Source organism: Populus euphratica, unplaced genomic scaffold (genome assembly GCF_000495115.2).
Source record: "Populus euphratica unplaced genomic scaffold, PopEup_1.0 scaffold221.1, whole genome shotgun sequence".
NCBI classification, from domain to species: Eukaryota; Viridiplantae; Streptophyta; class Magnoliopsida; order Malpighiales; family Salicaceae; genus Populus; species Populus euphratica.
In genome coordinates this window covers 728,348-787,945 of record NW_011499927.1, presented here as the reverse complement: position 1 = coordinate 787,945, position 59,598 = coordinate 728,348, and the positions used below count along the sequence as shown (strand labels likewise).

General features: G+C 31.9%; 7 protein-coding genes and 2 long non-coding RNA genes across 21 annotated transcripts in view; 5 read left to right on the top strand and 4 right to left on the bottom strand.

Annotated features, from left to right (window-relative positions):
• LOC105135803 (uncharacterized) overlaps positions 1–1,310 on the bottom strand; it is a 2,028-nt gene extending 718 nt beyond the window's left edge. For 3 of the 4 annotated variants that reach the window (XM_011040845.1, XM_011040846.1, XM_011040847.1), the window contains exons 1-2: positions 1,023–1,310; positions 471–696 (exon numbers count right to left, since the gene is read on the bottom strand). In XM_011040845.1, the coding sequence (XP_011039147.1) occupies positions 473–696; positions 1,023–1,248 (450 nt within the window). In that variant the 5' untranslated portion in view covers positions 1,249–1,310 and the 3' untranslated portion in view covers positions 471–472. Of the gene's footprint in view, positions 1–390; positions 697–1,022 lie in introns of those variants that run through there. The other variant, XM_011040844.1, reaches the window with a different exon arrangement.
• An 8,419-nt stretch (positions 1,311–9,729) lies between these two features.
• LOC105135802 (ERAD-associated E3 ubiquitin-protein ligase component HRD3A-like) lies at positions 9,730–15,067 on the top strand. The gene is made up of 6 exons (XM_011040843.1): positions 9,730–10,317; positions 10,408–10,899; positions 11,622–11,837; positions 12,788–13,111; positions 13,223–13,465; positions 14,370–15,067. Exons 1-6 carry the CDS (start codon positions 9,757–9,759, stop codon positions 14,580–14,582), a joined length of 2,049 nt encoding a protein of 682 aa, XP_011039145.1. The 5' UTR covers positions 9,730–9,756; the 3' UTR covers positions 14,583–15,067.
• Positions 15,068–15,720: 653 nt separating this feature from the next.
• LOC105135801 (protection of telomeres protein 1b-like) lies at positions 15,721–21,869 on the bottom strand. 6 transcript variants are annotated; one of them, XR_844250.1, is made up of 12 exons: positions 21,635–21,725; positions 21,462–21,536; positions 21,214–21,350; positions 20,289–20,475; positions 19,587–19,651; positions 19,379–19,467; positions 18,633–18,917; positions 18,435–18,511; positions 18,263–18,321; positions 17,223–17,372; positions 15,898–16,171; positions 15,721–15,861 (listed from the first exon to the last, which is right to left on the bottom strand). XR_844250.1 is itself a non-coding variant. In XM_011040842.1 (10 exons), exons 1-10 carry the CDS (start codon positions 21,756–21,758, stop codon positions 15,956–15,958), a joined length of 1,389 nt encoding a protein of 462 aa, XP_011039144.1. In that variant the 5' UTR covers positions 21,759–21,869; the 3' UTR covers positions 15,888–15,955. The 6 variants fall into 6 exon arrangements, 1 of the variants encoding a protein (XP_011039144.1); XR_844249.1 differs by lacking the exon at positions 21,462–21,536 and having other exon boundaries at positions 15,721–15,853; positions 15,892–16,171; positions 21,635–21,869; XR_844246.1 differs by lacking the exon at positions 21,462–21,536 and having other exon boundaries at positions 21,635–21,869.
• On the bottom strand, positions 20,603–21,191 carry LOC105135800 (uncharacterized). Its single transcript, XR_844245.1, has 2 exons — positions 21,073–21,191; positions 20,603–20,811 (listed from the first exon to the last, which is right to left on the bottom strand). It is a non-coding gene; the product is annotated as an uncharacterized LOC105135800 (long non-coding RNA).
• A 2,715-nt stretch (positions 21,870–24,584) lies between the features above and the next one.
• LOC105135799 (zinc finger (Ran-binding) family protein) lies at positions 24,585–30,244 on the bottom strand. 4 transcript variants are annotated; one of them, XM_011040837.1, is made up of 10 exons: positions 29,728–30,242; positions 29,460–29,577; positions 28,976–29,322; positions 28,052–28,168; positions 27,755–27,871; positions 27,470–27,586; positions 26,384–26,500; positions 25,596–25,688; positions 25,430–25,522; positions 24,585–25,353 (listed from the first exon to the last, which is right to left on the bottom strand). In XM_011040837.1, exons 1-10 carry the CDS (start codon positions 30,096–30,098, stop codon positions 25,242–25,244), a joined length of 1,602 nt encoding a protein of 533 aa, XP_011039139.1. In that variant the 5' UTR covers positions 30,099–30,242; the 3' UTR covers positions 24,585–25,241. The 4 variants fall into 4 exon arrangements, with proteins under 4 accessions (XP_011039139.1, XP_011039140.1, XP_011039141.1 ...); XM_011040838.1 differs by lacking the exon at positions 25,430–25,522 and having other exon boundaries at positions 29,728–30,244; XM_011040839.1 differs by lacking the exon at positions 28,052–28,168 and having other exon boundaries at positions 29,728–30,244.
• A 2,166-nt stretch (positions 30,245–32,410) lies between these two features.
• On the top strand, positions 32,411–37,895 carry LOC105135798 (prostaglandin E synthase 2-like). The gene is made up of 6 exons (XM_011040836.1): positions 32,411–32,925; positions 33,025–33,159; positions 33,298–33,391; positions 35,507–35,601; positions 36,979–37,146; positions 37,370–37,895. The coding sequence occupies exons 1-6, from the start codon at positions 32,595–32,597 to the stop codon at positions 37,528–37,530; spliced, it is 984 nt and encodes a 327-aa protein (XP_011039138.1). The 5' UTR covers positions 32,411–32,594; the 3' UTR covers positions 37,531–37,895.
• On the top strand, positions 34,121–35,144 carry LOC105135797 (uncharacterized). Its single transcript, XR_844244.1, has 2 exons — positions 34,121–34,178; positions 34,218–35,144. It is a non-coding gene; the product is annotated as an uncharacterized LOC105135797 (long non-coding RNA).
• Positions 37,896–46,073: 8,178 nt separating the features above from the next.
• Positions 46,074–47,411, top strand: LOC105135796 (uncharacterized). Its single transcript, XM_011040835.1, has one exon. It carries the CDS (start codon positions 46,117–46,119, stop codon positions 47,281–47,283), a length of 1,167 nt encoding a protein of 388 aa, XP_011039137.1. The 5' UTR covers positions 46,074–46,116; the 3' UTR covers positions 47,284–47,411.
• Positions 47,412–53,640: 6,229 nt separating this feature from the next.
• On the top strand, positions 53,641–57,346 carry LOC105135795 (uncharacterized). Of its 2 annotated transcripts, none has more exons than XM_011040834.1 (2): positions 53,641–55,054; positions 56,911–57,346. In XM_011040834.1, the coding sequence occupies exon 1, from the start codon at positions 53,820–53,822 to the stop codon at positions 54,984–54,986; it is 1,167 nt and encodes a 388-aa protein (XP_011039136.1). In that variant the 5' UTR covers positions 53,641–53,819; the 3' UTR covers positions 54,987–55,054; positions 56,911–57,346. The 2 variants fall into 2 exon arrangements, with proteins under 2 accessions (XP_011039136.1, XP_011039134.1); XM_011040832.1 differs by lacking the exon at positions 56,911–57,346 and adding an exon at positions 55,938–56,270.
• The last annotated feature ends 2,252 nt before the right edge of the window (positions 57,347–59,598 follow it).

Here is a 59,598-nt window from a genome sequence, read left to right as displayed (position 1 = left end):
AATGACAAAAAAAAGGGCAAACACAATCAACACAAAATTCTACCAAATAAGATCACCACACAAAAATCCTAATTCAAAATTTTAACACTAAATATTTTCTCTCTGATTAGTTTGCTGAAATACAAATTAGACAGCCATATTTATACCAAATCTTGGTCTAACTTAAAGACAAAAAAAAAACTAATAAATAATTACAAAGTTATTATAATTATAAAGATTCCTATACTTAATTAAATAAAACAAAATTATTAAACATAATATTTAATTTCCTAAACTAAATAGAAAAGAAAATTATTAAAGAAAATAATTTTCCTTGTAACCTCCTACATCACTATGATTATGCTCTTATGCTCCTGCAGCTGTAGGCATTGCATAACAAGAAACTACAAATTTTCAACCACAAGATTCCCTGAAATAGGCACATTAGTCATTCATTACTTATAATTCTCGCAATAACAGCATCAACATACCATCAATCTAATTCATCACCATCCTCATCAGTTTCACTCCATTTATCTTCAAAATCAAAATCAAACTCTTTGTCCTCAAAACCATTTGTAGGAGATTCTAGATTAAGTTGTTCTATCAACTTGTCATCCGGGATCCCTGCCAGCTTCCTATTTATAATTGCTTCGAAAATCAATGGCAGTGACTCATCTTCACCTTCGTAGTACTTCTCCACCAGCCTTTTTATCTCTGCAACCCATATAATCTCACACTTCAGTTTTTGACAACATGACTTTCAATCCACAAACCCAAAACAAATGGCCATGCATTCCGTTCTCAAAAGGTCACAAATTTGCAACATTGAACACACAAAAGAGTCGTTCTTTTTCAAAATCACCGATGAAAATTAAACTGAAAATGCAAAAACAAAAGATTACAAACCTAACAAAATTCAGCCTAAAAGTCCAATCTTTATATTTTTGAAACTAAAACAAGGAGATATTTTCATGCACATACAATTACAGTCCAAATTTTTTTTCCACAAAAAGCAAAACCCATTTTCAATTTCACCCTACCTTGAGTGCTGAGCTCATCAGCATCTTCAATGGAGCCATTCGACTTCTGGGTCAATCTTGCTTCACAGGATGAGTCACACTCAGAAGAGTAGAACCTGCTGAGTCTAGAACGAGTGGAGACAGTGAGTTGAGCAAGTGATGGCCTAGGGTTAGGGTTTAATCTGGGAGGAGATAGAAGGAGCTTTCGCGTGCAGACAGAGAGCTTTGTCAGCAGAGCTCTCTTCATGGTGGGTATTTTGGAGCCAAAATAAATTAGGGCTTTCAGGCAAATTTAGGGGTTTTTGAAAATATATGACTCTAGTATTGCGGGTCTTAAATCTTGGGCTAGCTTCAATTTCGAAAATTTGGGTCCTATACCTCACAAAGCTACGTGAGAGCTGGCATGAAAGCCCAGCCTCACACAAATAACATTATATCTTTTTCTTCTCTCTATTTTTTTTTTCATTGCATTTTTCAACCGAGTATAAGTGCATTGTTTGTTTTTGTGGCTCAAATGGTGTTTTTTAAAAGTTTGAGTTTTTTTAAAAAAAATAATTTTTTAGATTTTTAGATTTTTTCAATATATTTTGTCGTTAAAAATAAATTTTTAAAAATAAATAAATATATATATATTATTTTAATGTATTTCTAAATAAAAAAAATTATTACTATAATATTGGCCAACAAAAAAATGATCAACAATTATTTTTTCTGCGTGAATATTTTATTGGTGTTTTTATTGATATTTAAATCACTAACTAAATTATCAATGGACATGAAATCTATAATGATACACTCACAAATGATATATATATATATATATATATATATATATATATATATGTATATGTATATGTATATGTATATGGAAACATAGCTTAGATGCTGAAAAAATATTTCATTAGTGATAATAAATTTTCTGGTTGTGCAAATGAACTTGATTTTGAAATAGTAAATTTTTTTCTTGATTGAGACATAAGTTGTGGTTTAGATTAGATTATTTATCTACAGATCAAATCTAAACTTTTAAAACTTTCAAAATAATTTCTATGCATTACTAGCATGTTTTCATGAAGAAAAAATAAATTGTAAATAGATTGACTCGTATAACCCAATCTACTTGATAAATTTAAAGATAATCTGGAAAATTGAAAAAAAACATAATTTGATTAAAAAAATTTAAAAATAATATTTTTAAAAAGCATATCAAGACAATATTGAATCAATCTAGTTGAAGAATTAAATTGAAAAAAATAATAAATAATAAATTAAAAAAACATGAGTCAATTTAGATTAATCTAGTAAACTTTGATAATAAAACTGGAATAACCTAATAGAAAATAAATTAAAATAACTTATAAAGTCTATTTTTTAACTAACCCAATGATGAAATTAAAAATAAATTAAGAAAATAACAAAAAAAAAAATCAAGTCAACTAAGTTAACACACCAAACCCTTAACTTAAATCATGAAGCTGAAATAGTCTCATAGTAAATAAATTAAAATAAATTATAAAATTTAATTTTTAATTAACTCAAATATTAAAAAATAACATTAAAAAAATTATTTATAAAAAAAACTAATAAAAACTCGAGTTAACTAGATAAGCCGTAAAACATTCGATCCAATGCATAAAACTTGAATAACTTCATGAAAAAACATAGAATAGAACCGTAAAGATTAATTTATAGTTAATTTAACATTAAAAAATAAATTAAAGAATATATTATTATAATAAATAATATTTTGTGATTACCTAGTTAGAATATCTTTCCCTTCTCAATCAGTTTTTGTTAACGAGGAACATCATTAATTAAGTGCAGCAATTTTTTTTTTTGTTTTTTTTTTTTTTGTGAAGCAATTTTGTATGTACATGTGCAGGTGTTAAAACATATTTATCAACTATTTAATCACATGTCATCGCAGGTTAATTAAAAGAAATAAAAATTATTGAAACTACATCTTTTGCATTAATGTGATTTCCTTACCATTATATAATTATTAATTATAATTAATTTTTAATTATTTTGTTTAAAATACCTTGTAGACTCTCAATTATATTACGTATATTTTAGTTCTAAAGGAAAATGAATTAAACTATATATTTTTTAAATAAAATTAATAATCATATAATTGGCTAATAAAGGGTTGTTCGGTGGTTTATAACCTACTTACGTGTCCAAGTTTTAAACTCTCATAATTAGTATAGAAAAAACACATGATTACTATATATTTTTTTATTAATTACCTTAGATTAACTTATATTATTATTATTATTATTATTATTATTAGATCTAAAAGCTTATTTTTTTTCTCTACTTTTTATTTAATTTACTTCTAACTTGGATTTATCATGCACCCACTAAAGATAATTTAATTACTCAATTATTGACATGCATGCACAACATTAACTAGAATGTCACGTAAAAATTCTTTTTTGAATATTTTCACGAGAGGGACTGTGAAATAATTTAATTAAATAGGAAGGGTGGAAATGATCATCCTAATAAAAGAGAGAAAATAAATAAATAAATGAAATAATCTACGTAGACAACTTTTTCCACAATTATGAACTCAATAGGAAAAAGATTGAAGCCAAAGAGAAAAAAATGAACGAAAACTAATACAAGAAAGAAAAAAAACTAAGTAACTTAGGTTTAATTCTAATTAAAGGAAAAGGGAATTAAACAATATATATTTTAATAAAATTAATAATCTTATAATTAGCTAATAGAGGGTTGTTTAGGGGTTAATAACCTACGGCCTAAGTCTTAAACTCTCATCATAAATATAGAAAAAACATGGTTATTATATAAATTCTTTTTATTAATTAATTACCGTAGATTGAATTATATTAATTGATGACAAGGAATACTCTCTTATTTTGAAGACAGAGAAATAAAATGATAATGATAGTTACAATGAAGAAAAATATATTCAATTATTTATTAATGATTAGATCTAAAAAGTAATTATTTTTCTCTTCTGTACATGTTAGGATCTTTATTTAATTTATTCATGACTAGAATTTATCGTGGACCCACTAAAGATGATTATTTATTCAATTATTTACACGCACAACATTAAGTATAGGATGTCACGTAAGAATTCTATTTTGAATAATATTTATTAAAATAGGAAGGTTAGGAAGGATCATCCCAATTGAGGAAAAAACATGAATGAAATAATCACAACTTTTTCCACAATAATTAACTCAATAGAAAAAAAATTGGAGCCAAAAATAGAAAATAAATAAATAAAATAATCTATGTAGAAAACATGTTCCACAAATACAAACTCAATAGGAAAAAACTTGAACCCAAACGGGAAAAAAAATATTTTGAAACTAAAAGTTTATTTTGTAATCCATTATGTTACTTTGTTTATTTTTTAATGTATTTTTTATTTAAAAATATATTGAAATAATATTTTTTAAATATTTTTTAAAATTATTGTTTATACCCGTGCATTAAAATAATCTAAAATTATTAACAAAATATTAATTTAAAATAAAAAATAAAATAATATTTATTTTTTAAAAAAATATTTTTGAAAGGTAAATACAAATATGTAAATAGAAAAAGTTACTGAAGAAGAAATCAGCAGAAGGCTTGGCATATAAATATAATCACAGAGCGAGCAATGTTGCCCCACAACTAAACTCATCTCATCCTTGCTTCTGTTGCATCCTCTCCAAATTAACTTAAATTATTCTTGAACAATGAATTACGTTAGTCGCTTGGATGAATTGCTGGATTTGAACGCCTTGCATAATTGGCCCATCAAGAAACAACTGACAGCTGAGGATGTCAACAGCGGACGACTCATCTTGTCTGTTCGTGATGTCGAGAACTACATCATGCCAAGACTGCCGGTTGATAAGAGAGAAAGACTAAGCAAGCACTGTGGAAGGACTGCCATTGATGTGTATGATGTTGAGAAGGAGCAAAGGTATAACATGGAGCTTGTAAGAAAGAAAAACGGGCGATACAGACTGGAGGACTGGGATCAGGTTACTTTGCCTAGAGATATTCAAGCCGGTAAGGGGATCGGAATGTCTTGGGTGAACGGGATGTTGTACTTCAGAGTACTTTCCGATCAATAAGGGAAGCTAATTAACTCCTGATGAAACAACGTCGATCCTACGTGAATTTTTTTATTTGTTGTTTTCAATTTCCAACAGTATGATTTCCTGTAGAAAGCAAAGCAGCTTTCTGATGATCAGCAATAACAACATCATATAATTTCTTTGATTATACTTCTAGATGTAAGAAATATAAAACTAGAAGAAGCCTGTTTAAATATTTAATTGCATCAGAAGGCAGCCATTGTTAATTCCCTTTGGTCAATCTCCAATATGCTTTAAACATCTTCATGCTGTTATTCTCCTTTCATGTCTGAAGCAGAGTCGTGTTTCTTCAGTCTTATGATAGATTTTTACAAAGACAAATTGGTTTGTCCTTTTCTCTTACCCTTGAATGATGCGTAAGTTTTGGAAGTCTGATTAATCATTTTTTTATAGAAATGATGATTATTTTATTATAATTTTTTTTTAAGTGAAGCATGAAAAAAATTCAAGAGTTTTAATTATACGTCCATAAAATAAAATTAAGATAAAAATAATATGAACTCAATGATAAGTTTCTTCAAACCCATGAAAACTTAGTGTAAAAGGACTTTTAGAGAGTTTTATTTAGTTTTTTAGTTATTTTTATTCCTATTTAGTTTTAAAAAATATATTTTTTATGGTGTTTTTCTTCTTCTTGATTAGTTTAAGGATCTTATTTTTCTTAGTTATTTTTTTCTTATTCAATTTAGGAATTATTCAGTTTAGAAATTTTATTTTTTCTTATTAAATTTAGGCTTAGGTTAATGTCAATATGGTTGTTATTGTTGTTTAATTTGTATTTCAAAAGACTACCAAAAGAGAAAATATTATGATTTTTGTTTGATTATCTTATTTAATATAATCTTGTATTGCAAAATTTTATTATCTTTCTTATATTGTTTCTGTCCGCATCAGTTAGTATTAGAGTATGAATAAGATAGATAATTTCTTTATCATGATGAAAATGAAGTTGAAACTGAAAAATTTCTTATGATTACAATCTTTTATTGGAATGAAATCAACTACCAAAATTTGATGGAGATAAAGAAAATGATGCTAAAAAAAATATTTTAATGAAAAACTCTTTATATATAATAATATTGTATGCAAAAATGTTTATACTATTTCAGTTAAGATGAACTCTGATCTTCGTAATAAAACCATACTTGAGAAGGAAATCAAATTAGATATAATTATAAAGTTTGTTTTTAATAAAGCATGTTATGGAGGATATGCCTCATGTATATTTAAAAAGAATTATCTTTTGTACTTAAGGTTGTGGTCTAGTGGTTATGGGAGAAACTTTTCTTTCTTTAGTATTAGGGTTCATCTCTTTATGTGTATAGTTGTTATCTTTGTAATATCTTATCTATCTACTAGGTTTATAGGGTATTCAATGGATCTAAAAATTAGTCATGATGCATGTAAATTAGCCAAGACATTTCAAATTATATAAAAAAAAGAATCATTTTTTTAAATAATTTAAAAGACATTTATTATATGAGTTTGTATATTTAATGAAATTTTAACATATTTTCTTAATCGACAATTCAATTCTTTAGATTTTACTATCTATATATGGTACATATAAAACTTAATTTTCAATTTGTTTATTTATACCATGTATAAAATACTTAAAATGTAATGTAATACAAGTATAAGAATACAATTAAACTTTCATTATCATATAAAAGAAAAAAGAGAATGTGGTGGTAGTAGTATAAATATATACTTCGCATGCCCCTGCCATGCTGCAATGAATCAAAAAAAATTGAACATAAAAAGTTATTACGGTGAAATTTAAAACCAAAATATTAAGGGTTAAAATTAAAATTAAATAATAAAAAATAAAATTAGAAAAAAATTCAATGAATAAAAAAATGTATTAATAAGATAGATAATTTCTTTATTATGATGAAAATGAAGTTGAAACTGAAAATTTCTTATGATTACAATCTTTTATTGGATTGAAATCAACTACCAAAATTTGATGAAGATAAAGAAAATGATGCTAAAAAAAAAGATTTTAATGAAAAAATCTTTATATATAATAATATTGTATGCAAAAATGTTTATACTATCCCAGTTAAGATGAACTCTGATCTTCATAATAAAACCATGCTTGAGAAGGAAATCAAATTAAATATAGTTATAAAGTTTATTTTTAATAAAGCATGTTGTGGAGGATATGTCTCATGTATACTTAAAAAGAATCATCTTTTGTACTTAAGGTTGTGATCTAGTGGTTATGAGAGAAACTTTTCTTCCTTTAGCACTAGGGTTCATCTCTTTATGTGTAGAGTTGTTATCCTTGTAATATCTTATCTATCTACTAGGTTTATAGAGTAATCAATGGATCTAGAAATTAGTCATGATGCATGTAAATTAGCCAAAACATTTCAAATTATTAAAAAAAAAAATATTTTTTTAAATGATTTGAAAGACATTTATTATATGAGTTTGTATATTTAATGAAATTTTAACATATTTTCTTAATCGACAATTCAATTCTTTAGACTTTACTATCTATATATGGTACATATAAAACTTAATTTTTAATTTGTTTATTTATACCATGTATAAAATACTTAAAATGTAATGCAATACAAGTATCAAGAATACAATCAAACTTTCATTATCATATAAAAGAAAAAAGAGAATGTGGTGGTAATTTACTCTCTAGTAGTATAAATATATACTTCGCATGCCCCTGCCATGCTGCAATGGATCAAAAAAATTTGAACATAAAAAGTTATTATGGTGAAATTTAAAACCAAAATATTAAGGGTTAAAATTAAAATTAAAAATTAAATAATAAAAAATAAAATTAGAAAAATTCAATGAATAAAAAAAAAAGTAAAAAAAATACTAGCAAACATGAGTGATGAAATTAAAAAAAAAAATTAAAGATTATGCATTGATTCAATGATGAAATCAAAACAAATTAAAATTTGATAAAGATGTCAAGAATAAAAATTTAAAACCAAAATATTGAGGATTAAAACCTAAAATATTATCAAATATTGAATTGAATGGCCAAATTAAAAATTTCTAAATCCACAAATTCATAAAATAATCCAAAATAAAAATAAAAATTAAGTGAGTGAGGATCAAATTAAAAAAAATAAAAATTTAAATTCAAATTTAAAATACTCCATTTGATACTTAAAATACTTGACATAACAGGTTAACTTACAACCTAAGAGATCTTTAGCTTACGCTGACCTAGCTTTCAAAAATAATTGGAATAAGACATGAAAAACATTTAATGTTTATATTTAATTTAAAAGCAATAATCTTTGTAAAAAAACTAATTAAATTAACAAAGTCCAAAAAAAAGCTCTAACTTGTGTTTTTGTTAAAAGTGAATGAAAAATCTCATAAGAATTGAGAAAAAAAGTAAAAAAATGTTTAGAGTACAAAACTCAAAATATAAATAAAAAAAAAGTAAGAAAAAGTTTAAATTACGAAACTAAAAACATTAACAAAAAAACCAAGTAAATATAGGTAAAACTTCTAATCTCAAGTTAAGAACAAGTTTTTAATTGTTAAATTTCAAATTTAGGTTCAAATAACAATTTTAATACGAAACAAATTTAATATTAAAAGGTAAGATAAATTAATTTAATAAAATAAATACTCATTACAAAAGTAAGATCAAGAGCACTAAAAATATAAAGTATATTAATTTAATCTAATTTTAAAAATTAGATTTAGCAAGAATAAAAAACCTAGAAGCAACCCGTGTTTGGACTAAAAAACCATGGGTCACCCTACTTTTTATAATAAAAAAATTATGTGGTAAAGACAAAAACATCCTCTCTTGCCAAGCTTAGATTTTTTAAAGTTAAAGATTAAACATATTATTTTACTGTAGAAAAAATACACAGAGATAACAAGAAAAAAAACCCTTTTATAAAGCCTAAATTTTTTAGCTTTGATAATATTAAAATATTATCATTCTTTAATTTTAACTACATAAATAAAATTAAAAATACATAAAAGCTTTTGAATAAAAAATTTATTTTTTTAACTTTTAACGTGACAAAGTAATTTCAATATATATAAAAAATATAAATCTACTAAATTATGATGATTAATTGAAAACTAATATTTTAATTTTTTAAATAAGACAATTATATCCCCATGTTCAAGGCAATTATTTAGTTTATTGAAAGACAAAATGATTAATATGCTATTTGAATTTATAGCGTTTCTGCTTCCATTCTAAAAAAACTAAAAGTTTTTAGTTTTTTAAATTTGAATTAAGTTTTTTTACTAAACTTAATGAAATTGATTTAGTCAATTAAATGACTGGCTTTAATTTATCCTTTGCACTAATCATTTTAAAAAAATCCAGTTTCTCTCAAAAAAATTAAATTAAAATTATTATAATTTTAAAAAATACTTGAAAATAATATTATTTTAATTTAATTGCCCAGTGTGCGAGAAGGGGCTGTGATACACGCTTTGTCTTATAACTAAGTAATTCATATAATTTTAGCAAGAGCATGCTGCTAACGTCGTTGGCTATCCAACAAGAGTTGACGTGGCAACCGCCAAGCAAAACTATACATAGCGAGAAACACCTTCCCCCCCCTCTGAATCAAAAATCGAAATAGAAAATAAAATAAAATAAAATAAAAATGCAGAGACACAAACTCCCACTCTCTCTTCTAATTTTCTCTCTCCTCCCACTCTCTCTCCTCGCCCGCCCTTACTTTCTCATCCTCTCTCAAGAAGACCTCAAAGACATCCCTTCCTCCCCAACCACTACCTCCTCCGATGTGGACCCCAATGAGTCTCCACCCGAGTGGGACGAGTTCGGCGACTCTGATTCCAAACCCGAACACGAACTGGACCCTGGCTCCTGGCGACCGATCTTCGAACCCGACGCCACCACATCCTCCACCTCTGCATCGAAACTCGATCCGGAGATGGAGCAGTACTACTCCGCCGTGGAGAAGATGTTTTCGGCTGTGAGTGACAGTGAGGTTAGGGTTGTGGAGGAAGCAGTGGCGGAAATTGAAGAATTGGCGACGGTGAAGGGGAATTCCCATGCCCAATCGGTTTTGGGGTTTTTGTATGGATTAGGGCAAATTAAAGAGAGGGATAAAGCTAAGGCTTTTTTGTATCATCACTTTGCAGCCGATGGAGGCAGTTTGCAGTCTAAATCAGCTCTTGCCTACACGTATTACCGGCAGCTGGTGAGCTGATTTAACTTGCTTGATTTGATAATGGATTATTTACTGTTTATTTTTTTTTTATAATGATTTGTATTGTTGTTTGGTTTTCAGATGTATGAAAAGGCGGTTAAATTATATGCGGAATTAGCAGAAGTAGCAGTAAATAGTTTTTTGATTTCGAAGGATTCTCCTGTGATTGAACCGGTTAGGATACATAATGGGGCCGAGGAGAATAAAGAGGCTTTGAGGAAATCACGAGGGGAGGATGACGACGTGTTCCAGATTTTGGAATATCAAGCTCAAAAAGGGAATGCGGGAGCAATGTTTAAAATTGGGTATTTTCACTACTTTGGATTGAGAGGATTGAGGCGTGATCATGCGAAAGCTTTGGCATGGTTTTCAAAGGCTGTAGAGAAAGGGGAACCCAGGTCAATGGAGCTTCTTGGTGAAATATATGCCCGGGGAGCTGGAGTTGAGAGGAACTATACTAAAGCGCTTGAATGGCTTACACTTGCTGCAAAGCAGCAGCTTTATTCGGCTTATAATGGCATGGGGTATTTGTATGTCAAGGGTTATGGAGTGCAAAAGAAGAACTACAGTAAAGTAAGTTCATCATATTGCTGAATGTAGCTTTCTTTGTTAATATTTTGTAAATAGAAGACTGGATTGCATGCTTGCCTGATTTGGTCTACTCGTGTCATGCATGGTTTCCTCTTTGACATGGTCATTCCCTTAGTCAATTGAATTTGTTTGATAGGCCAAGCTTGCAGTTTCGGATCCAGCTAATTAAGTTGCGAATTTACTCATCCCCTCTTACATTGAAATCTTTTTATTTAAATACTCAAATCTGTTTTATATAGCTTGGCTTGGATTACTTTGATATCTAAATAATTGTGTTAAGATTTAGTTGACTAGATATATTTTGGCACCAATTACATCAAGAATTTGTTGAGGTTAGGGGCCTGATGTGGTTTTCTTTAGCTGTTTTATATTCATGCATGGGAGCTTTTGTACCTTAAGTGGCCATTTTTCCATGAAATGATTAAAGTCTTGACCTTGCAACCACAAGGGTGCAAGTTTGAGTTTTGAGAGGAGTCATTGTAAAAAAAAATGCTGAAGGATCTGTCCCCAAATTCTCTTTTGGGGTGATGATTGAGTAGCCTCTGAACATTCTGTATCAATGCAGTGTCTGTGTACTGTATGCTCATCTCAAATCGCTAATGTATCTTCTTTGTATTTGCCTGCATGTGGTAAATGTTCTTTTATTGGATAGTTTCAGAATATGCATCAGGCCCATTCTTTTTTTCTTTTCCTTTTTGTTACAGGCAAAAGAATACTTTGAGAGGGCTGCTGACCATAAAGATGCTGGTGGGCACTATAACCTTGGAGTAATGCATCTTAAAGGGATTGGAGTAAAGAGAGATGTAAGGCTAGCATGCCAGTATTTTATAGTAGCTGCTAATGCTGGTCAACCAAAGGCATTTTACCAGCTGGCAAAGATGTTTCATATGGGGGTGGGGCTTAAAAAGAATCTTCCTATGGTAAATTCAGTTTCTTTACCTTTCAATTTTCTTCCTACCCAAGCTCCTTACTACAATGTGTATGAACTTTTTGTGTGCTTTCTCTTTTTCCTTTTGCGTCCATAACTCCATATCTTATTAATAATTTTTTTTGTTGGTGTTAGACTTCTACTGTCAATTAGTGAAGGATCAACCAGATTGCTTTAGTGTCTGTTCAGTTATTTTCTCACTGCTTTCCGAATCCTTGCTTCTGATGGACATTCTCTTTGTCGATAATTGCTAGGTTCATTAAAGCACTTATATTAGGAAAATTTAGCGAGATAATACCAAGTTCAAAACAACATCTCCATGCAAGCTATTGCGAGTCTAGTTGCTAGGTCAGGTTATTGATCATATTCCTTGCAGACCCGCCATAAATCTGTATTGGAGCCACATTCTGAAGACATTGAATACCTAAGAAGTTCAATTGAAGTATATAATGTATATTGCCAAGGTAGTTTTTTTGGGACCTATGGGATCTAGTATTTTGGAGAACTGTCAAAAGTGGATGAGTTTGTTTTAAGCTTTAATCTCTAAATCATCTCACTTGTGTAACTTGGGAAGCTCCCCAATACAAATTGAACAGTAGGTCGTAGGTTTCTGTTCTTTTGAATTCAAGAGTGAATGAGTTTTTTTAAGCTTTAATCTCTAAATCATCTCACTTGTGTAACTTGGGAAGCTCCCCAATACAATTTGAACAGTAGGTCGTTGGTTTCTGTTCATTGAATTCTTTTATGTTTCTCAGCTCCTTTTAATTTGAGATCAATTTGCATGCCATCCCACCACCTTCCTATGGATGAAGTGAGATTGTGGGATCAGATATTTTCCTTTTGACCCTGCACTTCTCTCTATTGGTGTATGTTGCAAACAGTTTTGAAATGTGCCAACACTTGTATCCATTCATTTTACAAGAAAGCTTTACTTTTTTCCAGGCTACTGCATTATACAAACTAGTAGCGGAACGGGGCCCGTGGAACTCCTTGTCTAGATGGGCATTGGAGTCATACCTAAAAGGTGATGTGGGCAAAGCATTCCTGTTGTATTCAAGGATGGCTGAGCTGGGCTATGAAATTGCACAAAGTAATGCTGCATGGATTCTTGACAAATATGCAGAGGGTAGCATGTGTATGGGGGAATCGGGGTTTTGTACAGACTCAGAAAGACACCAGCGTGCCCATTCTTTGTGGTGGCAAGCTTCAGAACAGGGCAATGAACATGCTGCTTTGCTTATTGGTGATGCATATTACTATGGCAGGGTACGTGACCTGTCTTTCACAATTTCGATGTTTTTGGTTGTTTTTTTGGTTCATTTTCTGAATAGTTTTTTCATCCTAAAACTTTCCTTAACTCTTTCCTCCTTTTCTTAGGGTACTGAGAGGGATTATGAACGAGCGGCAGAGGCTTACATGCATGCCAAATCGCAATCTAATGCACAAGCTATGTTCAATCTTGGTTACATGCATGAACATGGTGAAGGACTTCCACTTGACCTTCATCTTGCTAAGCGGTACTATGACCAAGCTCTTGAGATCGATCCTGCAGCAAAGTTACCTGTCACACTAGCCCTTGCAAGCTTGTGGATAAGAAAGAACCACGCAGACAGTTTCATGGTCAGTTTATTTATCTGCTTTTCATGCTTGTCTTCTTTAAGTATAGAAGTGAAAATTAGATGGACATCTGCTTCTATCAATTGATCAGAATTCCTATGTATACATGAGCTGGTCATTTTCCTCCACTATTGCCCTCTTAAATGTTTCCAGTGATTGTTTTGATGTTCTGAGTATTATAACCACTGGAAAATATAGTCCTAACTTGCTAAAACTTGTTGGGACATGCATCTTCACAAAAGTTAAGAAATGAATAATGAGTACCTGATATGCATTTTATTAAATCATTAAAATCATGTAGTTTACTGCTTGAAATAGCATGTTTTCGTCGCTGATCAGAAACTCCCCATCCCTTGGGTCTCTTGTGGTTTTCTGTGGCAGAAAATTAGAATGTTGACGCAAGAATCATATCATCACAAGGATGGATGTTCTTTTTTTTTTTCTTCCTCATAGCTTCTCAGATTCCTATGAAATTTGGTGAACTTTTGCCTATTTTTGGTGATCCTTCTTGCTAGAAACTGCCTTTATCTCATGTGAAGCTCACCCAACCAATGCAATCACTTTGTTCTCTTCATATGTTTTCCTGAACAATTGAGGGAGAAAAGGGTTTTTCTTTTTGAAGAACTGAACAAATCTTTAGTATGCTACCCAAAAAGAAGTACAATATGGAGAATATTGAAACTTGGTGCAAGATTGTTCCTCTGTTTCTTAAGCCAGCATGAAATCACTATGAAAATATTTCATCCAATGGATATGAGGTTTGGACATAATGCTTTCTATTGGAGGACATGGGCAGAAGATGATCCTTGTAGTCAATCATAATTAGTTTGGTTGTCAGGGTTGAGTTTTGGAATTTTGTTATAATACTTTGACTAACTGGTCTAAGGATTCTTTGTCTCTATATTAGGTACATGTAATTGATTCATTGCCTGGAGTCTATCCAAAAATCAAAGCATGGGTGGAGAATATTATCCTGGAAGAAGGAAATGCAGCAATACTTACTCTTTTTGTCTGTCTGCTTACGGTTCTCTATTTTCGTGAACGGCAAAGAAGGAATGCTGCTGTTGAGGTTGACATACATGGCCAACATATCCATCATGCACCTGCTGCACTCAATTAGTCGGCAGCTCACCATGATCTTCAGAAATGCAAGGTTTTGTTAGTGCGCATCTGTGGAAAGCTAAAGTTCATATTGCAGTTGTGTTGTCATCTGGGGAGAGGCCAAAATTCACATTGCAATGTTATGTACAGGGTTTAGATCTCTATCAAAACAGATGCCTTGTTTCAGGCAACGTTGTACCATACAGAGACGGAAGAGGCTGAAATAAGACATGCTTTGTCTCGCATGTGGAAAGACATGCTTTGTTTCAGGCAACATTGTATTCAACACAGGATTATCTGACGCCATATTTAATAGGCAGACAGGTATGTTTGTTGTGCTACGTGCAACAGTCGTTTTACTCAACAGATACATTGTTTCATACAAGGATCTGCTTGTGATGAGCAAGGATTTCGGGGTAATGTTGTGCAACCAATAGCCAAAACTGATCTTAGTGTCCTTTTTCTCCTGGCCGCAAAATGAATATCAAGCTGACTAGTTTCCCCTTTCTCTGGATAAGCTGTGGTCATTCTCTTTGTTATTTCATCAGCAAGCTTTCCCTATAGTGAGCGCATGATTTTCCTTTTATTGATTTTGAACCTCCCAATTACTTTTCATCAGTTGCTTTTCTAGCCTTGGTTTTCAGTTTCACTCGAATTACAATTGTGCAAGACGTGGGAGTCTTTCAGCTTGGAAAAAGCAGCAGATCTTCATGTTTATAAAACATCTTTAGTTATGAACCTAAATTACACGCGCCTCCTTCATCCTCTGTTTTTTTTAGGTTCATCCCCCTGTTTTTTCATCTTCAAACTGTGAAAGAGAAAATTGTCGCCGTAAATTTGGTTAAGTGTTCAAAACAAACAACAATTTTTTTAGTTTTAACCCAATAACACAAGGAGTTACTAAGACATTATAAAGAAATACAATAAACTAAAAACATTGTGTAAATACATGGTAAATCAAGTCAACGAAAGGAGTCAAGCATTACCACAGCCTTTGGCACGCATTCTGGGCTTGCGTGTGCTGAGATCGATCCTCCGCCCCTCGCATGTTTATTTTCACTTGGCATATGAAGCATTCATGATTCAATTGCAACGCCTCAGAAATAGACATCATCCCTTACAAAACTATGAATATATATAATAATAACACCACTCTATTACATGGAAATTTTATATTATAAATAGAACTTCACTGGCTCGGAGCAGCTCCTACAAACCCTAAGCAGAGTATGTGATGGTAAGGCTACCAAACTATTTACAAATACAGATTGCTCAAGACAGTTTTAAAATCCTAACTACAGGGAATCCCTCATACACATTATTCAGAATAACAGCACAATACATTAAACAATGGCAGCATATCAACCAGTAGCTGACTCTCTGTGAAACTCCTCAATCCACAAGCCTGGTACCGAAAATTCTATATTGCCTACTTCCCCAAATGTCATTTTTGTCTAGGTAATAGGATTTCAAGCAACACTGCACCCATGGTGGATTTCTGGACGCAGGATTGGCTCCCTTGCCATCATTATTTGCAGCCACTCCAAGCAATTTGTCTCGCTTCCTTGTCAACTCAGCAATTGACGGGTTACCGTCAAAAAATTTCTCCTACCAAGGATGAAGATGGCAAAATATAAAGCTTGGTCACATGAGGAGCAAAAACCACTGTAGATTATAGAACATTAAACCAGTTTTGACCACCACATTGAAGAATTTTAAATAATTCATTAGAAAGTAGTCATGTATGCTGCTCCGTCAGATGAAATGAGGAACAGATGATACAAGAGCATATATTGTTGAGGCTCTTAAAGGAATCTTCTTTTACCCATTTTTTAACAAACATATTACTTTCACATATTTCAATCAAGAAATATTTGCATTTAGCAATAAACTGTAGTTTCTACCAAAACAAATTAAGGTAAACCTAGCCTTTACAAGGAAAGATACTCAGTTCTTGACTCCAGCTCAACTTAACTTACCCACAATCACATGCAGAAAAAAGAACAAAAAAAAAAAAACTTACCCGTCCCCCCATCCTAAACCAATTAGAATCAGCTACAAGGATCATTCCTCCAGTTTTGTTAGAAGTTAAAACACTTTATAAGTTGTTATGACGTTGAATCACTCTTATCACTTCGACTCAGGTTTTTTCTATTTCAAGTCGGCTACTCCACTCTCCTCTCCCGCAGATCTTATATATTAAAAAGGTGGTGCAAAAGGTGCTTTATCCTATCAAATAAAGGGGGCTAACCAACATGTCCCTGGACAACCTGACCCGGTAATTTATCCGGATCAATGTGCACAAAAAGAAAAATTCACTACAATATAACCAATCTCATACTTTTTGTTCATTATGCAAAACAACCAAAATTTTATCTTTTTTTTTTCTAAATTGCAAAAAATTAAAACTTTTATGTTAAAGTTTTAGATTATTTATTTTCAATGAGTGCTTAATTTTATATTCATTTAATTTAAAAGATAAATTAAAACTTCTATTGTTTAGATTAACAGACAACTAAAATGGGTGGTGCATCATATATCAATTGAGAAATATAAATGATATATCAAGGTATTATACTCACATGCATGATTACATGAATAATATGCCAATATTGTCAAGATAATAGCAGGTTGAGTAGTAGTAAGAGAATGTCTGTACCCCATCTTCAGCATAGATGAAAGCATGAATTCTGGCGGTTGGATCCTCTATGGTTAGTCTAATTCTGTACGTCCCACAATGAGAGAAGTCCTCAGCACGCCATGGAAATGCAGCCACTACTCTAATTATGCACTTGAATCTAGCAGTTGCCTGCAAGGTTTGAAGTCAGGCAAGTGATGTCAAGCTGTCTGTAGCCCACATATTCCCTTTTTTGTGTTCCCTAAGCCAGCTTCTATTTTCCATCAAAATGGAATTTATCATTTACAGGAATGTTTGGCCGGCTCACTGTCATCGCCCAAAAGAACTATCTTGTGCTAGACGTATTTTCTAATGTGTTGAGATGCCAGCCTCTATCTTGTGCTAGAAGTATTTTCTAATGTGTTGAGATGCCAGCCTAATGCTTGACAAAATTGCAACAGCTGACAGCCTAAACATGAAAAACACAAACAGAGAACACTCTTGCCACTGCCTTAAAAACCAAGAGCCAGGTGCATCTCCAAAAATTTCTAGAATCACCTACTTTAGTTTGTAGGATTAATATTTCAACACAGAAATCTGAAGTGCCAACTTTTGCAGGCTAATTTTAATTCTAGTAAATCGTATCCTGAAAGGAAAAAAGAACAACAAAACCACAAAAGGCCAGGGCACCATGGTTCATTTAGTATAGAAAAGACTTCAATTAAAACTCCCCAAAACATCCTGTTTCAAGCCAGAAGGATGGAGGGGGAGAACCTCGGTAACATACCTTCCTCTTTTTCACGTGAAATTATAAAGGCTGGAAGTTTTAACATTGCACTGGACCATGGCCACTGCTATGAACAGTTTAAAAATGCAATTACTGTTGCTATTGGTGATTATTTTCTATTTTATTATGGCACTAATTCTCTTACAGGAGAGTGACCACAAAACAATCCCCTGGCTGAGGAAGAACAGTCCAACAAAAAGTGGGGAGGGATGCTATTGTTTGTGAAAGTTAACATTAATAGGCATCATCTGAAAACATGAAAATGAACTAGTTAGCATACAGACAAATATCCTACCTCTGAATAGGTGAGAACATCCATTAACGTAACAAATGGCATGTGGTCATAGTCAACCTCTGAATAGGGGGGGAAGGACACGTGTGAATAAATCATCACCATCATAGAGCTTCTAAGCATAGAGAAAATGAAGCAAACACGGAAATTATATAAGAAGTCAACAATGTCAAACCTGTAATTTGTGAACACCATGGAAAGCACCAATATGGGATGCGCCCTAATTTCAGTGACAAACGCTCATTGTATGACCTTACTTACATGGATATATAAAGGAGAAGCAATATCAATTTTGAATTCTCCATTAAAAACATGCAATGTTCAATTGCACTTATATTTGAAATATGTATTATATACACAAACATATAAATACCTCTGGCACGCTAAGACAAAATGGTCCTCATTTGACAAATATCTAAGCTTTGTGAAAGGTGTCAACACCCCACGCCACAGTCCTGCATGCACTTCACAGAGTATGCCGATGAACTTTACCCATTCACCTGTATTGAGCAGGTGGAGAACATGCTTCTGATTGACTTTGTCGATGATTACCCGTAATATCGTTCCAACAGTAGGAAATGTACATAATAAATCTCTAGACAAAGGAGGCGAGGGTTCCAACTGTAAAGGAAGTTGTTCATCCATTTTGTGCTCTGGACTGTGATTCAATTCAGAATAACTACATCAGCAATTCTTATAATGACTATCAGGGAATAATGACAAATATACAAAAAGAACATGAAAAAATAATCATATCTGGATAAGAACCATATCAGTATATTAAAATAACAGAACACAAACAGAAAAGCCCAAGTGAAAAATCAAAAAATCTCAAAGTCCAAAACCCAAACCAAATCCCAATGTCCAAAAACACCCAAAGTCCAAAGTTCAGACTCAAAATCAAGCCCAAAATGATCAAAGGGCATGAAAGAGAAAGAAAAAAAAATGTAAATAGAGTAGGAGAACAAACAGTGAACAAACCCATGTTTTTTAATTAGAATCATAATTTAACAAAACCCAGATGGAATAAAGAATCCAATGGCAATAGCTGTGCTCTAAAATAACTAATAAATAAAGTAAATATCCACAGCTCTAACATGTTGGCTCATATCAACTCACTTTGTATTAATGCTGATTGGTGGAGAATCTGTTCCATCCCAAACAAGCACCATCCACTCATTCTTGGCAATCTCACAAACATGAAGTATCTTAACAAGGTGAGAACCATTTATCAGCAGTAGGAATAATGAAAAGGATTGCAGAGAAAAATTAAGGTCCACTCTAGTTACCCATATGTATATAAGGATACAAAAAATCCTAGGCTCACCTTGCACACCAAATTAGCATGCTGTCCTTCCCTCATCTCTCTCAGGAAGGAGAAAGTATTTACTCCTATCAAAAACAAAACATTAAAAAAGCTTTTTACGATGATAACAGGCATGATTTGAAGCAAAGTATTCTGGCAAACGATGGATGGCTTCCATATGCATGAATACCTAACGAATTCAACCCCCCCCCTCCACACACACACACACACAATACATCCGTGCTTCGAAGTCAAGCATCTCGGTTATGATTCCAATTAAAAAGATGCTGGGATATGTAGAAAAACAATGCTGACATCAGAATGCAAATAAAACAGTGACCCAAGAGTATGTCATATCAAATTAAGGTTAGACTCATGCCCAGTCCACAAAATTTTGGTGAATGCTTGTGACCTTATACATCACCTTACTCATTGGAGTTAGAGGGCTGAAGTGCATATAAACATCAACCCTCAATGATTTACTCCTTGACATCATTTCTTTCATGAATCATAGAACATGCACTTTTTTACTTGTTTAGAAATCCTCAAAATCCAAAACCACATCTTTTCCAATAATCTCGTGATTACAAACAGTTAATCTTAATGAGAATCAGAACACTTAATTTTGGTTATCAACAAAACACAAGTTACCTGTTAACTGCAATTTATTGATGCAAATATATATTCCAAAAATGATTTTTTTTCCTCATCAATTAAGTGTACCTTCATCAACATGAAAGTCAACCAACCATTTTCTCATGCCTGCTATAAACTTCGAGTCATGGTCTCTTGGACGAAATAATGAACATTGATATGGTAGGAAGTCTTCACCATTTTTTCCTTCATATAACGCAAAAGAAGAAAATTTTTTATTGAAAAGAGCATAGACACCATCGTTGTGAGTTTTCATCTGCCAAAAAAAAATGCCATAGATTTCAGCATGCCAGAAGTTAAACACCATTAAGTTCATAAGAGGTCCTACAAGTATGAATAACACCAGTTTTAACCTAAAAGACAACAAATATCTAGAAAAAGAGAAAAGACAGGAATTTCATTTAAATTATCAGAAACCAAAGCCAAATGATAGGCGTTCACCCTATTACAATATGGAGTATCTATCAAAAAATAAAACAAAAGCAGCTTCAATTCCCTTAAAAAAAAATTCAACTTAATATTCTTCAACAAACCAAATCTATAATGTAACACTTCACATGAAATTCCATGCCAGATGTGCAGGTTCACTTAGCTATTAGAGTTGACAATTTAATCAACAATGTCAAACTAGACACAAACTAAATGCCAAGATCAACCCAAATTATAACCATCTTAATCCGATTGTTGAACTACTGAATATCACAATTCACCAAGAAACAAGAGATCTATAAAGAAGCAAATAAAAGTCACCCTCTCCTTCCCACATTCCCTATTCCATCGAATTTCACAAATGTTCTAGAGCACGCAACTAAGAAAAACAACTACTGGAAACAGGCGAAGAAGAGAAGAAAGCATTAGGGTGGGAAACGAGAAGGTAAAAGTTTCAGTTTTTCCATCTGCTGCGGAAAGACTTAGGCATATCCGTAATCCTAATGCAAATAAAAAATACTAACATTGGAGTATTTTTATACTACATAAGATCATGTATGTCTACCACGACACGAGAAAGCTGAATTATATCTCCAGGTGACCCAACACTAGGCAGATTTTCCATGTGTGCCATGAAAAAGTTGACCGAAATTCCAGGCTTCGGGTATGATTCATCAACTATTTTCACTGAACAAAAATAATCTGCAAGCAGTAACCAATTCGTAAACATGTATACTGGAAATAAAAAGTCCATAATATGAACAAGAAATTGTAAAAATTAAAAGGAAAAAAAAAGTGGCTCAGAACAGACACCTTAGCTTGAGAAGTTCATCAATCTCCCGCCAACCATGAAAAAAATAATTTTCTGGTAGCGGCCGTAAGTCCGGCCTTTAATTTCATCATGGCCACTCAAAATCATTTTTTTTAATTAAATGAAGAAAAAATGAATTAGGAGATTTTGTAAAGAAATAAAAAGGTAGCCGTACCGGTTCCTCTGGTGGTTTTGGGGAAACCGAGCTCGATAACGACGCCGATTAGATTGACTTTCTGGTTTATTGCAGAAATGGCGTCTTTTATTTTCAGAAACCTGTAGTCGTCTCTCTCTCCCATTTGTTCCTCTCTCTCACACACTCCCTACCGTGCCTGTTATGTGCTCTCTCTATATTTTTAGGGTTTTGTGGATGGAGGGAGACGCAATTTTTTCATGAGGATTCAATTTGAAGGATGTTTTACAATTTTATCCTCGTTAAGAGTCCGTTTGAAAAGAAGTGGAGATAGAGGAGGATACACGTCATTCATTTGTTATAAAATGATAAAAATTTATTTTATAAATAATTTATAAAATTATTTATTATTATTATTCTAACGAAGCGTGTTTTGTTTTCTCATATAACAGTTACCAATCACCTTATATTCATTGTTCTGGCATTTCGGTTTAAGTTGTTTTTAAAATAAAAAATCATCAAAAATATTTAAAAAAATTTATTTAATATTTTTAATTAATTATAAAACAAACACTAGATAATAGAATTTCAATTGTTTTCCAATCAATTGTTCAATGTTAACATATACATAAACTAAACAGTTGTGTTTTCCAGGACAAATGATATAATTGTAATTTTTTTTCAATTTTTTTATTGCAATCACACTGATCTTATTTTTTCTTATCTTCATTTTTTGTAAAAAAAATAGTTTTTTTCTTTACATTTTTTTCAAAGAAAATATTATTTTTTATTATTTACACTTGAAATATTTATTACTTTACACTTTATCTATTTATATTTTTTTAAAATTTTCATCTTTCTCATTTTGTAATTTTTTCTTTTTTTATTATATTATTTTTTTAACAATTGTTGTATAAAAGCTAAAGAAAATGATGTTTCATTGAAGCAATTACAATATTATCCACTAGATTAGAAATTAAAATAAGATTTTATAAAATTTTATTAATGTGTATTATCTTTAAATTATTTTAGTATATATAAGTATTGATATTTTTATTCACAATTATAAATTTTACTTGATATGAAAACACATATGGATAATATTTACACTTCTATTTTTTTGTGTTAGAAAAGAATTTTTTTTAACTCATAGCTAAACGAGTTGAATAAACTTTTTAAAACTATTTTTTATATTTATTGGCATAATAATTCTAGAATTCTTGAATTAAATATATGTATATGTTTTTATTTATTTATTTATGATACAAGTAGCATGATTGTTCATGATTGTTCACAAGACAACATAAAAACGTTAAATTGTAGAATTTATTTCATTTAATACAACAAAACATGATTTTTCTTTTTAAAAAAATAAAATTTTAAGAGCTATAAACAATATTAATTGAAAAGGTGTGGCTAAAAAAAAATAATCTTTTCAACATATGCAATGAAGAATCACAGTCGCGGCTATTAGTGAGTTAAGGCTGCAATATTGACAATAATTGCAATAATACTTTAAATTCGCAACTCTCATAAAAAAAAAAGATAAATAAATAAACCACAGGTGTGAGTGGTGATTTTGTTATTATGCAAATATTGTATGACACCAAACAATTAATTTGAACAACAATCTCAAGCTAACATCCCATTTTAATTGCTTGGTTGCATGCAATATATATTTTTCATTGAATTAATATTTTTTTTTGCAATAGTAGTTAATAATATAATACAATTAAAATAAATAATAAAAAAGTGTAAACACTTTTATTTTATTTATATTGATTCTTTTATTTTTAAACAAAGCGACACACTTACTTTGTTATTTACAAGAAATGAGTTTTTTTTAAATTTTGATAGATAGTAAGGATTAAGCATTTTAATTTATAACTTTTATTTTATATATTTGTAGCTAAAATATAGTAATATATCAATTGATATGTTAATAATTTACCTAAAAAGTTATGAAAAATGAATATGTATTTTAATTTTACAGAAATGAGATCCACAAATAACTTGTGTAGTTAAAGAAATTATAATAATTATAGTAAAAATCAAGCCCTTGATTATTAAATTGTACAAATTTTATAAGATATAAATTTAAAACAATAAAAATATTAAGATATAGATTACCAGAATGTACAATTTTATATTTTTTTTAAACCTGTAAAATCAATATGATTTTGTTGAATTTAAACAAATTTAACCAATTTTACTAATTTTCAAATTTTAATATGATTTGATATATTAGATATATATTAACTTAGAGTTAACTAGTTTTTTTAACAGTGAAGTTGATGCCATGAAAACAATTCATCCTCTATAAAATTCTTGATTTCAAGATAATTGGATTAAAAAATTACATCAAGTTTTAATTTATCCTGCATAATATTCACATCTAATGAATTATTCTGAGTGAATCTTTTCAGTTATTATTATTGGGAAATTATCATCATACTTGAAAAACTATTTTAAGTATAAGTAAAAAAAAAAAAATGAGTTGAATATCTCATTTCGAATTAACGATAGAAGATACAAGACATACGGAAAGCCATAAATTGTTTTTCAAATTTATACTGTGTTTGGAAACACATTTTAGAATTTCTTCACCACAAGTTTTTTTTACAAGTTTTTTTTTTAAAGGAACAATACAGTTTTTTTTCTTTTATATGTAGCTCTTTTTAGCAATGTATAAGATTAAAATATTTTTTCTTTAATATTTTCATAGTTAGTGTCATAAATTTATATCTTATTTTAAATTTATAAAAAACAAGAAAAATAGCTTTACACACACACACACATAACTGAATTCACCCATATTTTCTTCACTTTATTCTGAGCTTAACAGTAAAAATGAATGAAGGAAAAGAGTCCATGAAAAGCCAAAAGACCTTTCATTGCTGCAATATTTTCTCATCATCATCATCATCATCATCATCATCATCATTACTACCAGCTAATTACTGTATAAAGGCACCTATTAGCTTCACTAAAATAAAATAACTCGAAACTGCTACATTTCAATGTATGGATTTCAAGTTGCATTGTAAAGATTCTGAACTATTTTAGAAAAGAAATGAGGATTTAGATTTTGAGATAACAATGATGACATCTCACAATTTAGCAAATGATATTTATTCTTGAGTCAACTTGAACATCAATCTAGATTAAAAGATGATTTTATGGGCGTTTCCTCTGCCTGAGTTGCAAGATGCCACGCAGCAGCCAAGATACCCCATCCTACACCCCATTCTACGGGACCGCCATGGTTAATCTGCTTGTCTGTTCCAAGCAATCAGAATCAAACTCAACATCATGTCATCCTTTTCCCACCATCTCATTAAATTCCTTCCAAGCAAACTCCAACTTTGATACACTGAGCTACACTTGAAGATGATTCTCAAAAGGTGAAGTTATATCAGAATGTTCTATGAAGGGGAGAAAAAGAAAAAGGATCCAAGGTACCAAAATGAAAGGCATTAAATACGCTAACATGATAAAAACCTCCCAAGTTATTCAATCTTAAGCAGCCGGCAACTGCCAAATCCTTCCTCTTGCTGCTGCTTCCTCTTCCAAAAGACATTGAATTTTGCAAACATGACACCCTGAATGTTAGGGATCGAGTAATTATTGTACCATGCAATGACTCTACTTAATAAGGGCTCTTCCACATCTGTTCTTCATACTCGTTTATTGCTTCTCTGGGGCGCTTACAATCGCACTTTAGGCAGACTGCATTCCTACTGAAATTCATGAAGTCACACCTGCAGAAACGGAAAGCAAAATAGTTCAATAGATCTTTTCCTGAAAGACACAATGATGAGAGCAGCGAAGACTCACGATGGACAGTGCCACTCTCCACCCATTCTTTTGGGGCGATCACAATTGCACTTTAGGCAGACTTTATTCTTAGTGAAATTTAAGAAGTCGCACCTGCAGAAACGGAAACCAGAGAGTTAGATCTTATCCTGTAAAACAAACTCAATCATGAAAGAGCAAGACTCACGATGGGCAGTTCCACTCTCCAGTGTCTCTTTCAGGGCGTGGATCAAGACAACGCAAGCATGTCTTATTGCTAGCAAAATTCATGAACCCACACCTGCAAACAGAAACCAAGTGACATGAACAGAAAAATTTTCAGAAGTACAGACAATAAAATGGAAAAAAAAAATAACGAAATAAAATCCCAGGAAAAGTTGATAACTTTCAAGACAGACAAACAAAGATGATATTAAAGCTGGAACACATCTTCAAAGGTTTTTCTTTTATTTTCCATGCATCCTTTTTATTTACATAACACTTACTGTAGACAAGGGATTTAAATGGTAGTGGTTTGTAGGGAGAATATACCATTTATTAAATTGTTTTTAAATGTATTTGTGCATTCTTTCATAAGATAAATTTTCTTTAACCATCCACTCAAAAAAAAAAAAAAAAAGAAGTTGGTCAGCATTATTAATGACAAAACTATCTATGAAATTATGCTGGTATGTCATAAATCAAGAAGCCTCACAACAGGGAGACAAAAACAATTTCATTGGGGCAGTAATATGCTACCAATATAAAAGACAGACACATATTGTGTTTAAGATAAAAGGTAGAAAGAACTGCCCTGCCACAACATTCACAACCACCTCTTTAAGAGTACCAGGCTTTCATACTTTCAAAAGCATTAAGAAAAATCTCATTAGGGTGAAGAACACAATAATTTCTCCTCGTATGCTAGAATCACAATGTCAATTGTATATATGTACATTGCACTTATCAGTAGGACAAAGAACAAGGCTAACATACTTGGTACAATTCCAATCCCCCCTCTTCATTTCCACATTATCCACGGTGACCCTCTCTGGGCCATCTGCTTTGCACTTTAGGCATTTTATATTTCTAGAAAAATTCAAGAATTCACACCTGCAAAAAGTGGAACATACCAGTTAATGGATTGAACTAGACAAGGGATGTGATACGAGACGCAATAGGTTTACGACACTGTAGAGAAGAGTATGTTAGACCATCATCTGTGACAATAGTAACATTGACTCCCGTACATAAAATGGAGTTTATATGTTATTACGCTACAATTCAAAATAAAAGCATCAATTGGAATTCCTTGGGGGATCAGATATAAACGGAGAGGGTGATTTTCTTAAATGCAGCCAACAGGTAAGAAATGCTAAACATGTAATAACTAGAGGGTTAACTTCATTGGCCTCCTAGCGATTTTTTTCCTTAAATTTGGTTTACCATTGACCTCCCTGCAGTGTAATATAATTACAAATACCTCCCTCTAGTTTCTATAACCTGTCAAGTAGGTTTACAAATTGCTTCATTTGGTCCACATCATGCCTATTCTTAGTCTTCCATCTTTACAACTCAAACATGGGATAGCCATTGAGATTGTTGAGCTAAGAGGAGGCCCCTAGATCTCATGATACTGTGAGATTTACACTCATCCATATTGAACAACATTATAGGTTCCTGAATTAACAAATCAATTTTTTTACTCAAAATAATTAAAAAGAACAGAAAAGTCATAAAAAATCAAAAGATCATTAAAGTTGCATGAAGATTTATAAGAAAACCAAATGCCCCTTGAAATTCTTTAAACCGAAAATGGCTTTAATGGAGACAAAAATAGTACCAAAAAAACTTCTAGATGAATAAATGGGTTCCTAAATATGGTAAAGGAACTCCAAAGGCATAATGAAACTGGACCAACAAAGAACAGCACAGATCATTTAATGGCTATGATAGTAAAATCAATCATGGTTCAAACATTTGTTCATTTCCTCTGATACTATCAAGAACACAAAAAAAAAAAAAAAGAAACTGGAAAAGATCTATCACAAGGTAAAGAAAATAAGATTAAAGGTAGCTTACTCGGAGCATATCCAATCTCCTTTCTTAACTTCAATAGAGTCATCACCATCCTTCTTTGCAATTTGTTCACCACATTTTCGGCATCTTTTATTTTTAGCGAAGTTCATAAAGTTGCATCTGCAAAAACATATCAAGGATGTCAATAAAAATTTGCAATTTTTTTAAGTGGATTGTCACACCATGTCTGGTGTCTGCAGATGCATATAAACACTCAAGAAAATGTGGCATTGATAAAGTGCAACAATCTATCACAAGGTAAAGAAAATAAGATTAAAGGTAACTTACTCAGAGCATATCCAATCTCCTTTCTTAACTTCAAAAGAGTCAACACCATCCTTCTTTGCACTTTGTTCACCACATTTTCGGCATCTTTTATTTTTAGCGAAGTTCATAAAGTTGCATCTGCAAAAACATATGAAGGATGTCAACAAAAATATGCAATTTTTTTAAGTGGATTGTCACACCATGTCTGGTGTCTGTAGATGCATATAAACACTCAATTAAAAGCAAGAGAAAATGTGGCCTTGATAAAATGCAACAATCTATCACAAGGTAAAGAAAATAAGATTAAAGGTAGCTTACTCGGAGCATATCCAATCTCCTTTCTTAACTTCAATAGAGTCATCACCATCCTTCTTTGCACTTTGTTCACCACATTTTCGGCATCTTTTATTTTTAGTGAAGTTCATAAAGTTGCATCTGCAAAAACATATCAAGGATATCAATAACAAAATGCATTTTTTTAAGTGGATTGTCACACCATGTCTGGTGTCTATAGATGCATATAAACACTCAATTAAAAGCAAGAGAAAATGTGGCATTGATAAAGTGCAACATCTATTTTCCCAGCACCGATCACCTTACCAAGAAAATAAAACACAGAATAGTTTGTCATAACTTCTGATTCAAATTACTAATGTTTTGGTGATGCTCTTCGCATTTCAACACATATATAATAAGTTCTGGCTTCAGAAACATATTGCCATCCACATGCAAGTATTTCCTTGTGCAAATGGAGAAAACTCTAGCGCACACACATTCGAGCACGAATGCACCACCCCTACCTACATGTTTTAACTACAGTGCTATCCAAAATAGACGCAACATGAGTACATCATCCAAAAACTGTTATAAACCAAACTAATTGGTCAAGGTTGGCGTTACCAAAAAGATATGAGAACAAAGGAACCTTTACCTGAATTCCAAAACAGTCTCCATAATTCTTTGGTGGTATCAATGAAAAATCCCACGAAAATTAAAAAAAGAAGAAAAAAAGATAATGGAATTCTAATGTGCACACCAAACAAATTCAATTCCTAATGAGCTCATGCATCTACATAAGCTATTAAGGAGCATCAAGTTGGATTGGTCATCCGAACTGTGACCACTTTTGCATGAAGGAAAGATTATCCTTTGATTACATTATTCAAGAATATGCTGAGTTATCAAGTTATATGGGAAAAAACTTGAAGAGCTAAATTTAATTATTTTCCTATTGGAACTTACTTGGTACATATCCAATCTCCTTTCTTCATTTCAACATTTTCACGCAGTATGCCACCCGTGAAATTCACAACTCGCTCCTTCTTATCGGGAGTTTTGGGAGTACGCTTTGGTAGTGCAGGATCATGGGGTGTCTCACTCAATTCAACCAACTCAGAAAGCAGCTTCCTTGCAGACGCTTCAATAAGCTCACTGCCAGGAGATTTCTCTCCTTCTGAAATAACATTGGGATCCAGTGCATGGAACATTAAGACCCGCACTATGTCTATGGTACGACCCTCTGCTTCCTTACTCTTTAGTATCACATAAGCTCTATCACAACAACCCCGATGAATACAAGCACTACAAGCCTGCAAGCAAGCACGAGTTTTTAACAGTATACAAAACACAGCCTTCTGACATTTGAAAATTTCTAAAGAACGCATTTTTTTTCAATCACAAACAATTCAGGAACAAAGTATAAAAAAGACAAGCAAAAGAAACATACATCCTCTTCATCCTTTTGCACGTAAGCTCTCATTCTTTTAGCTGAATTTACAACTTTTCGAAGAATATTAGGACATCCACTCTCCACAACTGTTTGAATATCAGGTATAGACAATGATCTGCATAAGTTAAAAAAAAAAATTCAAGACCCAATAAACATTTCTTGATTCTCAAATATCTGAGAACTAAATTCTCAATCTTTTAATCTTCCCTTCATTTCATACCACTAATCAAATTTCAAATCCAACTGGAGAAAAAAGGTGGCTTACTTGAGAACATCATATCTGTCACGAGCAAAGCTAAGACAACCATCCCTTAACTGATTCAAATCAGTGTAAGGAATAATATTTTCATCCTCTGAAGTTTCCATGAAGTAACCCCTGGTCTTCAATTTATCAACAAAAGTTACCCACTCCGGCCATGGATGTTGTTTTTGTTTATTTTCTTGTTGAAGGGAGTTCAAGGTTTCTATGATATCATCATCTGTGGTCGCTGTGGCTGCAGTGGAAGACGAACAGTAGAGGTGGAATTGGAGGGAAGGGAGGGGTTTAAAGGAGATGGTTTTGTGGGGATGGCCGTTATTAGTTGTACGAAGGAAGAGCGAGGTGCCAAAGTTTACGAATTTAGACGCTGATGACATTGGTGGAAGATAGAAAAAGGAGAATGGTGTTTCGCAGAGTTTTCGGATAGGCAAAATGGCAGCAAGCAAGCACTGAAGAATGAAGATGACCTGCGGTACACACGCGGCTGATACTTGTGTGATGGGGATAACCTATAAGGCGCGTGTGACTTTTTTTGTGACTTTTTTTTTAAATTGTAGTATATTTCAATTTAAATTTTAGGATGTATTTATTTTTTGAAAAATAGTTTTTAAAGTTATTTTTTAAATTTTTATGTATTTATTTATTATAAAAAAGTTAGCCAATAATTTTTTTTAATTAAAAAAATTTAGCTTGATTTTTAGAATTTTTTTTTAATTTTGGATAGAAAATATTTTCTAGAAATTATAAAAGTTTTATAAATATTATGTTATTTATTAATTATATCAAATTTAATATCTTAAAATTTATTTTTATATTCACTTTAATTCATATTTTTATAATTATTATTTGTTTTTTTTTTTATTTTTTAATTGAAACTTTTTATTTATCAAACTCGATCTTTATTCTTTTGATTATTATTTATTTTATTTGAAATAATTTATAAAATAATAATAATTATTATTTTAATTTCTTCATTTTTTATTTTTTATTTTTTAAAATTAATCTTTATTATTTTAATTATTATTTATTTTATTTGAGATAATTTATAAAATTATATTTTTTTCAATTTCATTCTTATTTAGGGTTTTAATTTGTAAGATTTATTTCTTATTATTTTAATAAAATTAAAAAAAATAAAATATTAATAAGTAATTTTTCAACTCATTTTATTTTATATGATATTGGAAAATATTTTTTAGTTTATTTTTTATTATATTATTAAATATCAAAAAATAATTTATTTTTAAAAAAACTATTTTCTAACAAACAAATAGATTTAAAGATGGAATCTATTTTTTAACAAACAAATAGATTTAAAGATGGAATTTATGAAAAATTTTATTTTTTAAAAACTTTTTTATACCATTAAAGAAGTTCAATTGAATTTTTTTTAATTTAAAAGTTAAATTAAATAAAAAATTAGATGAAAAACACTGGTAATATAAGCAGTAACTCTCCAATTTATTTTACTGCAAAATACACTAAAATAGGCGTATTATACTGTCTTGAAGATAAACCAAATCAATGAGAAAATCTAATTCAAATCGAAGAAAAAACCGACATTGTTTCACATGGAAAAGGGAAGAACATGTTTTTGAATATTCAAAGCAAACATCGTCGTTTTGCTCCTTAATTCTGCAGATTTTCCAGACATTAAAACAAGAGCATGAACAGCTGACTCTCATTTGATCTCCAGGCTTAATTTTCGATTCTAATTAACCCTATTAACGGCGTAAAAACACAAGAAACATGAGCTCCAACATGCCAATTGTAATTATGATGTAAAGAATCACGATTTAAGCCCTTGGATCCACTCTAGAACAAGGATAATAATGGTAGATATGGATTATATCTATTCATATTCATACTCTATTTATTATTTATTAGTTAAAACATTTAAATATTTATAAATTATTTATAAAGTTATAGGTATTTAATATATATATCTATTATCTTATGTGTTATATATCAACATTAATGTATGTATGTATATATTACATTGAAAAAAAAATATTTTAAAAAAATATTTCTATAATATAAGTATATATTTTGGGTTATATTTAGGCAGTTTTTGAGTCAAGTCTAATAATATTTATATTATATTTATTATTTATTAAGTTCAAAAAAATATCTTTTTATTTGAGTTGTATCAACATTAACATTAAAAAATATATTTTTTAATATATATTAATATTTAACAAAGAAAAAGTGTCTCTATGTTAGCATAAAAAAAGGTTGTTTTTTTTTTTTACATGTGTTAGCATCCAATTAAAAAAACTTTCTTTATGTTAGCATTTTTTTATTTTCAATATTACATATTTGAACTTTATAATAAATTTATTAAACTCGTTACTAGATCAAAATAAAAAAAACTCGTTGAGCTAACATACTTAATAAACTCAAAACACCCAACCCTGTTTTGCTTTTTAAAAAGTTTATTGTTTATTTTCAATATTTAAAGCAAATGGAACCTTAAAATAAAATTTAAGAACTCTAGGTAGTAACTTAAAAATTAAAAATTAGAACTTTAATTTAGTTTTAGTCAACAAGTCTCTTTTTAGGAACCAAGTTTAATTCCAAATAAATGCAACTTCAAAGGATGAAATAAAAAAATCAAGGGACCAAAATGACAAAAAAAGAAGAGAAATATATATATTTGTTTTTCATTTTTTGTATTTTTGGAGTCAAGACTTGAAAAGTGAAAAATGGAACAATGAAGAAGGTACGATACAGCTCTGGGTCACCAGCCAGTAACGCCATCATCCCCACAAACGGGAAAACCCGCATTTCTTAAAACAAAAATCTCAAAAAATAAAAAAACCCCACATAAACCTCCTCTCTTCTTCACAGATCTCTCCTTTCTGTTCACGGTCATGAGAAGGGCGTCCACTCTCGCCTCTTCCGTCCTCTCTCGGACCCTTACCCCCACCCTCCACGAAGGCGGTGCCCTCTCCACCATCAACCACCGCTTCCTCCTTGTTGCACTCTACAGCACCACCAGCAATACCGGCAGTTCCCACAGTCGCCGGATCTTCAACCCATTCTCCTCGTCTCTCGGTGTCGCCGGGGCCTTAGTCTCCGCTGCCGCCGCTGCATCTCTCTCTCAAGACGTCCTCGCCAAGGAGCCACCACGGGCCGAGCTCGTGCCTAAGGAAGTTGTTCTTTATCAGTACGAGGCCTGTCCTTTTTGCAATAAAGTTAAAGGTCTCGTCTTTGCATGCAATTATGAAATACTTTTATGAATTTAGAGCTTTTTTAGTGTTATATTTAAATTTGTTGATTTTTTTGGGGGTAAATTTTCAGCTTATTTGGATTACTATGATATACCATACAAAGTAGTGGAAGTGAATCCAATTAGCAAGAAAGAGATCAAATGGTCTGATTATAAGAAGGTTCCTATATTGATGGTGGATGGAGAACAGCTTGTCGACTCTTCAGGTTTATTTTTTTTATTGTGATTTTATTGGGAAAGGGTTTTTGTTAGTTATATTGTTTGGGTTTTGAATTGTGTTGACAGATTCTATTTTGGTGGTGTAAATGTTAATTATTGACTTTTTTTGAATTGAATGTGAGCAGCCATCATTGATAAATTGAGAAACAAGATACATGGTAAGGAAATTGTAGAATCTGCTTCTGATAAGGATGATGATGAAGAGATAAAGTGGCGGAGGTATGGCCTCTCTTTTGCTCTGTGGCTTAGTTTTCTTTTTCGCTCATTTTGGTTTCTGGGGTTTCAATGGAGACAGTTGCATTAGTGGCGTCATAAATAGGGAATATTATTTTTATTTATTATTATCATATAAAATGGGAATGTTTAAATTGAGTGCAAATTAATTTTCCTGACAATGTCTTAACCTCAGTAAGCCTTTTCTTTTATTTTGGTGAAAAAAAAAAAAATTCTTTATGCTTTGGATTGGTATTCTTGGAATAGCATGTAAAAAGTAGTTTTGAACCTTAGCTTTTAAGGAGCTCAATGTGTTCAGATGGATATTCTTAAGAATTTTGAATGAATTGGTAATGCTTGGACTTAAGCTCTTGTCACATGAGAAGAAATGGATTTTTAATATGAGTTTTGGTTGGCTTTGTACTCAATTAGGTTACCTATCTACCATGGGAAAGTTAATAATCTAAGTGTCTAGCAATACTAAAGTGTCATAAAAAGTTTCTTATTCTTGTCATCATCCATGGAATTTAACTGTCCATGGAGCTACATGAGCGATAACCTACTTATCCATGGATGTGAAACTAAGAAATTGTATGCTGTATAAAATAAACAAATAAGGATATATGATGCAGGGAGTAGTGCCTTAACTCTTAAAATTCCCTTGGAATCCTATTTCTTTTTTTCTTTTTTTTTCAATCAAGTATCTGAACAACTGAAAAATTTAACATTAAATGTATTTGTTAGGGGAATGATATTGTGGTCATTTCATGGCAAACAATCTGTAAATGTGTACATGGTCGAAAGAAAAGATCTATATGCCCAAAATGCGTACATGGTCGAAAGAAAAGATCTATATGCGAATGGTTTTCTGACCAATTAGTAATGAAGATTAGTTTTCCATGATTTTCATGAACCCAGCTTAGGAAATCTTCTCTTTTTCAATGCAAGTCTATATATCTATCTCAAATTTCTTTTTGAATCCAATTTATCTCTTAGATTTATACGGGCGCCCTGTATCAGTTCCTCTGTCCTTGAGTCAAAACCTGCACATTTACATTTCAGCCTTGGATCTCCCTTTCAAAGTTCCATAATTGGTAATCTATCAGTTTTCCAATGGTTCTTCATTATTGTATCTTTTTGTGAAATCTAATCATGCAGAAGATATGGAGTTAGAACTTGCTTGATTTTGATGATTAAGTTATGTCTGCCTTGTTGGATGAAAACTTAGCCATGTGTTAAATTGATTGCAGTTGGGTAGGTTGTTCACTGAATTCTCTGTGTTTGGTTTGAACCACCAACACTCTCTCACATAACCATGAGTTCATTAATCTCTCGAGTTGTGACATCTTAAAATAGGTGTTAGAAAATTGTGTAGCTCAAATATTCTCATCCCGCATGCAGACCATAAGCCAATTGCAAGCACTGAATTCCTAAGACTAGGGATCGATTCCCTCACTGATTATGACATCAATTCATTGGGTCAGAGGTCCACATTGTTTCTTTCTTTTTGTTCCTTTTCCTTTCAAAATCATTTTAGTCTTTTTATGTGTTTTTAAATTCAAATAGATAAGCAATACTTTTCTTATTCTCCCTAATTCATGGTTCTTGTACTTAACTGGTGCATCTCTCCTGCTGTAACTTGTGCACCTTGACATCTATGCCACCGTTTACTAGCTAAATCAGGTTTTTTTCCTAACAAACTTCTCATTCTGGACTTAAATCGAATATTTTAATGTGCAAATAAACTTGCTGGATTGACCAAAAAAAAAAGAGCACTGAAAAATTCTAAAAAAGATTTCAGTTATTTAAGTTTGCTTATGCATATAGATGAAGTTATGTATCATTTGTAGAATTGTGTTTGGCGACATGCATGCTTGTGATCTGATGCATGCATAATTGCCCATGTCAGAAAATCAACACTCTCATACTCTTGCACATGTGATGCTTAGATAATTTGGTCTGACATTTTTATGCCATTTTTTTGTTGATGCTCATAAAACAGCTATCAACTTGTCATGTTTTTGTTTCTTTTCTTTCTTTGCAAGCACAATACTAATTAACTTCTAGTTGATTCTGGCATGCTAATGCTCGATCTTAACATACTATTTTTTGCTTAATTAGGTGGGTTGACAATCACTTGGTACATGTCTTGTCTCCAAACATATATCGCAATACTTCTGAGGCTCTTGAATCCTTTGACTATATCACAAGCAATGGTAAGATGGTCCATGGATAAGAATACCTGAATGAAACTGTAGCTTTCCTATGACTTACTCTTATTGGAACGATCTCTTTGGTTCACTTTCTGCTTTTTTCCATTTATGACTCTGTGCCATGATTAAGATGTACCTGTTAGTATATGAATCTTTTTCTCAATCATTAAACCAGGAAAGTCTGGCATGTTTCTTCTTATAGCATTCGCTTCATATACTTGTGATGCCTTGGAAAAATATTTGACAATTTTTGGACAACATAGTACTTAACTACCTACCTAGTCCCTATTCTTGTGCATATTTATATTCATGTGCATTTGCAAAACTAATGTTTGTAGATTACTGTAACTTTGTTGCGTTGATGATTATGGTGAAAAACATGATATGCTTGCGAATATGACACTATGTAAATTGATGGACAACATAACTTAACATTTTCCATAAAACATTGCAAAGCAATGATCATATAAGTTATTTGCTCCTACAAGAAGACTGACGTGCAAAGTTTGACAGTTAAGAGTTACAGCTTGTCACCTGCATGTACTAAATGCACCGTATTTTATAGGAAGTGCATCATTTAAGGTTTTTGGTTAGTCTAATAGTGACCACATTTTTCTGAGCCGACATTCATTATGTTAATGATAAGGTGACCAAGCTCTTGGGCAGTTTCACCTCATTTTCTATTCCTTAGGATGTTAGAGTTGGCCTTCATTTGTGTCGTAGAACAATTGATAATGACAAACTTGTTTCTCAGGACATTTTCCTTGTAAGAGCGAAGTGAGAAAACTTTTTTGTTCTTGAGAGGAATCTTATTTTGAGGGCAACATTGATGTTGCTGGTATAGAATATTGTGTCAGGATATTAGAAACAAAATGACTTGACACCCCTGTTTCATTGGGAATTTCTACATTGTTATACTTCTGGTCATCAAATAATTGATCCCCTTGGCCTGTCTTTAATGTTCTAGGAATGGTCTATGATTCCATCAAGCTTTAATTGTGCTATTCTGGTTTCACTTTCTGTATACCATCTCTCTTCTCATGTAATAGCATGAGTAGGCTGTTTTGAGGAGCCTTTTAAGATCAGGAAATTCATAATTGTATATAATTGTTTTATATAGGGATCACATTTACACAATAACTTCTTATAGCTATCCCTTTCATTTGTTTGCAAGTCACAGCTATCATTTCTTTCATGATTACTTCGTCATCCTGAACTCATCTCATATAGGTTCTAGGTTTACTTATTCCAAGTTGTTAAATGTTTGTAGAATTATGCTTTTAAGGACCACACTGTTATTCTGTCCAAAGTTATTAGTGAGATGGCATATATTTTATCCAATTATCTTGATTTCCTTGTAAACTTCTCCTGTAAATGCAGGTAATTTTAGCTTTACAGAAAGAATCACAGTCAAGTATGCCGGAGCTGCTGCAATGTATTTTGTGTCAAAGAATTTGAAGAAGAAATATAACATTACTGATGAACGTGCTGCCCTGTATGAAGCTGCGGAAACATGGGTGGCTGCTCTGAATGGCCGAGAGTTTCTCGGTATGCATCACTCTTTATATCACCACTCACATACTATGATCTACTTGATTAATAAATGTGGCATGCGTTCACTTTATGACCCATGCATAAACCCATTTTAAGCATAAAATTTTATTACATGGTTGTGACAAATGACTCAGCTTGAGATTCTGATTTTAGCCCTGCACAACCTTTCAAAGTTGCCATGCGACAGGTATTTATGGGATGTTCTTTTATGCCACAGGGGGGTCAAAGCCTAATTTAGCTGACCTTGCTGTTTTTGGGGTGTTGAGACCCATCCGCTATCTGAGGTCTGGTAGAGATATGGTGGAGCAAACTCGAATAGGAGATTGGTATACAAGAGTGGAGAACGCTGTGGGGGAATCCGCAAGGATAAAGGCTTAGAGTGGATTTATTTTGCGCTACTCGTTTAGCTTCCAGCTTCTACAACCACTGTATTGTGAAATACAGGAACCAAAAGATTTTACAACGATTTGATCATGAACAATTTTGTGATTTAAGAATTCAAAATTGAAGCTCATTTTTAGGAGGTAAAATAATGATTATTGTACGTATATATGGTGAAAAAAATAAAGAAAGTTTACGTGTGGATTGTAAAACTACCCACGGATAGTGATATATTTTCCACTGGTACATTACATAGCTACCGTTATTTCAATTTGACTATTGTTCGACAAATTCCTATTTGAGGATGGGATGTCATTGGAACTGGCCATTTTTTCTCGCCTGGTGAAAGGGCTATTATGATTCCTACGTTTGTTATGCAAATTTAATATTTTAGCCTGGATTATTGAGTGTACAGTCTGCTAAATTCAGTTGCTGCTGGAGCTTGTCCCTGATAAAGGTTAATCTGTTATCTGTTCAGCACTGGGAAAAAGAAAGAAAAAGAAAGAAGAAGACTGAATAGCAAATTGAAGCTCAATTCCGTTGCCCTTGTTTGGGAGATGCTTAATTACGGCAGTATAATCTGCATCGGATACCTTGTCCCTTTTGATTTCCTTTACATGCTTAATTCCCTATGCATCTGTGATAAGAACAGAATTCTTGGAAAGGAATCAGTAGAAGAACAGAGGTTTGGAAGATTGTGTTTGTGTTATTCTGCAATGCCTCATTCAATAGAATAAATAGAATAAATGAGCCTAAATAAGCCACTATTACAATATCTCTCATGATAATAGAAACTGAACTAGTGAAACTGAATATAGGAAAGCTTTTAACGACTTTCTTGATTACAGCTAATTATTCATTGACTATTTCAATTGCAATTAAATAAAACAAAAGGGAAATATCTAAGCTCTCCTCTCCATCTCTGCTCTTCAATGTCTGCTCTTCAATGTGTGCAACTTTCAGTCATGACAGGCCATTGAAGAATCATATCAATTCATCCCTCTAAAAAGGCCTTGTCCTCAAGGCTGAACCATGGGTAAGTTTTCCCACGTAGCATCTTCTAGGGAAGCTTCTTTTCATTGAACCAAAATTTTCGTTTTCAAACGGTATTTTTTTCTTTTGAATAACACGACGGTTCAAAATGAACTCACGTTCCGGTAGCAAGGATGCATTTGTTGAGACATGAGGAAGGGTTACTGTAGTAGTATTGGAGATTAGTCCCAATTTTTTCTTGAGCAAACTGACATGAAAAACATCATGTATTTGTGCCTTTGCTGGAAGGGCTAGTTTCTACGCCACCATTCCTCTTCAGGCAAGAAATTTGAAACGTCCAAAAAATCTAGGTGGCAATTTCAACGATCTTCAGAAAGCCACTAATTTTTGGCGGTAAGGTTGCAGCCGTAAGAATACAGTCGCCTACCTCAAAAGTGACCTCGCGGCGATGCAAGTATGCATGTGCCTTCATGCGAACTTGTGCTTCTAACAAATTATGCCGTAGTTCATAAAGAATGACCTCCCTTATGGTCAACAACCCGTCCAATGCTTGGACTTCTATTGTTCCTGGAAGAGGGAGGAGGAACACCGTAAACGGCTTCAAAAGGAGACAATTTAGTGGATGAATGATGGTAGTATTGTATCCATATTCCACCCACGAGAGCCATTCCATCCATCTTTTAGGCTGGTCAAAAGTGAAGCAACATAAATATTGCTCAAGGATGCAATTCACCACCTCGGTTTGGCTTTCGGATTGTGGGTGATAATTGGAATTGAAACTGAAACACAATGATGTCCACGACAGTTTGAACAAAGATTTCCATAAAGTACTAAGAAATATTCTGTCGTGATCGTTGATAGTGGAAAGAGAGGCACACCATGCAAACGCATAACACATTATTGACAAAACTGCTAGCTACGGATGTTGAAGGGTTGACCACCAGTCGACAACTAGACAAGGCCTGAAATTGGAAAGCGACAATGCGAGAGAGAGCGTTCACGCCATGATTTTATTTGCCTTTCTTGTACTGAATAGAGTAATCAAATCCATAATTTTTTATAGCCATCTTGCTTGTGAAGGCGTAGTAATTCTCTGCTCCAGGAGATATTTTAGACTTCGATGGTCTGTTTTGATGACAAACTGCTTCCCAAAGAGATATGGTCGTCATTTTTAAACAGCCTTTACCACAACTAGTATTTCTTTGTCGCAGGTTGACAGTAATGTAGCCTTCCCTTTTAAGGCTTCACTAAAATAAGCTATTGGTTGGTTCTGTTGAGACAATATAACACCTAAACCATCTTCACACGTATCACATTCCATCATGAACTACTATGTAAAGTTTGGTAGCCGCAATATTGGAGGTGATGTAAAAGCATACTTCAATTGATTAATGGCAAAGAGAGATTCTTCGGTCCAGTGAAATCTTTTTTTGGTTAGAAGCCTTGTTAAGGAAACAACAATCACACCAAGCCCCCTAATAAATTTGCGATAGTAACCAGCCAATCAAAGAAAACCATGAAACCTTTTAGGTGAGGTCGGTACAGACCAAGTTATGACTGATTGTATTTTAGTTAGATCTACTGCCACGTCGTTGAAAGAAATTAGTTGAACCAAATACCCTACTGCTATCACTCCAAACTAACACTTCGAGGACTTGACATATAGCTGTTGCTCATAAAGAATTTGAAGCACTTGTTTTAGGTGCTGTAGATGATCCGTCAGAATATCATAAAAATAACAAGAATAAACCTTCCAAAACGTGGTCGAAAAATGTTGTTCATGAGACTCTAAAAGGAGGCCGCGGCGTTCATCATACCGAAGGGCATCGCTAGAAATTCATAGTGCCTATCGTGAGTTCAAAAGGTGGTTTTGTGAATGTCTTCTTGCTGGACGTGGATCTGGTGGTACCTAAAACGCAAGTCTAGCTTTGAAAAACATTTCGCGCCATGTAACTCATCAAACAACTCGTCAGTGACACGTATTGGAAATTTACCCTTTACCGTGATCTTATTGAGAGCCTTGTAATCCACAAAAAAATGCCAAGACCCATCTGACTTTTTGATTAGTTGTAATCCACAAAAAAATGCCAAGACCAATCTGACTTTTTGATTAGCAAAATTGGTGACAAAAGGGGCTCCAACAAGGCCGAATGATTCTAGTTTTGAGGAATTCTTTGACCAAATTCTCGATCTTAGTTTTCTAGTAGTGAGGATACCTGTAAGGTCTTACGTTAACTGGTGGCTGGTTCGGTAGCAACAAAATTCGATGGTCATGACTGCATGTAGGCGGCAACCCGACGGGTTCATCAAACTGTCAAGCACATGTGAAATTCTGATGTATTTTATTAAGATCCGGTGGCATTTTGGTCTCTTAAATTGGTGTTTCATCTATAATATCATGAACAAAAAACCCCACACCTGATAAATGCAACAATTCTTTTTCACTCATAGGAGCGAGCTCAAAACTTCTCATCCCTTGTAATACACGAGTCCGACGAGATTATATGAAGGTCATATTGAGTTCCTAGTAATACTTTTGAATTGGATTCAATATCTCTAACCATTACACTCTCAGAACGCTTTGACAGACAGCCATAAGGAGTGCGCAGAAATCAACTCGACTATGAATCCTTGAATTGAGAGGGGAAGTCCCGTACAGTATCTAGTGCACTCAATAATTGCTTTGTTTCCAACCGTTACCTGAATTGTTTTGCCACGAACCACATGTAATCCAAACTTGGTAACTACGAATTCTTCGATGAAATTATAGGTGCTGCCCTCATCAATGAGCACTGTGAATTCTCTGTTTCTGACCTTCCCAATAACGTGAAAGGTAATGGATGTGCAGTTCCAACCAAGGCATGAAACGATATTTCAGGAATGGCTTCTTCTGATGGCTCTATGTCCATATCCATATCAACTCTCTCCTCTTCCGTCTACCCATCAACCATCATAAACATTTGTGGACATGTACAACAGTGTCCATACATGCACTTATCATCACAATAGAAACATAATCGCTTTTCCTGTCTCTCCCTAGCTTTGTGTGCCGTAAGCCGCCAAACATGTATATTGAGATTTCCAGACGCTTGAGGTGGTCGTCAAGAGGGGGAAGGTCCAAGCAGTCCCACCGTGGTACTCTGCTGAGGTCGGGGTTAGTAGGAGGGAGTTACTGGTCGAATTTGGTTACCAGGTTTTTGCTGAAATTGGTTTCATTCTTCAATGAGGTAAGCTACACTAGCCGTTTCCGATAACATTTTCGGTTGCTTAACACGTACATCCAATTGAATGTCATCTTTCAATCATGTAATAAAACAACCTACCAAAATTTTTTCTAGAAGATCATCTACCTTGTGGGATAATTTTTTGAATGCCTCTTGGTAAGCATTAATTGTTGACATTTGTCTAAAATAAGACAATGCTTCTAATCGATCATCATAATTCGTTGGTCTAAAATGGTGGAGGAGGGCTTTGGTGAACTCGTCCCAATGCAATGGACCCCTATTTTTTGTATACTAAGGATACCATTGAAGAGCGACGTTTCCCAGATGAAATGATGCCATTTATACCTGTCGTGAAGATTCAATATTCTTAAATTCAAAATACTGCTCAGCCTTGAAAATCCAACCTGTGCAATCCTCATCTTCGCCTGCAAAAATTGGAAAGTTCAACTTGAGGTGAGTGTGATTCCGGTTTGTAATGGAGGTGGTTGATGCAGAAGGCTTGTAGTGGGAAGGCTCTCCTACTGCGAATGGATTAACTTCTTTGTCAGATGTGTGATTAGATTGGGCAATTCGCATTGCCTGCAGCTCAGCCATGACTCTTTATAGGGCAGTACTGACTCGTCCAAAATTATGGTTTAATTCCTTGAAGCTGGTATCGTGACGGGTAACGGCTTTATTGACCTCGTTACGAAACTCCACGTTGGTTTTACTGTGTGTATCCATGAACCGAACCGGCTCTAATACCACTGATAAAAACATAATTTGGGAAAGGAATCCGAAGAAGAAGAAGAAGAACAGAGGCTGGAAAGAGGGTGTTTGTATTATTCTGCAATGCCTCTTCGATGGAGTAAGTAATTATTCATTGACTATTTCATTTGCAATTAAATAAAACATAAAGGAAATATCAAAGCTTTGCTCTCCACCTCTGCTCTTCAACGTGTGCGACTTTCAATCATGACAGGTGAAGAATCATATCAATCTCCTCCCATTTCGCATAAATAATAGAATTGTGTTTGGAAGTTATGTTTGATTCCCTCTGTTTTTCGTGCAAAATAGGACTTTGAATGGGTTCAAGTTTGGTTATTTTGATGAAGATCACTTGAAAATAATTATTTAAAGTTGGTATTTTATGAAAAATATGTTAGAAAGTAAATTGTCATTGATAGTGAAGTTCATGATATTTTTTAAATAAAGTTAGTAATGTAAAACATTTTCATTTTTATTTTTTATTATTTCATTTTTCATTTCATTTTATTTTATTATAAAAATGTTTCACATTAAATAATTCCTCATGTAATTGATCCAAATTAAACCATTATTATGCACTTTTTATAACTCAATATCAATAACAATCAACCCAATTAACATTTTAATACAAAAATATCATAAGCCCTAACTTTTCCATTTCAATCCCCTAGGAAAAAACAAGAGCAAAGGTGGAATTACTAGGAAAAGAACATCTTACCCTTGCTAATTAGCCCAAAATTAATGAGTCTTTGCAACCAATTCCAAACAATCCTCTTCTTCACTTCAAAATTGACATTTTTTCCCCTATAGTCAAGAGACTTCCAACCCCTCTTTCTCTCCGGATTCCTCTAATTTGGTTTATAAGGGCATTTTTAACTAGAAATGTTATATTAAAGAGTTAAATTGATCAAATTATTTTTTAAATAGTATAAATATAATTTTTTTAATTATATATATTCTGATGGTAAAAAGCTATTTAGAAAAGTTAATTATATTTTAATATATTTCATATTAAATTAATTTTAATATAATTATATAACTAATTTAGATATTTTATATATAATATAATTATGATGTTATTAATTATATAATTAATATGAGTAATTTATAAAAGTAATATAAAATTAATGAAGTATTATGAAAGTTAAAAGATATAATTTAAAATTAAATTTAAAATTTATTTATATGAATATTTGGGTGTTAATTTACCATTTGAGTTCTTTTCTTAAGATAACCCAATAATATTCTAGTTAAAATTGCTTGCCAACATAAAAAGTATACATTTACCAAGCATCATTAATCTGGTAAAAAATTAAAGAAATTCAATAATGTTAAAAAATATATCAAATAATTTAACATGAAAATAAATATTAAAATTACTCTTAATTCTTCGATCATTCCATTTTGATAACGATTTTCAATTTGAATAACAAATCCAACAAATTTACCGACTTTTCTATTTATTTCTTGTCATTTACTTGAGATGCTTATTTCTAAACGATTATTCATATTTCCTTCATTCTCTACAGAGTAAGCATGTACGCGATCCTATAATTATTTTATTTGTTGTTCAACTCTTGCAATTGGATCTTTATTTGTATTTAACCAAGCATAAACAAGTAAACAATCTTTTTCTGGTGAGAAGTTTTTACTTCTTTGTGGATTTTTTTTATTGTATTGACATTTAAATTTGATATGTTAAGTTATTAATTAATTGATTAGAATTACTTGGTTGAGAGAGAATATCTTCTAACTCGCTCGTAAGAAAGTTGGTAAAAAAGTTTAGAAAATTTGAATCCATTTACATTAGAAAAAAAAAATTCTAGTTAAAACCTTATAAAATGGTGTAAAAGAAGCTCACATTCAATATCTAGCAATTTTGTAGTTTCCATACATGTGAATTAATAATAAGAATTGCCTTCTACTTGTTCTAACATTAATCTAATCATACAATTAATCTAATCACTTGGTTTAATTATATTTTTAATAAGACAAAATATAATTGACTTCAAATTAAAATAGACAATAAAAAATAAAATTAAGATATGTCACTTCATGTTTTTATTAATATTAGCTACCACCATTATTTTCTTTTAATTTTGTCAAAGATAACAATATAAATAAAAATTATTTTCCTTAATCCATATCAAAAACATAAAATAATAAAGAAATAAAAATCATTACAAATAGCAAATAAAAATCAAGAGATGCAAAAAAAGAAAGAAAGAAGAAAAAGTCTTTAAGCAAATATACCTTTTAATTTCAGTTAATTAACATAATTGATATTATTAATTAATTAAAAAACAATTAATTCTTATTTTTTTAAATCGGAGAAAAGGATGAAATTTGCAAGTAAGTTTTTTTCTTCTATTTTGCTTAAATGGTGTCTTTTTATTTTTCTGTTTGTTCTGCTTTTAAATGAAAAAAAATTAACATTGGCCAAATGAATACAAAATAAAGATATTGATCAACAAATATAAATCAACAGAGAAAAAAATAGTAACTAACATTGTTATTTATATTTACTTTTTGCTATATATTTATGGTGTTCAGTAGCTATTTTAACCGTTAATATAATTACTTAGTTGGAATGGATAGAAACAAACCAAAAAATTAAAAATATAATATATTTTTTTTGGCTGTTTGTTTATCTTGGAGATGCTCTTATATTTGATAACAAATACTTAATCATATTCCATGCCCTATAATCTAAGGAAATTGAGAGAAAGAAAGAAGAGAAAAGGCAAAATTTCACAAACTTCTCTCTAAATTATATCCATTTAAATTTCTTTTCAATCTTTGGTTGCCATCACTTTTCATATATCCATTTAAATTTTTATTTCATCCGAGTTTTTACATTAATCAACTAGGAATTTCACTCACAGTCATAAAGATTTTTCTTTTAATTTATTTTTTTTGTTGGTAAATTAAGCTACTTTGCATGAAGTTTACAAATCCTTTTATTTTCAATACTTTTTAATTAATAAAGTCAATTTTTGTTTTTCCAAAATTAATCTTTAACTAAATGTTGACATCCCAAAAACCTTATAATAAGTTAATCAAAACAAATTATTAAGTCCAAAACTAAAATAAAGATGCATAAAAATAAAATTTTAAAAAAATTTGGTAATTAAATTAAAAATTTCAAGGAATAAAAAAAATACAAAACAATATTACGTTAGAGGATTTGATAAATAAATCTTTCAGTTTTTTTTAGTTTAAGGAGTGTTTGGTACAGTAGTTAAGTAATAATTTTTAAATTTTTGATTTTTTTTTAAATTATTTTAATATTCTGATATTAAAAATAAATTTTAAAAAATAAAATAACATATTATTTTACTATATTTAAAAAAAAAATTAAATAAAAACAATCTCTTACCCTTAATGTAATATACAGTCGTAAGATAATTCCGAACTCACGTGTAAAAAATTGGGATGGATGAGCCATTGGTATCCCTAGTTAAGCGTGAAGAGGCCGCTTTTGCGCATCAAATAGGAGCTGCGGGGGCGAGGTTGAATTGTTTAGCTCACTTCTCGATTGTCGGCCGCGGATTCCCTTTGCACAAAGAGGTCAGTCCCTCTGCTCTTGCTAGTTGAATTTCATTTCCTTTGATCTCCGATGTCTTATTGTTTTTGCAAAACAATTGTCCATCATCATGGAATACACTACTTGAGACTCTCACCAACCCATTTCATTGAAGCCAACAGCCACCAATTATTCTTGTTACCATTTACCAGATGCATCTCAAGCACTGCAAATCCAAATCAACACTCATTTGCAGCCTCTTATCTCATAGAAAAATGTGGGTTCTCTCCAGAATCTGCTCTATCAGCTTCCAAGCATCTCAAATTCGAAACCCCAGATAAACCTGACTCAGTCATCGACACATTCAGGCGCTATGGTTTCCCCGAAGACAAAATCTTTAAACTCGTTAAGAAATTCCCGAAGGTGCTTTCTTGTAATCCTGACAAAACCCTTTTGCCTAGACTGGATTTTTTTCTCTCCAGAGGCATGTCAAGCACTGAACTTGCCACCATTTTCTGCATAATTCCTCCTCTTTTGCATAGAAGCTTGGAAAACATTATAACTCCTACTTTTAACTTCCTTAGTGATTTGCTTCAATCCAATGACAAGGCAATTACTGTTGCCAAAACCTATCCGTTTATTATCTATCATCGTCCTGAGAACTATTTGCAACCTTACGTCAGCATTTTGAGAGAAAATGGAATTCCCAAATCACATATTGCTTCCTTAATTTATAAGTGGCCTAGGACTGTGAGAGTTTGTCCAATTCGTTTTAGAAATACTGTTGAAACGGTAAAAGAAATGGGTTTTGACCCTTCCAAGTTAGTGTTTACTCTAGCAGTGCTGGCACGGTCTGGGCAGAGTAAATCTGGATGGGAAAAGAAGGTCGGTGTTTACAAGAGATGGGGTTGGTCAGACGAAGAGATTCTGGCTGCTTTCAAAAGGAATCCGTGGTGTATGATGAGTTCCGAGAATAAGATTATGGCAGGGATGGACTTTTTGGTTACCAATATGGGCTGTGAGTCTTCTTATGTTGCCAAACATCCAATTCTTTTGTTGCTGAGCTTGGAGAAGAGGCTTATACCAAGGGCTTCTGTCCTTAAATTCCTACAATCAAATAAGTTGATTGATGAAAAGCCTAACTTGGCCACTTTGTTTAAGTATTCGGAGAAGTCATTTCTTCATAAGTTCGTGGATGGTTTTGATGAAGCTCCACAGCTATTAAAACTCTACAGGGAAAAACTGAATCTTTCAAAATGACATGGAAACTTGGTAGGGATAAATGTCACATTATGGTTTGCACTCATGCTGATTTGTTGTTTTATTTGATTACTTTGGATACTGGGATGTATGTTTTTACCATCGGTATCGTTTAGTTATTATTCTAAGATAAAAGAATTATTATTCTAAAATAAAAGAAACAAAGACTGTTTAGTTATTATTCTAAGATAAAAGAGTTATTATTATAAGATAAAAAAGACAAAGACCGTAGAAACATAAATCTACATTGGAGAAAAAGATTGAGATATATAGATAAATATGTTTATGAGATAATTCTAGAGTTATTTTTATATTTTCGAAACAAGAGGTATAGAGGGAATATGCTTTTAGAGATTATATTTATTACATTTTATTTTTAATATATCATTGTAAAAAGCTATTAATTAATTGTTCAATTAAGACATATAAGCATAAGATAATAATTATTATAATTTTAAAATCCAATTCAGGAATCTATTTGGGACAAAACTCGGGTTATGGGTTGGGTTAACACATGTTGATCTAAGTTAGCGTAAAAATAAAAATGGTAATTATTATAGTTTTAAAATTTGATTTGAGGGTTGGCTTGAGGTAAGATTCGAGTCATAAGTAGGGTTAATTATTGATCTTGGTCGAAGTAAGGACAAAATAGTTTTAAAATTTGATTTGAGGGTTGGCTTGAGGTAAGACTCGAGTCATAAGTAGGGTTAATTATTGATCTTGGTCGAAGTAAGGACAAAAATAGCTATTATCATAATTTTAAAACTTGATTTGGGGGTTGATTTGTGGTAAGACCTAAGTCTAGTAGCCAGAGAGTTAACCAAAGTTGACCCGAGTCAACATAAAATAAAAATAATTATTATTATAGTTTAAAATTTTAATTGGGAGTCAACTCGAGATAAAACTTAGGTCACAGATCAGGAGGGTTAACTCGGATTAATGCAAGGATAAAAGTTTTTATTATTATAGTTTTAAAACTCAACTTGGAGGTTAACTATGGCAAAACTCATGTCACAAGTTAGGTGGGTCAAAACGGGTTGATCTGAGTCAATGTACAACTAAAAATAATTATTATAATAATTTAAAAACTCGACTCAAGAGTTAATTAGAGGCAAAGTTCAAGTCGTGAGATAGGAGAGTCATCTCTGACCCTGTTTATTTTTTTAAATAATCAAAGTAATGTTGTTTTGATCTTTTTTTTTTTTAATTTAATTGGCTTTTTACCCATATTTTATCTCAAGTTAACATGGTTTTTTTATTAGGTCAGGTTAAGTTAACTTTTTTTTATTTTTTTTTAAACTAGTATTAGTCCAGGTCTCAGGTCAGTTCGTAAATTCAGTTCTGATGTTATAATTAGAATTATTATAATATTATTAATTTCAACACTCAATATAAACTAAAATAAAAAAACAATTTAATTATTTTTAAAAATATATATGTTTGATAATAATATATATTAAAAATAAAATAATTTTTTTATATATTTTTTTATGTTTGTCTAACCATAACTAAACCTAAACCCTGATACAAAAACAATCATTTTAGCTTGTAGCTTGTAGTTCATTACCGAGCATGGTTGTATTTTCGTTTCCCTTTTTTATTTCTCTTTCTCAACTATCTATGTCTCTTCTATACTGGACAGTAATCACGCACTACTTAGAGCAATGCATCTAAATCTCATGACTGATTCACATTTTTTCTTTGGCTTCTCTAATTTCCTTGCTCTTCACTGAAGCTTGAGCACGACAATTGCTACGCTTGTGTCCTCGTCTTGTATGCAATTCTACTATGTTTTTTCATTTTTTTCTATTGCAAGTGATTTTTGATTCCCTGACATAGGTCGTATTGATCCATTTAATGTTGGTTTTAGCTTCTCTTTGAGTATACTGGATGTAAGCTTGTATAGTGGAAATTGATGATAAAAAAGAGAGTTGGTGTAAGCTTAAATCTGTTGATGCAGGCCTGATAAACATATCTATATGCTGGAGGAAGAACTGGACGCTGAATTCACTGGTCTATAAATAAAACGCTGTTTTAAATTTAGCTCACAAATTTTCCACCTAGTTTAGATATTGATATTAAAAATGGAAGTTTATTAGAAAGAACATCTTTTTTTTTTTTTTTGAGAAAGCTTGTGGTTCTGACTTGAGTGGCTCATGGTTTGTGTGGTTCTTTCTTGTGTGGCTCATGGTTTTTTAACATATCTGTTCTTACTTGTGCCCTCGGTGTTGTAGGATGTAGATGTGGTGCACATGGAGGTCTGGTGGTGTAATTTTAGCGTTGTGCTCTTTGAAGAATGTTAAGAAGGCATCTATTTTGTGTTCCACGATGAGCCACAAGAACCTTGTTTTCTCTGCTCCCCGTAATATGGTTTCAAGTAGGGATGTTGTATATGGTTTACAGCACTAGCAGAGGACCATGGATGGCATCAGGTTCTGGAGATTTATGGCCGAATGCGCGAAGAGCCAAGGGACATTTTGCCTTGCTCATGTAGCCGCTCCTGATTCTGTTAAAACGGTCACAATGGAGGATGTTCCATTGGAAGCTGAATCGTCGTTTTCTTCTTCTTTTTTCCCATGAGGTGATTTCTTTGAATTCCCATTAATGAAATGCTCTCTGCGTTGAAAAGAAGAAAGAAAAACTTGCTACAGCATGCAAGTTCCTCGAAATTTTTTATTTCCTTGGGCAATATATACTTCTTGTTATTCCTTTGTAACCTAGCTTGGCCCGAGATACAGATGTTATTTCGAGTGTAAGATGTTCATGTTGATGTTAGTCTCCTCGTGGTGTTAACTGTAATTATAGTTATTTTTTAAAATATTTTATAATTAAAATATAAGAAAGTAATAATTTTTTAATTTTTTTAAATTATTTGTAAGATTAACACATTAAAAAAATTAAAAAAATTCTGCAAAAATAAAATTTCAAGAAATTACGAAATGCAATTTTAACTGCAAAAACAAACTGCTCCTTATAGTGTGTTTGATTTTGTAATTAAAAAGCGTTTTTGAAGATTTTTGATTTTCTTGCTTGAAATTATTATTATTATTATAATATTTTTGGATTATTTTAATATACTAATATTAAAAATATTTTTTAAAAAATAAAAAAATATTATTTTAATATATTTTTAAGTAAAAAATATTTTAAAACAAAATCACTATCATAATTTTTTTAAATATACTTTTAAAACCTAAAAATAAATAGATATAGTGTCTATTTGGTAACGAGAATGCGAGTGAGGTTCACCCACAGCTACATGTAATATTATTTAACAAGAATTTTTTTTTTATTAATAGGACTCACTACAAATTAAAATGAAACTGCAGATTTTGAAGAAGCAGCATTTGACTACTTCTCTCGAGGTGAGAAGCTGTAACAGTGGAGTTATACTCCACTGTTCAGTGAATAGTGGAGTCATGCTCCGCTATATAGTACGAGTGAATTTTAATTCACTTTTATTTATTACTTAAACTTAAATCGGTTTTTTTTCTTTGAAAAACTAGAAAAAGTTTAGTGTTTTTTTAATTATTTCAAAAAATCAGGAAAAGTTTGGTTTTTTTTTAAAAACCAGTGTAGTTAAGTGATTTTACTAGCACTATTTACGTGAACGTGAATAATAATTTTTTTTATTTTTTAAAGAAATTAGTTTAAAGTAAATTAAATTTACTGGTACTGTAATCTCATTTTTATTCCTGATAATATTTTAACTAATTTTATTGCATGCTCAAAAAATCATGAAAACTATAGTTTTTGTCGAATGAATTTTGTAAGTAATGAAATTGTAAAATATTTTTTTTTAAAATAGAGTTTTACTTGAAAAACTAGTATTTAATATTATTTAATAATACTAAATAAATTAGAAGGATATCGCATGATGACATAATATTTGTGGAATTTTATCGCAATTCCAATTATGTTCTTGCTGGGTTCGACCTAGTTAAAAAAAATAATTTTTATTTTTATTTTAATTGTGTTTTATTAAAAAAAAATTAAAAAGGGATCGTCTGATGACGTAATAAAAAATTCAATTTTTGTTGTTGTGTGCTTAAGAAACCATGAAAAATATAGTTATTGTTGGATAGATTTCGTATGTGATGACATTGCATATAGTTTAATGGAATAATAAAAAATATTTGATATCAATATTATTTATTTCATGATGTAATAATAATAGTTAAATCTATAATATTTAAATTAAAAATATTTTTTAATTAGTTTATAACCTCAATTTAAAAAATATTTTTTTAACTAGACACATTAAATTACTTTTTATTCAGTCTTAATTTCAACTACAGTTTTAATCAAATATATATTTTTCTAAACCAACCTCAACTAAAAATATTTTTTATAAAATATTTTTTTAAAATTACAACTATAACAATAATAGCAATACCAAACACACCTTTAAAACACTACTTTGAGCTGTAGCCTGGACAACATCTTGCCTGTTGGTACGCGGTGTTCATGCCATATTTTAAGTGATTATAATCATATAGATACTAAAGCATATAATGAGATTTATTTCCCTTATACTTGCTGCTGTCCACGATAGTCTGAAAGCAAAAATAAATCACAACGTAGGTTGAGAGCAACAAGTGAACAAAAACATAATGTGGAAAGGGTTTGCAATTTGGATTATAGTTTGTTAACAAAATTATGGCTGCCCAGTGATCCACAAAGCCCTATTAGATCTCTTTTGTTATGTTTTATAACTAATTTGTGTTTAGATTTTACAAACTCGAGAATGTAAAAAAACAGAAAAAAAAAAAAAAGAGCATACATGCTAGTACCAAAACATCTAAAAACAAAAGCCCAATCTTTTTTCCCGCTGCAAAGCACGGACGTAAAAACTAGTTATGTTAAAAGACACTTGGTATATTTTTTTTATTTAATAAATATTAATTAAATAAATTTAAAGAGTTTTCATAGACCAGGACTTTTTTTTATGTAGCAATAGAACTGATAATTAGTTTTTGTAAAAATTAATTTAAAATAAATTATAAAATTAAATTTTTAATATATTTAATGTTAAGAGATGAAATTAAAAACAAATTAATAAAAAAAACTCAGAAAATAATCTCAATCAATTTGTCAAATGAGCGACCCGGGTTAGAGACTAAACTAACTCTATAGAAAATAAATTAAAATAAATTATATAATTTAAATTTTAATCAACTCAATATCGAATAATAAAATTAAACAAAAAAAAATCAATTAATAAAGTACATAAAAAAAGCCAGAATCAATCTGGGTTAATATTTTAAATCATGACCCAGGTTATAAGACAAAAATAATTTTATAAAAAACATGTAAAAAAAGGACCTGAGATATTCTGAGTTAATCAAGAAACCTATAATCTAATTTTAAGGTTGTGATAACTCATAAAAAACAAATTAAAATAAGTTATAAAGCACAATTTCTAATAAAAAAAGATGAAATTAAAAAAAAAACTAAAAATATGAATTAAGTAAATTCGAGTTAACTCATCAAATACATGATTTAAAACATGAAATCAGGATTACTTTATAAAAAAAAAACCAAAATAAAAAAAATTATGAAATCTAATTCACAATTAATAAAAATATAAAAATATAAAATTAAAAAAATTAATCAAAAAACCTTGAGTTAATTTAATTTATTAAACTCACGATCTAGATTATGAGGTTAAAATAACCTTATAAAAAATAAATCAAAACAAATCATAAAATTTAATTATTAAGAAAACTAAATATTATGAAAAAATAAAATTAAAATTAAAAAAAAATAGATTTACAAAAAAATAAAAAATAAAAATCATCATTAAAATGAATAGTAATTTGTGAGGTGATGCAGTAAAAACTCCCCTCCTTTTAATACTTTTAGAACTCTTCTAACAAATGTCCCATATGGTTTAAGTATAATTTTTTCTCTTGGACATTTGGTTAGTTTCAAGACATGATAGACATTTAGAAAATGTAATGATGAAAAATTAGTCTGATTTTCTCGAGGTTTAAGCATGGCAAAATGGTACACTTGATTTCATACTATTTATATAATCAACAAATTTTTTTTTTAAATTTTTTTTATTGGTTTGCCATTATAATTATAATTGATTTATTTAATATCCCGAGTGTGCTTGTAATCTTCACATCTTCTTTGTCCTCTTCTCCAATTAGTTTTTTTTTTTTTTAAATATTTGGATAATATATAGTTACTGTACAGAAAAAATAAAAATAATAATAACATAAACATGTTTATTAAAAAGGAATAATAGAAATTTGATTCTGAAAATGTACAAGGAGACATGTTCCTTTTATTTCTATTATCTCTATTTTTGTATTTTAAAATAGTAACGAAACGACGCGTTTTGCAAAGTTTTTTTGGTTGTCCAAGTCCTCTAGGGTTCTGCTCTTGGTCTTCTCCGAAAACTGAAGGGTTTAGTCCAATTCCCATTTTCTTCTTTATCTCTTCTCTCGAGAAAGAGGTTAGTTTTCTCTTATCCTTCTTCTGATGCTACCTGGAACTGAATCTCATTTCATTTGATTCGATTTCCAATGTTTTATTTTCTCTACAAAACCATTCTCCACCATGGGAGTGGGGGACAAACTACGGCTACTACACTCATGCTAAAACACAAACATTATTTGCTTCAAAACCTGTTTATGAATGCCAGATGTGTCTCCAGTGAAGCAAATCCAAATCAACAATCATTCCCAGTCTGTTACCTCATAAATAAATGTGGGTTCTCTCTAGCATCTGCTCTTTCAGCTTCTAAACGTCTCACTTTTGAAACCCCAGATCAACCTGACGCAGTGATTCACATGTTCAAGCGCTATGGTTTTTGTGATGCCGATATCTTTAGACTAATTAAAAGATATCCACGAGTCCTTTCGTGCAATCCTGACAAAACCCTCTTTCCAAGACTCGAGTTTTTTTATTCTAAAGGCATGTCAAACGCTGATATTGCCCACATTTTAAGCGGATGCCCTCTTCTCTTAGGCAGAAGCTTGCAAAATCATGTAACTCCTAATTTCAACTTACTTAGTGATCTGCTTCTATCCGACAGCAAAGTCATTTCTGCTGCCAGAAATGACCCGTTTATTCTTTTTCGTCACGGTGACAGATATTTGAAACCTTTTATCAACCTTTTGCAAGATCATGGAGTTCCCAGAACACAGATTGCGTCCTTAATTTGCAACTGGCCTAGGTCTATCGGTGTATGCCTAAATCATTTCAGAAAGTGCGTCGAGGAAGTTAGAGAAATGGGTTATGATCCTTCTAGTGCAGAGTTTATTAGAGCAGTGGTGGTATTGAGTCAATTGGGAAAAGCTGGGTGGGAAAGAAAGGCTGTTGTTTATAAGAGTTGGGGTTGGTCTGAGAAAGACATTCTTGTTGCTTTCAGAAAGAACCCGTGGAGCTTGATGACATCGGAGAGTAAGATTATGGCAGTGATGAAATTTTTCGTTGAGAAAATGGATTGTGAGTCTTTATATCTTGCAAAACACCCAAATCTTTTGATGTATAGCTTGGAGAAGAGACTCATACCAAGGGCTTTGGTTCTTCATTTTCTGTTAAGGAATAAGTTGATTGACAAGAAGCCTAACTTGAATACTTTGTTTGTGTATTCTGAGAAGTTGTTCCTTGAGAAGTTCGTGAATTGTTTTGATGAAGCCCCCCAGCTATTAAAGCTATATAGAGATCAATCAGATCTTGCAAAATGACATGGAAATGGAATCGTTTTGTGGAATTTCCCCCAGATTTCCTTGGATACTGTAATGCGACTCCAAGGGTAAGTCAAACTAATTATTTTTTTTGGCTCTGCAAGTCGTCATTTTCTCCATTGAATATCGAGATCTACGCAATGTTGTATCTCCTTGTTCTATTTTGCAACCCCGCCACTACATTAATTTTGGTGTCTGCTGTAAGTATCTTTGTTCACCAGCACGAAGGAAAAAAATGATGGTTTCCATTCTTTGGTGTCTTCTTGAGAAGATCTGTGGATCCATTAATGGTGTAGCTATCTTCCTTTTCCATTTCATTTATCAAAGTCATGCTAGAGTACTGAAATTGATGTTTTTAAATGGTGTTCCAGTATGTGGGATTTTGATGTTGTAATCATGACATGATTGGAAGTTCATATGCTAGAATTTAGATAAAGGATTTTGAATTCATGGTTCCTCATCTAAACTCAATCTCATCATTCTCGTGAGCATTTGCATCAGCCTAGGAAGCATGGCAGTAATTTCCTCAGGATGTCGGATGTTTAAGGTACAGAAAACTAGAGCCCTGGCTCTCTCTGTTCGCATGCATGCAGGCTGATGCTCCTGCTCATTTTTGTGTATCCGTTTTATTTTGAAGTTCAACTTATTGCATCAGTCTTCACCACTTTATCGGAATATACTTGGCGCCATTGATTGTTCTATTCTTATTTTCATGGAACCCTCCACCCTCAGCTTTCTTACTGACCTCATTAACAATGCTTATAAAAAATCCCGGGTTTATTTCTTTCTATTGTTCTTTTCCTTTTTCTCATTGTTGCATGTTGAGCTTTTTGTGGCACAGCTTCTCTTCTCGTAGGTTGAAGATTAAATATCATTTGATGGGGTGTCATATAAGGTTCATATAAGGTTTTAGATCTTAATCTGATATTTCTCTGTTCTTATTGATGGTAGCAAAGCTACTCTAAGATTTGTTGCTGTATTTGGAGTCTTAAGTCCCGTCCGTTAGCCCATTTGAATTTCGGTTGGTGGAGAACTGGGGAGGGGCACATGATATTAATGGACAATACTGTAGGGAAGCTTACAAGGATTTGAATTCATAACCTTGATCTGTGCATTAGGAATTTCTGTATCACCTTCTTGTAGTCCAACTCCGAAGAAAGAAACGATTTCTGATCCTCTGACCCATGGATGAAGAATCTTGAAGCGGTGTTTCATTATTTGGATCTTAAAAATCATTACCAGTATTGTGGTGGTATTAGTGATGAAATTTCAGCTGTATCTGAATTGAATATCTTCTTAAATGATGGTGGCCAAAAATCTTTCGGGATCAACCAAGAATGTGGTAGGATTATAATGGTAATAATAATGGTAATGTCCTCTCCCAATGAAGTATATATTTGACTGCTATCATCGCCATAGAACCTAAGCAGCCACACTGCCTTGGAGAAGGCATAATCAAAATCGAATGATCCCTGGTTTCATCACAACTTTTGCATGAAACACAGGTGGTGCCAATCATTCATAAATATATTTTAAAAAATAATTATCATTACACTTTTAAATATCTCTGAAAATGTGCATAAAGCTTCTGGAAATTCCAGAATCTATCCTGCGTAATAAATCTCTGAAATTGTGCATAAAGCTTCCTAGAAATTCCAGAATCTATCCTGCGTAACAAGTTTCTTTTGATAACAAAATTAACTTCATTTATTTTTTAAATAAAAGAGAGATACTGGGGTCTGTCGTCATCCAAAGATACTGTATTGGAACGTTCGAATGTGGTGAAACCACGTTCCATATAATTTTGATTTTTTTTTATTTAAATTTACTATTTTTTATATTTTTAGATTATTTTAATATATTTTTAAATAAAAAATATTTTAAAAAATAATTAATTCCACACTTCCAAATTTCCAGCATCAAGTCAGAGGAAGAAGGCGAAGAAGTGGCCTCATGCATGCCTGTGGCTGCTGAATGAGACTTCTGGTACAAGCTTTGACGAAAACCACAGTGAGAGCTTCTTGCTTATAATAAAGGTAAAGCTTGCTTGCACTAGAACCCACCTTGTCCATGTAATCAAAATTCAAAATCCCACTCGCACCTGCCATTCCCGAATGAGCGAAAGGACCAAGATGAGGAATATCAAAAAATGGATGGACCAAAAAACAGAATAACAAAAAATTAGAAGCAGATTTCTAAATTCCGTCTGCACATTACACAAACATAAAAATGTCACTCTCTTGTCTATCCCTTCTATCATTGTCCAGGAGGAGGAGTGCTCCTTTTTGCTCCTCTCCTTCTGTGCCCTCTAGTCTAGGGTTTTTGCCTTTTCCTTATTTACTCTAAAATTAAAATAAAAATATATAAAGAAAACAGTAGCAGCAGTAAGTAGATGGCGTCGAATTCTGCACATCTATGGGTGTTATTAGGATTAGGACTGGCTGGGATTTTGTTAATGACTAAAAAGTTTAAGAAATCTATTATTAGACAAGATTTTGGCGCTTTTATCGAGAAGCTTCTGCTAGTTCCTCCGCCGCAGCCCCCTCCTCCTAAAGCTCCTCACCCTCTCACCGCCCTCACCTTCGCCGTCTCCGACCTGTATCTCCCTCCACTTCCCTTTGTAAATTCTTTTTTTTACTAGAAAGTTAGGATTTTATTGCTCATATTTCTTTTTAATTTATTGAAAGTAATATATTTGGATTGTCAGATCTTGTATCTCCCTCCACTTCCCTTCGTAAATTCTTTTTTGCCTAGAAAGTTAGGGTTTTATGACTCCTATTTCTTCTTTTTAATTTCTTGAAAGTAATATATTTGGATTGTCAGATTTGAGATAGAAGGATATGTGAGTGGATTCGGTCATCCAGAGTGGGCGAAGACACACCAGGCAGCTTCACGAACCTCTCATGTAGTGTCAGCTCTTGTTGACGGAGGTGCTACTTGCGTCGGTAAAACTGTTATTGATGAACTTGCTTATAGGTATGTTGTTGTTCTGGAATTTCTTTCGACACAAACTGCAATGCAAACTTAGGCCATGCATACTCTCCACTTGTATTTCTTTTAGTATGGTGATGATGATGATGTTTGCTTTCAGTATTCATGGAGAAAATAAGCATTATGGTACACCTGTCAATCCTGTTGTGCCTGCTCGGGTACCTGGTGGATCCTGTAGTGGAGCTGCTGTGGCTGTGGCTGCTAATCTGGTTGACTTTTCTTTGGGTGAGCTTCGTATTGCCTCTTTGGCATGCTTGTGATTTCTTGGCTTTTAGACCACCAGGTGATTTGTGTTGATCACGGGGTTTGATTTAAGAAACTTTTGAATTGCTTTCATGCAAATGTTTTAGCAATTCAAAATGTTTTGCAATTGAGTTATTTTATGTCTCTAACCTACAAGCTTGATTGATAATAATTGTTATGGAAACCTAAAGTACGTCACCATGGTGTAATTGAAGTTGATTTACATATTGTGCAATTTATATTGCTGTGCTGTGCTCTGTGGTTCCTCAAATAGAAATGGAACCTGGTTTTAAGCTATTCTGTAAATGGGATGCATGATTCTTTGTTTGCTGTTATTGGTTTATGTAATATAGGATGCTTGTTGGTCAGGTCTTTCTACTGTTACACTTCTTTAGATTGTGCAAGTTTGCTGTGTACTTTTGGCATTTTTGGATCACTCGTTACTAAAATTTTAGTTTTCTGGACTACAATTTAATTTCTAGGGGACGCTTGTAAATTTTGGAATATGCATTTGACACAAAGATTTTATGGCAGGTGTTGATACTGTTGGTGGTGTGAGAGTACCTGCTGGATTTTGTGGTATCATAGGATTTCGTCCCTCATATGGAGCTATTTCAAAGATAGGAGTCTTACCTGTTTCACCCAGTCTTGACACTGTTGGTATGTATCGTAACATTTTGGAATTTACCTTGTTTAGGATTCTCTTGTTGATTTTGGTCCTGGTTAAGCAAAGACAATGTTGTTGAATTTCATATATTTTTCTTTATTGCAGTTTATTAAATGTTCTATGTTGTTCTCCATTTCAAATCAAGATAGTATTTTTCTGATTGAACATTTTCTCTCACAATCATTTCAAGTAGAAATGTGATTGATGCATGTGCATTTCAATTTGCTCCACATGTTTAACTTTAAAAAGATATAGTTGGGGCACAAGTTATGGTTTACCTCTATTTTTCACTGATGGTGGCTTTACCTCTTCAAGAAAAGAATCAATCACACAAATGTTTTAGTCAGGGTTGATAATATAATTATGTATTGTGTAATTTTACTTCTTGATTGAATGATATCAATTCTCTTTAATGTGAACAGTGAAGTTTGGCCTTTTCATCACACATCTATTTAATGAGCTGAGGTTTTAAGCTTTGCAGTACCTGTACAACCAATCTGTTATGAACTAGCTCCAACTGACGGATATCATTTTTGTTGTTTGTTGTTTGTTGTTTGGGGAGAGCAACCTTCAACTTAATCCAAGCTTTTGGAATGTCCTAAGCTGAATTCTGAGGTTTTAAGCTTTGCAGTACCTGTACAACGAATCTGTTATGAACTAGCTCCAACTGATGGATATCATTTTTGTTGTTTGTTGTTTGGGGAGAGCAAC

What these genes read in the sequence shown, in the direction of transcription:
- LOC105135802 (XM_011040843.1), top strand. Translation starts at nt 9,757, where the DNA reads ATGCAGAGACACAAACTCCCACTCTCTCTTCTAATTTTCTCTCTCCTC. An exon ending in AAAAGAAGAACTACAGTAAA is followed by an intron (nt 10,900 to 11,621) that starts GTAAGTTCATCA and finishes TTTTTGTTACAG; the next exon opens with GCAAAAGAATACTTTGAGAG. An exon ending in TTAAAAAGAATCTTCCTATG is followed by an intron (nt 11,838 to 12,787) that starts GTAAATTCAGTT and finishes ACTTTTTTCCAG; the next exon opens with GCTACTGCATTATACAAACT.
- LOC105135801 (XM_011040842.1), bottom strand. Translation starts at nt 21,758, where the DNA reads ATGGGAGAGAGAGACGACTACAGGTTTCTGAAAATAAAAGACGCCATT. An exon ending in CAAAACCACCAGAGGAACCG is followed by an intron (nt 21,351 to 21,634) that starts GTACGGCTACCT and finishes TACTGCTTGCAG; the next exon opens with ATTATTTTTGTTCAGTGAAA. An exon ending in ATGGTGTTCACAAATTACAG is followed by an intron (nt 18,322 to 18,434) that starts GTTTGACATTGT and finishes CCCCCTATTCAG; the next exon opens with AGGTTGACTATGACCACATG.
- LOC105135799 (XM_011040837.1), bottom strand. Translation starts at nt 30,098, where the DNA reads ATGTCATCAGCGTCTAAATTCGTAAACTTTGGCACCTCGCTCTTCCTT. An exon ending in GGAGATTGGATATGCTCCGA is followed by an intron (nt 27,872 to 28,051) that starts GTAAGCTACCTT and finishes ATGTTTTTGCAG; the next exon opens with ATGCAACTTTATGAACTTCG. An exon ending in GGAGATTGGATATGCTCCGA is followed by an intron (nt 26,501 to 27,469) that starts GTAAGCTACCTT and finishes CACTTTTTGCAG; the next exon opens with GTGTGAATTCTTGAATTTTT.
- LOC105135798 (XM_011040836.1), top strand. Translation starts at nt 32,595, where the DNA reads ATGAGAAGGGCGTCCACTCTCGCCTCTTCCGTCCTCTCTCGGACCCTT. An exon ending in TTTTTGCAATAAAGTTAAAG is followed by an intron (nt 32,926 to 33,024) that starts GTCTCGTCTTTG and finishes GTAAATTTTCAG; the next exon opens with CTTATTTGGATTACTATGAT. An exon ending in TGACTATATCACAAGCAATG is followed by an intron (nt 35,602 to 36,978) that starts GTAAGATGGTCC and finishes CTGTAAATGCAG; the next exon opens with GTAATTTTAGCTTTACAGAA.
- LOC105135796 (XM_011040835.1), top strand. Translation starts at nt 46,117, where the DNA reads ATGTCTTATTGTTTTTGCAAAACAATTGTCCATCATCATGGAATACAC.
- LOC105135795 (XM_011040834.1), top strand. Translation starts at nt 53,820, where the DNA reads ATGTTTTATTTTCTCTACAAAACCATTCTCCACCATGGGAGTGGGGGA.